Below are 72089 nucleotides of genomic sequence, written 5' to 3' on the forward strand. Positions count from 1 at the left end.
GTGAACGTGATATGCAGACTACAGTACTACTTTTGTATTCGAACTACTTTTAAGAATTTATGGAAGATGAGGTGGAATACAATAACGCTAATAGAATGATTGCGTGATGCAGCAGTGCCGAATGCCTCAATAAACAACCTCGAACAGCTGGTATTTAAGCTTTTTGTTAGTTGACATTGTATGGTTTTTATTTGTATTATCCTAAAATAAAGGTATTGGAAGGGTTAACCTGACGACACACTTCAGAGACAAACGACAGAAAGGTTATGATTGTATTACTCATATGTTGGTATTCCTGTGGAATGACAACCTGCACAGAAATCATGTGGTGTGCGTATGTGTTTTGTTGTTTTGGTATCAGTTCGAAAACTGTAGTGGTCTGTGAGAGACGTGGTTGTGTTATAAATAGATGTTACCGTGCAGCAGATAGGTTTTATGATGCGGTGAATTGGGTACATATCATGTGCACAGTGTATGATAAGTCGTTTCGTTTGCCCTTGAGTGGCATTATCTACCGGTCTTGAAGGACCGAATCTATGTTATGCAATCAGGAGACGAGAGCAGTCGGCGTACATCTTAAATATGTATAACAAAGATAAAATAAAATGGCTTTACGTATCTTCATTTTTGGTAAGAAAGCCAGCCTTTTCACAAATTATTAAGAGCAGTAGTTACCGCACTTTGCTTTTAATTTTTATTAGGGACTAATGATTTTTAGTATGATTAGTAACATTGATAATGTGGCTATTTTTGCAGGACATGTTTGCAGTTGGCCTAGCCGTTCCTCTGCTATCTGCATACATGAGAAATCTAGGAGCATCGCACTTTATAATAGGAGTTAGCAGTTCGGTGTACTCTGGAATACAACTGTTGTCAGGGCCATTGGTTGTAAGTTAAAAAAAAAAAAAAAAAAAAAAAGTTAGTTAAATAGAAGTAAAGTTTACCTTCATATAACTGACTAGGCTGTGCTCAGAAGCTTTCACAGAGTGTACAGAATTAGTCCAGAATAGTACTGGCACTATTGTTACATTGGAACACATTATGTTCTGTATGCCTCGTGTGTGGAACTGAGCCATTTCACAGAAAGAATCATTGTGTATGCCGTGTTGTTAATTATAGGTATTATATATATATTTTTTTAATTGAGTATTATGACTCCTGTATATGCATGATAAATGGAGAAAGGTGCGAGAGTAACATGCAATAAATGACATTCAAAGAACCCACCAATAAGGGCTATGTTCGTCACCAAAACTAGTTTGGATAATAAGTAAGTAAACAAATAAGTGTGTGTTGCATCAAGGTGGACTCACAGTTCCAGTTTTTTTTTTTTTTAAATGCAGACCAAATGGAAGAGTTCCAAGATCAAGTTATTGTTTAGTACACAGATTGTAATTGTTAGATAGGTGGACAGTAACTGCATAGCTGAGTCTTTGGATTTGTGTGCTTTCAATTTTTTTGTGAACAGCCGTGGTTGATTGAGTAAGAGACTTTGGAAAGGTATAAGAATATGCTTGTTGTCTTTATTCCTTCATCTAGAAGGATGTATACTTCATGGAGAAATTCAGTAACTGCAGTTGGTGTGCAGCAATATTTCCTAAAACATGCTGTTTTTCTGTTAAGAACTCGTTTGTTTGTAAAATAAACAGAGGGCTGAAAGGAGGAGAACCATTTTAAAAACCTTACTAAAGGTAGGGGTCACTGATACCAGATGATAGTTTGAAACCTCTTTTGTACTTCATTCCTTATGCAGTGGTTTAACAATGCTTGTTTTTAGACTATTAGGATAGATGTTTTCCCTAATATTGCAGTTTACGAGGTAGGTTAGTGGTTTAACTTTCTCAATTATGCGGCATGTGACATGTGAACCTTTCCGGGTTCTTGCTTATTTCATTTTCATTAACCTCATTGATTCAAAATCCACTGTTAGTGTTGTAATTTCATATCTCTCTCTGTGTGTGTATAGTGTTTGGGTATCCTGTAGGTGATATGAAATGCTTATTGGATATATAGCTTTTGGGTCTTTTATAATAGGCCTACCATCTTGTATAATACATAAAGGTTTATTATCCCTAGTTGATGAAGTTGTCCAATACTAACTGATCAGTTTCCAGGAGGCCTTGCGTTTAAAGTTTTCTTTTCTATGTTATATTCTTTGTTTGAAAGTGTACAGCCTTGTTGATTTGTACAAGACATCTAGGTCATGAAATATCTTGCCTAAGTTCAAAAATGTTGTCTGATAGTCTGAAGTTATTTCTTCCACTCTGAGTGTGTGTATTGGCTCTGTCTGCATTTCTTTAATTGGGCAGCAAGAATCAAAAGTGCAAAACTCATCTCATTTGTTACCTGACCCTTCCACATGATAGATTGTGCTCTGTCTCTCCTCGGCTAGTATAATTTTAAGAGAGTTGATGTTACTATTATTCGAAGCTTGTTTCTTTTCAGAAGTTCCTATCATTCTTTTAGGAGCTGATTTTCTTTTGTGCAAGGTGGTCTTACTAATGAAAGTCTGTTTCTGTACTTAAGTGTCTTCAGGAGTTTTGTTAATTATTGCATAATCTACCCCGATAAACTAGAAGCAGAGACCCTGGTGTCCATGGAAACTATAGTTTTAAGATAGTTTGAAGTTAACGTCTCTAAGAGCTTCATGTAAGCTATATTGCTAGAGTTGACATCCATGTCAAGACCTCAAAGTACTGTAAGGTCATTGAGGCAAGTCTATCTAATTATGGTATCGAAATTGTTAAGAAAATTGATTACAAGATGGGCTATATGTTCCTAGTACTTTGTCTTACTACATTGAGTTCATATGCTCTTTTAGTTGAGTCACAATGGCATTCATTAAAGATGAAATATAATGTTTTGTTTGTTGATGTGAACACAAGGCAACTATACATTTGGTTATAGTCACATATCAGATATGTTTCTGGAGCCTGCCATTTCCAACATCCCTGCCTCCCTTCTGTGTGGGCTGTTTTAAAATGAGAGCTATGTAAAATTAAGGAATTTTAAATGCTGGGAATATTATGTGAGTAATTCAGGAGGAAAATCAAAACAGCAATTTTCTGTATATTTGCTGTTCAGTGTGATGATTGATCTCCTTGCAGAATTATAAAAACTTTCCTCTTGTGAAAAATAAGATATGTGGTTCTAGATATTTCAGACTAGAACCAACAGTAAACAGTTTTTATTCTTGCATAAATAACATTGTCACGCATGTGGTAAGCCATTACTTACAGACAATTGCTCAGTCCAAAATGTGCTTGTCAGACACACCTCTTCACTTTAGCATGGACAGACTGAACAAGAATGTTTTGTCCTGCTTCAAAACTTGGAAACCATGCCTAGCATACGAGTGCCTTACTCCTCATTGGCTGGAGCTTCACCACCTCAGACGCTGTCTGCAGAGAAAACTACCGGATCAGATGCCCCAGCAGATATACATAGGTTGATCAGTGAGTTCAGAAATAACAGCTACAGTTGCTCACAAGTAGTCAACACATAATAAAAAAAAAAAGTATCTGAAAGGTGGGAAATATAGCAGACAACTTTCAGTGTTTCCTTCGAAATACCACATTACTTCATAACAGTATCCTCAGCTGGTTATGGCTAGTCCTCTGGAACTCTTTAGGGGTTACTATGTGTGATCTTCTCCCTTATTTTCAAACAATAAACTCCGAAGTTCATAGTGAGACTCTCAGGAAACTGAAGGAATGATTACATGTTTATAGCTGCAACAAGTGAATGCTCTTCTCCTTCACCATGATAAAACGTCATCATGCACTACTGTGTTCGCCTGATAGATTTCAAAACTTCGGTGGGTTGTTCTTCCTTATCTCTCTTACAGCCCAGATCTCATGCTTTCCAACTTCCATCTTTTTGCCCCACTGGTGGATGGACTCCTTGAGAAGCTCAACAGCAATTAAGGGGAAGTTATAAATTGAGCAAAAATTTGGCTGAGACACACAGCATGATAGTAGCACCATGATGGCATACAGTCTTCACATTATGGTGTTGCAGCACATAGAATTTAATGTATATTACATTGAAAAATAGTTTTGTACCCAAAGAATTGGGGAGCAATATTGTGTATTTGTCATGAATAAAACCATCCTGTTCTGAGAGAAAATGTTGTATTACTTGTGGAATGACCTTACGTTTTAAGAGCAGATTAGTTGTCTCTCACTGACCACTCCTTAAATATCACTGGAGTAAATAACATAATGTTATTGTTCATCACTTAGCCATAAATAACTATCAGTGAAAGTGGGGAACTGTAATATAGATTCCAGTTAGAATTAGCTTATTTAGTTGGAATCCATTCTTTTATTCAATCAGTAATTTATAAAAGCCAACTTGAGAGGTGGCTAATAAGTCCTACACAGTCAAATGAGAACTTGTTCACTGCTCTCAGTTTGGCTTTGATAAAGGATTCTCCTCATAAAGAGAAATTAAAAAAAAAAAACTTGGAAATGGAGTGTCAGCAGGGATATACCAAAATTATCTGCTGATGTAGTTTGCGAACTTGTCAAAATCTTTGATTTTGTGATCACAAAATTGTACTTCCCAGATTAAAGTATTATGGCATAATAGCATCCCTCATGCGTGGATGGAATCTTGCCTCCATAAGAGAAAACAGAGGGCTCTGCTTTGTGTATAGAATATATAACCAGCATAAGAAAAAGAAATATTGTAACATTGCCACCCCTGTTTAGAAAACAACTAGGTAGTTATGACAATCATTCAGAGCGGCACATAAGGAAATAAATTTTCTTTGTGCAGAAACACTTCTGTCAACAAATCAACACTGCCAGAATGAAATCTTCACTCTGCAACAGTGTGTACGCTGATATGAAACTCCCTGGCAAATTAAAACTGTGTGCCGAGTCTCGGCCCATTACACAGTTATAATATGCCAGAAAGTTTCAAATCAACACTGACTTAGAAAGCATCACTCCTGCAAAACCCAGCTTGCCCTTTTCTCGCATAATATCCTGCAAACCATGGATGAGTCCCCTAGATTTCTGTATAGCATTTGACACAGTGCCCCATTGCAGACTGTTGATGAAGGTCAGAGCGTATTGAATAGGCTCTCAGACATGAGTGGCTTGAAGGCTTCTTAAGTATTAAAACCCAGTACGTTGTCTGGGACGGTGTGTGTTCATCAGAGACAAGGATATAATCAGGAGTTCCCCAGGGAAGTGTGTTAAGACCTTCCTTGTTCTCTAAATACACGAATGATCTGATTGTTAGAATGAACTAAAATATGCAACTGTTTTCCGATGATAGTATAGTCAAGGGGAAAGTGTTGTTGTTGCGTGACTGTTCAAGGATACAGGATGAATGATGGAGCTTTTATTTGGTGTGATGAATGGCAGCTTGCTTTTAATGTGCAAAAATGTAAGTTAATGCAGATGAGTAGGAAAAACAACCTTGAAATGTTTGAATACAGTACTGTAACAACTTTTCTATTGTAATAGATATCTCATGTTTGGCTATAAATTACTAAAAATCTGTAAGCATATTGATAATATTTGTAGCATATCAAACTCGTAAATTGATAGCATCAGCAAGCTTAGTATGAAGCTATTTGTTTACTGCTCTGCAAAATACTGCACCAGGCATAAATTATTGACTGTTTTGTAAGATGCTGCACTGGGCATAGTGCATCACTGCAGTGTCTGTACTGTTACCATGCAGGGGATGAGCAATTAGAAGCTGCTGCGAATGGGTGAGGTGTCAGATATCGTAAGCACTAGCCTCTCCTGTAGGCACTGTATCTGCTGCAGGAACTCAAAGCCCCAGCATTACCCAGCCACTTGACTGTTGGTGGTGAGTCAATGTTGGGTCTAGGTGGCCTGTACAGGGTAGACAGATCAGGGAGGACTTGGTGTGCTGTACCGATTCCTATAACAAACAAGTTAGAGGTGCTGTGTTCCACTGAAATGGAAACTGAGCCAATGGGACACACTTTACCTGTTCTGGGGAAATCTGGTTTGTCCTGCGTCAAGAGGAAGCAAACAATGAAGGGTAGAGGTACATTAACATTGACATCTCTAATGTACAATGAATAATGGGACCCATTACAGAAATGGCAGCAAGAGATGGGAACAGACACCAGGTACACTTGGTGTGTATGCGAGGAGGCTGCATTCAACATGTCGAAGAGGCTGTTCTGGCCCTTGTTGGGAGAACAGGGTTTCCACAACTATAGATTGTGGTGCATGTTGGAACAAATGATGCCTGTTGTTGAAGATCCAAGGTCATACATGGATCATTGCAGCAACTAGCAGACAGGGTTGAGAATACCAGCGTTGCTCACAGTTTCAACAAAGCTATCAATCTGCAGCATTGTCTGCAGAGCAGGTCGTGACCCCCCTGGTCCTCTGTCAAGTAGAAGGATTAAACCAAAGATTCTAAGGGTTATGTGACAGTCTAGGCTGTGACATCCTAGACTTGAACCATGGGGCTGAGAATTGTAAGATGCCCCTAAATAGGTCAGGAGTACGTTACATATCAGAGGCAGCTACCCAAGTAGATGATTGTTTGTGAGGTGCACACAATGGTTTTTTAGATTAAGACACTCTCCATCCAATCCAGATTACACTAGTTGTGGGGAATCTCAGAATTATCAGTGTAAGATTCAAAGAAATGCCTCCTGCACATGAGAGAATCAAAATTCTAGCGGTTAACCCCCAAAGCATTCGCAATGAAGTGTCGGAGCTGGAAGTGCTCCTAAAAAGCACTGAACCTCACATAATATTAGGCACAGAATGCTGGTTAAAACGTAAAGTTGATGGTAGTGAGATCTTTGGGTAACATTTATGCATATATGAAAAGGATAGGGGAACAGGAAATGGAGCTGGTATATTTGTCATAGTAGATGAAACTTAAATCTATAGATTTTTTAATTTTATCCATATTTTGCAGCTTCAAACGTGACTGTGTATGAATTAAAAACCACCTTCAGTCACAATTTTTCATGTTTTAGTTAGTACATGATGCATTTTGGACCCTGTGGGTCCATCTTCAGGTGTAATTCATCTTAATACATGATTTATTTGTTCTCTTGAATGAGATGAAATGCATATTCCTGTCACAAAAAGGTTTGATGTTAGGTTACAAACTTCATAAGTCATACACGAAAAATATGTGTGAAATAGTGGAAAAGATGAATAGTGTAAACTTACCACATAATTGAAGAAGAGTTTTTTAACATTTTAGTAACAGTATATGTTTTTTCCTCCATCATTTTCAAGCATATCACTTCATTCAAGAGGCACATTTGCAAGCACATGTTTGTAAACACTTCACAGATGTTTTTGTACATTGTGTGGTCAAAGATGAATTTTTCATAGTGCTGAAGATATGATTAATAAACAATTGACATATGCAGGAAATAACTTTAGAACAGATCTTTACAATTACTGAAATAGCTATGGCTTGTGAAATTTGTTTGTTCATTTAACATCGATTCTGGTTTCTTTATTTTGTGGAGGTATATCTCCAGTTGCACTAACAGATGTAGGGTCTTACCATTGGCTTCATTATGTAATACTACCAAATTGTTTTGTAGGATTGTTTATGGCATGTTTAGTTTCCAACATATGTTGTGCAATAACTGATTTTTCAAAGTAGTTGAGGCTGAAAGCATTTACATGTTCTTGAAAATGGGTTTTGAAGTTTCTGCCTGTTTTCCCTACATAGTAGACGGGACAACTGGGGCAAGATACTTTGTACTCTCCACTGCTGCTTTATGTTTGTGTATTGTGTTGAGGGCAATAAAAGCATAATTTTCCTGGACCTTAAAATCACCAACCATCAACAGAAACATAAGTTCAGCATACACAGAAAACACACATACAGACATAACACTGAATAACTCATCATGCCATCACACCACACAAACATCCTGCATTTAGGTCCGTGCTACACAGAGTTCACTCTCTTGATCTAGAAGGAAACACCCTCAAAAATGAGATAGATACAATAAAGAGCATTGCCATAAGCAATGGCTACACAGCCAGAACTGTAGACAATTTAGACAGACAAATACACAAAAGCAAGACAAAGAATGACAACACTATGAAAGAAGAGAAAATATTCACCAGTATCCCAGTATACCTGGGGCCATATCACAAAAAATAGCTAACCTTTTCAAAAAACAAATGTACCAATTTTATTCTCAGCTAATAATAAATTAGGAAACTTACTCATCCATAACATAAAATCAAAAATAAGTCAGCTACAAATGAAAAACGACAATCAATAAGTAAACCCATAGCATGTGGAATACTAGCAGCCAAAACAAACCTGCCATGAACTTTCGCACAAACATAATACTACAACCCAATACATATTGCTCCCATTTGGATCGTGAGGATAAGGTTGGGTGTGTTACTGCACACACAGAAGCATTTAAACAATTGTTTCTCTGCACTCCATGTGTGAATGGAATGGAGCCAAAAGTCCAAATAACAGGTACAATGGGATGCACCCTCTGCCATACACATCACAGTAGTTTGCAGAGTGTAGTTATAGGTGCAGGTGTTCTGCCAGACACAATAAGGTGATTAAATATATAGGTGTGATGTTGCAGAGGCATATGAAATGGAATGAGAATGTAAGGACAGTAAGGGGGATGGCAGATGGTCAACTTCGGTTTATTGGAAGAATTGTTGGAAAGTGTAGCTCATCTTTAAAGGAGACCTCATATGGAACACTAGTGTGACCTGTTATTGAGTACTGCTTGTGTGTTTGGGATCAGGTTGAAAGAAAGACTCACAAACAATTCGAAGGACTGCTGCTAGACGTTTTACTAGTAGTTTGTCAGCTCGTGAGTATTATGGAGATGTAACATGAATCCTAATGGGAATCAGAGGAGGGAAGATAAAGTTCTTCCCATGAAACAATGTTGAGAAAAATTAAAGAGAACCAGCATTTGCAGCTGACTGCAGAATGTTTTCTATTGCTGCCAGCAGACATTTCACACAAAGACCATGAAGACCAGAGAAATTATGGCTCACACAGAGGCATATAGACAGTTATTTGTACCTCGCTTCATTTGCGAGTGGAACAAGAAAGGAAATGAGTGGTAGTGGTCCAAGATTCTCTCTACCATGTGCTCTTCACAAAAGGTCTGTAGATGTAGAAATTAAGTTTCCTGAAATGCAAGTCAGTTGGAGGATACAGCATTCCCCTTGTTTTAGCATTATGAATTGTGGTAGATTTGTATTCACCATGTGAAGGTGGGTGTCATAGACAGGCACAGTGAGAAGTAGGGTGTTGGTTGTTTCTTAGCTGTCAGTTTGATTCATTTTATTTTAGATTCTTCAGATAAAAAGCTGTTAACAACACTTTTGAAATTGTATGGCACAGATCCTTCACATCTGATAGTGTTCTTCCAGAAACAAGCTTGTAAGGGTGAGGGTGGGGAATATTAACGATAGCCTTTTTCCTGTACAGGAATACAACATAATGGCTGTTTTAGTTCTAATGAGTACCAGCACTATTTGAAAGATTTGATTTTTAATTTATTTTTCAATTTTTTTATTTATTTTTTTTATTTTGAGATATTTGTGCATTCCTTATTAATGCGTTATGTACAGCACAAGTGAAATGTGCAAAGTAGAATTTTATTATTCTGGGGGGGGGGGGGGGGGGGGGTGATCTTAAAGATAATTTATGAAATTGTATATTTTTGGCTTAGAAACGGGCAGTTTGGGCAATAAGTGCTGTAAGTTTGCGAACCTCTTGTCGACCCCTGTTCGTCAGTCTGGATATTCTAACATTGGCCTCTCAACATATATATTCTTTACTGTTGTTTGTTATTAAAAATATCAGCTTATTCCCAAGAATTAGCAGCTTTCACTCAGTTAATACTAGGCAGAAATCCAATCTGCCTTTGGATCGCACATCCTTGACTCTTGTGCAGAAAGGTGTGCGATGTACTGCCGTATCCTTATTCAGTAGGCTACCACAAGAATTCAAAAATCTTAGCAGTAATCCACACACTTCCAAATCAAAGCTGAAGAGTTTCCTCGTGGGTCACTCCACCTATTCTGTCGACGAGTTCCTTGAAAAATTAAGCTGATTTCTGTGTTTATATTGATTGCGTTTGCATACACTTATGGTTTGTCTTTTGTTGAGTTCATAAACATTTTATTTTATCTGTTATTACTTTATCATAATTTCATGTACTGACGCATTCCATGACCTTGGAGATTTGCTTCTAAATTTGGTGCTACAGAACTAGAACTGTAAAATAAAAAAGAAATAAATAAAAGAAATACTAAGTTAGTAAGAGTGGAGCTGGTCAGAGCATGAACTCAGATTGGATAAGGAAGAGAAGGAAATCATCAGTGTTATTTCCTAAGAAAGCTGCATTAAACCTAAATGCATTCTCAATAAACTGAGAATGAAGCCCTTTGTGATGTTTTTCTGTTATTCAAATGTTTCCCCACTTTCATGGCATAACTTCTATGGTGAGCGGACATTTCATTTATCTTTAGGAAGCATCGCTGTCTGCTGAAAACTTTCACCCTCTGTGTATGTGACACAAAATTAGTAGAGAGCAAGTACTGAATATTGCTTCAGGTATCAATATTAAATAGTTCTATCTCAAAGTAAGTATTGTTTGTATTTCATGTAGCTACAGTTTCTAGTTAAGCTTTCTGTCTATTTGACAAAAAAACCCTTTTCACAACTTTGAGGAGAAATGTGCGTCTCCCACAGTGTAGTTGCTGTGCAGAGACTAGCATAGGTGTCCGCAAGGGGGCACAAGGGAGGGGGTGGGAATAAGAGGGCTTAGCCCCTCCTGGAATCTGCTCGTTATTTGTAGTTTGTTAATTTGGCATTTTCCTTCTGATTATTAGTCTTGCAGTCCAACAGGACTTTCTTCATCTTTCAGCCAGCCTCCATCCCTCTCAGATCTTTCATTCCATTGCCAACCTGTCATTATTGATATATTAATAAAATTATTTCTTGTCAATAACTCATTGAATACTGTAAAATTAAAAATAAAACATGAAATTTTGGATTGTTAAATCAAAAGGGTAGGGTTCATATTGAATATTAACTTTCACTAACAAAATATGGTTATCATTTCAGTGTTAAAGTATGAAACCTAAATAATATTGGATGCATATCTATTAATCGTTCATGACACAATAAACTTTTGTGTAATTCCATCCAAATTTAGTTCTTGAGGTGATACATATTCTCAAACTTTATCAGTTACATGTATGAGGGGGTGATCAGTAATTAATGCAACATTCCCCCCCCCCCCCCTCCCCTCCCCTCCTTTGACCTCAACCAGTTTTTATTGAAAAGTTGCGGACTGTGTTGTGGGACGTCATCAAATATTCCCCCTTCAGCCAGTGTAGTTTCATGAAGTTCAGACAGGTAGCAGTTCTATACGTAGCCTTCAAAACGGCTCTATAATGGATGTGCGTTCCAAGTGAAGAGCTACTGTTAAATTTCTTTTGGTGGAAAACCAGAACATGGGAGATATTCGTAGGCTCTTGTGCAATGTGTACTTTGACTTGGCAGTGTGTGTCATTGGGTGAGGTGTCTGTCATAGTCGCAACGAGGTTGCGCAACCCAATCCGATCTCCCACGTGCAGGCCGATTGCACGCATCTGCAAATTCTGCTGTGTTTGAATGTGCAGACACTCTCATTCAAGGTAATCACAATCAAACACCTCACTGCACAACTGGATGTTACTGTTGGTAGTGGTGACATACTCGTCCCCCCGTTGGAGTACTCGAAGGTGTGTGCATGTTGGATCCCTTGCTGCCTAATGTGTGACCATAAAGAGCAAGAAAGGACCATGTGTGCAGAACTGTTTGGACGTTATGAAGCTGATCTTAACAATTTTTTATTTAACATTGCCACAAGTGATGGATCATATGTTCATCACTTTGAACTGGAAACAAAATGGCAATCCGTGGAGTGATGCCACAACCTCTCTCCCCCAAAGAAAAAGTTCGAAGCTGGTGAAGTCAGGGTGATGGTCTTCTGGGACTCTGAAGGGGTTATTCTGTTTGATATCTTCCCTCATGGTACAACAATTGACTCTGAAGTGTGATGTGCTACCCTCAGGAAATTAAAGAAATAACTTCAGGGTGTTTGTCACCACAAAAATGCAAATGCACTTCTCCTTCTCCACGACAGTGCACAGCCTCGCAAGGGTGTGTACCTGGGAGGATGTTGCAAAACTCCATCAGACTGTTCTTTCTCATCCATGCTACAGCCCGGATCTCACACCTTCAGACTTTCGTCTGTTTGCCCAGTGAAGGAAGCACTCCATGAGGAACAATACATGGATGAGGAGGAGGTTATTGATGCAACAAGATGTTGGCTCCAACATCAACCAGTAGAGTGGTACCATGCAGGCATCCAGGCCTTAACAGTAAGGTGACATAATGCTGTCATATTGAATGTAGATTATATTTGAAAATAGGATTTTGCAGCAAAGAGTGGGGAATAATATTGTGTATTGGAATCCTGAATAAAACCAACCTGCTTTCAGAAAAAGTGCATTGCATTTCTTATTGAATGCCCCTTGTAAAAATAATTATTTTGGAATATTTAACTATCAAGGCCATTCAGGTCTTTCCATTGTTTAATTTTAGAATATTTCCCCTTCTTGCAAATATTTGTGCAGATGCCCATGTAGAATATGCTGCAAATTACATCATACACAGAGATTCAATAATGTTGTTCATTTTATTCTTCAGTTATTCTTTTCCCACTCAAATTGCTGTGGGTGTCCAGCTGGTGATAAGTGTTACTGTGTTCCCTCCCAACTTTGATTCCAGTTCTGCTGGAATCTTCTGGTTGTCATAGCACACTACCTGTGACCTCCATGTGAAACTTTAATGTTGAAATTACTATAGCTAGGTCATAAAGCACGACCCTATGCTAACCTTTGGTATACACCTTTGAACTAAAAATATGTGTGTAGTTTGCTTGTCACAGGAATGGATAACCAGGAAATTATCTGTTGCGTCTACCTATGACAAACTGACTGGTTACAATAGCACTGTGTCCCAGGTAAATTATACTTGTTTCTGAGACAACATAAATGGTCCAAGTACTCTGTCTTGAGTGGAACCATATGGTAGCATCAATATGTGGTTATAATCATTTAAGTTTGTTGATCAAGCTATGAAACACCAACCTTTTTGGGCATGCTTTCTTCCTCAGTTAAAGCAACAGCTAAAAATGTGTAAGCTAGTAAGTCTTGTTATAACAGCTGAAACAAATTGGTCATCATAAGTAATATTCTCAGTAATTTTGAAACATACATAAGCTGAATCAGTAAATGTGAGGCTGTGTGAATTTGTAAAGGTTTGTAATTGATTTTTGCTGTTGTTTTATTCACAAACTTACAGTAATGCGAAAACTGTTTGTTGTACACTTACTTTTACATTATACCTGACATGATAATTTCTAATAAATGACCTGTGTTAAATTTTCAGGGAAGTTGGAGTGACATCTATGGAAGATATCAAATTCTCATGTTCGTCCTAGCAGTTTGTTCAGTTTGCTACAGTTTCATTGGATTGACCACTGCTCTTTCTACGATATTGTTTTTAAGGTTTGTCCTAGGTAATAAATGATAGCATTTTGTATGTGTTACATATAATTTTAAGATTTTTCAAACGTTGTTAAGAATCCCTATTTGCAGGCTAAAAATTCTCGTTAAGGAACTGCATACTAGTCTGACATTGGATACGTTTGTGTTAAAACTTGAATAAATTGCTGTTAAAATATGGAAATGTAATGATGATATTGCAAAAATATAAAGCTAGAATTACAGAAAAATTGTCATCCAGAAAACTGCTTGGAAAAGTGTTTATTTTAGAAATACACAAAATCAGCTCTGTAAAAGACATATTACCAAGTGGAAACTTAGAAACAAGTGAGAGAACCTTGATATGGCTCCAGCTTAGACAAATGTAGTACCATATTTGTGACAGGTTTCAAGAACAACTAACAACTAATTCCAGCCTTTCAGCCATAAAACTGTCAAGTAAAGTTAACCTGCATCAAAACAATCAAAAATTTCCAGTATTAGGAAATATATTTACCAGCATGGGTATTATAAGAACATCATACCTGTTAGACTGGAATGCAAAATAGAAATTTTATGTTTCAAAATAATTTGTATGAGAAGTCCTGTAAAGAGTGGGGTGGTGGGATGAAATTTTGCAAAAAAGTTCTGAGGCATGTATGGGAACTCATAATTGTAGGAATTGGTTTTATTGTTGCCATTGCATATTCAGCTGATGAAGTTGTAAAAATAATTCCTTAATCAATTACCAAATGATGCCTTCTGTAACAGAGAACTCATTTATACTTGGTAAACAAAGTCATCTGATAAATATTTCCCTCTTTCTGAAATTCCAGGGAATGCTAACACTATAAGACTGTGAATAATGACTTCTATCAGTTTGAAGAATGTAGTGTAGGTCTCATCCCTCTGTCCCCTACTGTGAGCACCAGCATTTGATTCATTTTTACTGTCATGTTGAATTGTTTGAAGGACTCACTGCTGCACATTTCAAGACATGCCTATAAATTCTTGCTTAATGACAGTTTGTAGTGCATAAAAATCCTGTTATTTTCTGTTATGCAATTTGTACTTCGATGTACCATAACATGGAAAAATTGATGTCACAATTTGCTCATTTGTTGGCCATTGTCCAGTTTCAGCTCATTGGATACCCATACAGGAAAACTGTTATTCAGCCATTTATATTATGATAAGAATTTAAAACACACAGTTCACCGTCCACATATCTGTATTGTCTCGCTTGCTACTTCAGGCTGGTAATCTTTCTGGCATTTGAATGAACTTTTGACATTAATAATATTGTGAAGGGTGTGTAGATCCAGTAGAGTATCACCTGAACTACTTACTGTCTTAGTGCCAAGGAGGGGATTTTCTCATATGTTGTTTCCAAATTTTCTGCACTATTGTTCACATGGCAGTATAAGCACTCGCTAATACTGCAATAACCTATTGTTAATAAAGCTGTTTCATTCTTCTCCCATCCACATTGGTGCAGTTTTAGCTGATTTCATTCTCTTGCAGTCATGAGAAAATAGCACTTGGACAAGATGTGATGTTTACCTCATTATGATTTGTATGGAGTTTTGTGCTAAATTGGATTCTATTTAGTACTGACTAAACTACTGCCCTGCACTTAACAAACATTCAGTGTCAGCTCATTCCAAAAATTATACTTGGGAAACCTATTAGCTTACATGGTGTAATCAGATTTTCGTGCATGTAATTCATACAGAGTCAATTAATTGTTTTCCGGTCTTGGTCTGAAGTCTCTTTTTTTCACACCTCGCCTCTAAACAGAATTAAAGAAAAGAGTGGTAGTACATAATTGGTGACAGCAACTGTTGTAAGTTCTTACATAACTGTGCTAAATCAAAACTGACTATGGTTAATAAACTGTCTGATAATTAGTAGTGGAAAACTATACAGACTGTCCCAACTCTTTGAGGGGCACATGTATGGCAGGGGGTGACAATTACAATGATAGAAAGATAGTGTATCATGCTAAACTGTGTACTATTAAATAAGGAACTAATGGCTGGAAACTATTTTTTTATTTTTTATTAGTGTAGACAAAACTTGCAATGTATTGCAAAAAATAAGCTCATAATAAATATTCAAAGTGACAGACACCAGTTTCAGGATATATATTACAGTAGTGCATAAAATTTTGCCGTACTCTAAAATACACTGAAGAGCCAAAGAAACTGGTACACCTGCCTAATATCGTGTAGGACCCCAGCAAGCATGTAGAAGTGCCGCAACATGATGTGGCATGGACACTGACTAATGTCTGAAGTGGAACTGGCGGTAATTGACACCATGAATCCTGTAGGGCTATCCATAAATCTGTAAGAGTATGGCGGGGTGTAGATCTCTTCTGAACAGCACGTTGCAAGGCATCCCAGATACGCTCAATAATGTTCATGTCTGGGGGAGTTCAGTACACAGTGGAAGTGTTTAAACTGAAAAGAGTGTTCCTGGAGCCACTCTGTAGCAATTGTGGATGTGTGGGGTGTTGCATTGTCCTGCGGAACTGACAAAGTTAGTCAGAATGCGTAATGGACATAAATGGATGCAGATGATTAGATAGGATGCTTATGTATGTGTCACCTGTCAGTCATATCTAGACATATCAGGGGTCCCATATCACTCCAACTGCACAGACCCCACACCATAACAGAGCTTCCACCAACTTGAACTGTGCCCTGCTGACATATTGGTTCCATGGATTCATAAGGTTGTCTCCATCCACTCGATAGTGTGAGCTGTAAGAGGTGAGAATACTGTTGGCAAAGAGGGCAATGTCATCATAGCTGTAGTGTGTGACATTGTTATATGCACAGGCTGCAGTCGCTCACACTTTTTCTTGACCTCTTGGTATGTCAGTCTGTTCAGTCTTATATTCTTGCATTTTTTTCTCTCTGAAAGACAGTGCAATATGGTTACCAGGGAGAATGGTGCACTCAACAGTTGACGTAGACAGGGAGGAGAGTGGGGGGGGGGGGGGGGGGGGGGAGAGCACAAAGAATGTTCACGTGCACCAGTTGTCCACAATCCTTACAGACTGGAATAGCATTACAATGTGAAGACCTGCTCGAATTTAATACTTTTGGAGCACCGCGTGGGGGAGGGAGGAGAGAGGTGGGATGGGGGATGATATATGCTTTCATATCACATCATTAAACAATTACACTGACCTTTTCCAACAGTGAATCGCCCTCAAAGACCAAGATTAAGGCCCCAGTAGTGACCTTATTGTCCTTTGGCCCCCACTGCAAGAGGAGGCCATTATGGAAAATGATGCCTTGCAGCATGTCTAGACTATTATGGGGAGTGATGGTCACTGGAATGTTATCCAGTTTGTCAACAGGAAGCAATGCTTGTGGCTAGGCCAAGAAAAGGGGATGATATTTTAATCAAAACTGATCCACTCTTCATTTTGGAGGCGGCTGCAACTTCCCCAAACTCGTTCTCTATAGTCTCTACAAAGAGTAATAAGTATTGGTGGGAGTATTTCTCTGCTGATCACTTAGCTGAATGTTTCTCCCCCAACGTAACCAGGGAAGAAAACATTCTGGGGTCTCACTGCATTGACGAGGTTTGTCCTTCTGAAGAGATTATTAGGGCTGTATGACCAATATCAGAAGAAAGTTTCATCCACTTCGTATACGAATCATCTGTCATGGTGCCACTCCCTCCAAACGGGGGCTCTCCCCATCAGCACTTTTGCTCTGAGTCCCCATGCCCCAGTCATGATGGGCGCATACTCCTTGGCATACATGGGGAGGTTCCAGCTCAGGCAGGAACAGTGTGATTTCTGCGTGGTGAGGGGGCTACAACCATGCAAGTACTTAATGACACTACAGCTTGGTGCCAAATGATCCAGTGAAAGAAGTCAGAGTGTAACTGGCACTCCAACAGTACTCTTCACTCACTGTCCTTTGAAGTATGAATTTCCTGAGCAAGTTAATAAATACCTGTCAGTGAAATGTCTCCCACATGATCAGAATCATCTCCTCAAACTCTGAGGATTTTCTCTGCCCAGGCACTGGGTGTTTGTGTTGCCCTCATTATATTGTCATCATCATTTGTGACAGTGGACTGTGTGAAAATTGGACTGTGTGAAAATTGGACTGTGTGAAAATTGGACTGTGTGAAAATTGGACTGTGTGAAAATTGGACTGTGTGAAAATTGGACTGTGTGAAAATTGGACTGTGTGAAAATTGGACTGTGTACAGGTGCTGATGACTGCGCAGTTGAACACCTCATAAACCAAACATCCTCAGATTCTTCTGTGCTGACAACTCTTTGTTGAGAACCTTGGTCAGTTCAGAGTAGCTTCAGGCAATCCAGTGTGTAATAGTTACTATCCATGGTGATAAATTTTCCCACTTAGGATGACACCTGTTGGAAACATCTATATTTACATTCATTTAGCTTAATGGGCACCACATTCTGCTGCACAATAAATGAAATGAATGTTTGCTGGTTTCTGTAATGAGCAAACTCTTCTGTAGACACCTCACACAGTTGTAATTAATTAAAAACAGGGGTAGAGCCATGATAGTCAGTGTGGCCGGCAATTGTTTTCCATGAAACAGTTAGGTAACGAATATATCACACACATTTCTCCTTGAATATCTTGCATCACCTGAAATAGTAATTTCCTGCCATTGGTGCCTTATCTCAGAAGTCCCTGCTGTCTATTTCGGGGAAGGCAACACCTCTGGCAAGTGGGCACTCTTTTAGGTCTAAAAAGTCTAAGTTCAAAAATAAATCTCTTGCAATTCCTTTTGCTTTTTCCTTTTTGATGATGTCACTGGTGAAACCAGTTTTTTGTCTAGTGTGAATTTTATATTTGTTCACTGGTACACTGTCAGAATTGATTTTAGAGCATAATGATGAAATACTACTGAATGATGTAAATCTTGCTTCTACTTCACCTCTGGCAGCTGACATTTACATGAATTCACATCACGAAGGTGCATACTTGCAAGAAATTTAGTCACTGTAGTATCTTCAGTGTTACATCAGCATTTTATAGACTGAATCACTTACAACTTGCACCACTTTTGTTTGTGTACAGTTAAAGAAACTGAAACAAGGTTTTCATCATTTGAAGGTATGGAGAGCATCATATAGAGTTGTTCTGTGTTTAACCACGTAACTCTTGCATCAACAGAGGTATTGAAGCCATGTGTTCCCTTTCAGTGGAATGGTGCACTTCTAAATAGCATCAGTATTTATTAACAGGTCTCAAGAAGTCATAAATCGGAATGTTTTTCCAGTGATCAAGAGGAAGGAGAGAACCATTTGAAAGAGTGCTCCCCTCCTCTCCCCTATGTTCATAAAGTCTTGGAAGGGCTTGCTCATGCCTCAGAAACTACACTGATGGAAAAAACATCAGCACAAAGTAGTGGTGGTACAACACAAATGGAAGTTGGTAGGTGTTTCTACATCTGAAAGATTGTGGCTATTCAAATTTTGCACCATCAGAGTGGTAGTAATAGTGCCACAGTTAGGATGAGATTGGACGTGTTGAGTTGATGCGAGTCAAAAATGCCTTTAAGATGGCACACCATTATCAATACCTCACAGAGTTTGAACAAGGTGCTGTAATAGGGCTATGAGAACTGGAAGTTCCTTCTGTGATATTGCGAAAAGACTTACTAACAGGAATGTATCCACTGTACATGGTTTCTGGCAGTGGTGGTCACGAGACTGCACAGCTAGGAGATGACCAGGCTCTGGATGGCCACATGGCATTACCAAGAGCGAAGACCATTGTGTTTGGGGTATGGTACTGGCACATCATACCGTATCTGCTGCAGCAGTTTAAGGAGTAGTTGGCGTTACAGTGATGCGCTGAACTCTTAAAAATAGATTGCTTAAACCACAGCTCCAAGCCAGATGCCCTTTAGCGTGCATTCCACTGACTCCAAACCACCACCATTTGCAGCTCCAGTGGTATCAAGCAAGAGCTCATTGGACAGCTGGATGGACGTCTGTTGTGTTTTCTTACGAAATTGGTTCTGCCTTGATGACAGTGATGGCCGTGTGTTGGTTTGGAGGCCAGGCAAAGCCTGCAACTAATCTGTCTTCATGCTAGACACACTGGACCTACACCTGGGGTTAAGGTTTGGTGTGCGATTTCATATGACAGCAGTCTCGTGCTTATCCCACACAGCCGATTACAAATTAGTACATTAACCTGGTGATACGACCTGCAGTGCTGCTTTTCATGAACAACATTCCAGGGGTGTTTTCTATAGGATAATGGTCACTCTCACACCACTTTTGTAACCCAACATGCCCTGCAGTGTGTCAACATACTGCTTTGGCCCATTTGATCACCAGATCTGTCTCCAGTTGAGCACATATGGGACATCATCGGACTAAAACTCCAGCGTCACCCACAATCAGCATTTACAGTCCCTGTATTGACCGACCAAGTGGAAACAGGCATGGAACTCCATCCCACAAGCTGACATCCAGTACCTACAACACAGTGCATGCACATTTGCATTCTTGCATTCAGCATTTACAATGACTTATCTCATGCTTACTTTATCCTATGATCTTACAGTGTTAATCACTTAAACCTGTTACCTAGACAAATGTATTCCCAAAATTGTTACTCTACATTAATTATTTTCTGGCATTGTGATTTTCTTCTTTCAGTCTATTAAACAATTAAGAAATGGTGTCTTGGTGGTTGAAACTAACAGTGGAACATCTAAGGAAGTCAAAAAAACTTTGGTGATAATGACATAGCTTTTATGAAATTAATTAATTAATTAATTAATGCATGCACAACTTCAACTCACAGAGGTTTGTGGTCAAATGCCATGATAATATGGGCTTGAGTGTCTCGGAACTGAAATGAAACTGTGTGTCACAGACAGTAATCAATGTTCAACAAAAAATGTGAAGGAATGATAGAGAGATTGAGAAGTCACCACTTTCAGGATGAACTTCAGTTCTCCACTGTTACCTGAGCATGTCATGGCAGAGTTCCCCTGACTTAGCTATAAATGCCAGTGACTTGGACTCACAGCATTAAATTGCTGAAGTGAAGCAGCTTATGGGAAATATGAAACGGCAGCCCACAAATCTGGCACTGACTGTCAGCTATCTGCATCAACTGTTGTGGAAACCATACAGTCTGTAACTAAGACTGCCTGCTGTTTGCTGAAGGACGAAAAATTCAAGAAGAGCCCCTGAGGCAGAAGCCAAGAATGAGTACGATGTCACAAAATCTCCTTTCTTTGCCATTTCTTGTGACCTTGATGAAGAAACCTGTCCTCAAGATGGATGCTTCATCAGGAATGATGTCCAGTGAAACAGTACCCATGCCTGCCCTTATACCTGTCAATGCAGACAGAGTAAGGACGTAGCAACGCAGACAACCATGACCACTTTGTTCATCAATCTTGAAGAGAAAGAATCAAGACATTCAGACTGCAAACTTTCCTGAGTGCCATCAGATGTCATACTGACTGTTGAGGAGGACAGCTTGGTGTTGGCTGCCTCATCACCAGAACCCAGAAAGCCAAGCCCCTCCACTCCCCCTCACTTTACCAGTGCATCACTGTCCCAACGCAAAGGTAGTGCTAAGTTAAAAACGTGTTACTAGAATGGCTTCAGTACTTCATTGCAGTGTGAATGCATACAGGCCTCATTTTGAGGAATTGAAACTGCTCGTCCAGAACAGACCTTTCTGAATCTGTTTCGAAGACATTCATTTTAAACATACTAACACACCTACACTTGCAGGCTATCACCTCCACAGGAAAGACAACCTTACTGGTGACAGCATGAAAAGTGGTATAAGGGTGTTTGTCAAGGATGTATTCCATTTCTCGCCTGTGCCCTTAACAAAAACACTACGGACGGTGGCTGTCATGATAAAGGCTTGTGTTCTTGCCATGGTGTGGTCTGTGTATCTACTGCCCCATTAGCCCGTTGATGGTGAGAACCTGCTACTCATTTCAGCTACTGGTTTTTCCATGCCACTGACCTCTCCTGCTGCTTACTTGCCATTTCAGATGCTGATCAGTGTGAGGTGGATGATGATGATGATGATGAAAGTGACCACTATTCCATCTGGATCCATCTGCAAGATGTAGCAGATCCTGAAAGGAGGCCACTGTGATGGCTGCTCATAAAGCCAGGCTGGATACTTTACAGCCATTTAACTGTTTTCGAGCATTGTGTATGCATCCAGGAATGGGAGGATCACATTACTGCCATGATTAATCAAGGTGCTGATGCATCCATCCCCAAGTAATCAGGAGCACTTATGAGGAAGCCTTTCTCTTGATGGAATGATGAATATCGTTCTGTGATGAGGGACAGGAAGGGGGCTATGCAAGGTTCAATCAGTGCTCTACAGATGAGAATCCTGCAGCCTTTCAGCAGATGAGGAGACTAATTCAAAAGAGTAAGCCAAGGTCTTGGCAAGAGTTACTGAACTCCACCAGTAGATCCACAAGTCAAGTATGAGAGGCCATTAGGATAAGGACTGTCAGTAGCAGCTGTAGGAGAGCAGGGATGCCTCCTAATGTTAGCAGGCTGATTCTAGACAGGACCCAGCTTTTTGTCATTATCATTTAATAAAGGAAAGGTTTGATTTCTGTTCCACCAAAATGGAGGAATACAACCACCCTTTCTCCCTTTCGGAATTGGATTCTGGATCCTCAGTAGCTTGTGGTACTGCGCTCGGTCATGACTTGACAAGCTATAGCTTGTTGAAACATTTGAACATGTAGCCGAAGGAGGTCCTCCAAATCTGCAATGAAATCGGGAGCACTTCTCCACTCGTGGAAAGAATCTATTTTAATCGTGATTTTTTAAAACTATGGAAGGATTGACTAACCTCAGTAGTTTTAGAGTCAATCTAACTAGTTGTGTAGGAAAGATACTGGAATGTATGGTGAGTTGTCACCAAGTGTGGGTTTCCAAAACCAGATCACTACTAAATCACTCCCATAGCAGTTTCAGGAAGTATCCCTACACACTTAATAATCTGAACCTGCTAGAAGCAGTGATTCAGCAAGATTTCCTACCTAAGCAACACCTTGTCAGTGTGTTCTTAGATTTATAAATGACTGTGATATTGCCTTGATGCATAGTATTTTGTTGCAGGTTGGGTTTCTGTAGGAGTTTCCCCATTTTTATACAGTTCTTCTCAGAAAAGTATTTCCAATACATGGTTGTGAATGTCCAGTCTTACCATTTGAAGTGGGTGAATGGCATCACTCAAGGGAGTGTAGTTAGTGGAATAGCATTTGCCATTGCAATAAACAGTATTATGTCTAAGGGAAGACATCTGTACATCCTTGTTTGTGAATGACTTTTTCATATTCACTGCTCTCCAACTTTGCAACAGCTACTAGGCAATTTCATTTGATGATCAGATGATAGGAGGAATGGGCAAACACCACAGGTTTCAAATTCTCTTTACAGAAAACTGTGTGTGTTGACTGTAATCATTCCCACTCTACTGTTAATTTACCTGGCCTAAAAGAAGAGGACACAATTCTCACATTTAGTAAATGGTGAAATATCTGGGTCTCACTTTAGATGAGAGGATAATGTGGCTGCCACACCTTGCAGAAATGAAGATGATTCAATGCCTCAAACGTTTTCAGATGACAGGTCTGGGGGAGCTGACAGGGCATTTTAGCTCCAGTTTTATAAAGCCTTCATGCAAACCTGGCTTGAATATGGATGCCATATTTATGAATCGGCAAAGCTGTCATACCTGAAAATACTAGATACAGTTCGCCGTAAGGAAAGTCCATCCCCTTATCTCTGCATGAATAGAAACTCATTGAATCAATGAAAAACAGCATTGAAGAAACCCAGACTAATACCTACCAAACAGAGGCAGCTTAACTCCAGATCAGTGACGGTAACTACAAGTTCACAACAAAATCTCAGGTGTTCGGGATTCTATCTGTGTTCATGAAAGAGGTTTTTAATTTAATTAATTCTGACTTATTGCCCTCAAACAAAATGAATGGCTATTAAGGGCTGTAGCAGTACTGGAAACTGTTACCAATGCGGATTCACTTTTGTACTCACGTGTTACAATTCTTCAGTAGCAAAGCAACCAGAATTAATGTTCAACCCAAATATGTTCCGTGACCTAAACATTTACTGACACAGCTATTAGAGAGTTACTACATCCAGGTATTCAGTGGTCTTCTTTAAAAGAAGAGCTTGCCGTAATGTTCTGTAACTTTTATGTAACGTACCATGTAATTGGTAACTTACCAGAAATTTCACATGCAGTTAAGTTTCAAATAACTCAATGTAAGAAACTAAATTTCTACAAATGATAACAAACTTAAGTCGCTTTACTTTTATAGTAAAATAACTGAAAGAACAGACAAATTTCTGTAGAGCAGCTCCACATATAACTAGCCTGTGAGACAGCTACCAAGTAACTCTGTCACTAATTAAGAAGAAGCTCAAAGCCACACTCTTAAGTGTGGGAAATGCTTAATTCTCATTGACTGATAAACTGAATGGCTGATAAGAATTGCTCCTGTTGTCAAACACTAAGGGTATTCCAGAATGAGATTTTCACTCTGCAGCGAAATGGGCTTAGTTTCATCAAGTGTTTTCCTCAACCCAACTAGGATTACAGAAATTAAAGATGAAAAAAATCTAAATTTACAACATCAAAGCTAAACAGAAACACAAAAAATCAAAACTATCCCCAGAAATAAAATATTAAATCTTCTGGCTCCTAACACTTACTTTGGATGCTTTCATGTTGAACCATTCACACAGGACATACATAACATGTACCTCACTACAACACAGAATTTTCCTGCATGTACTTCTACATGATTTCTAATAAAATAAACATCCACAATTCACATGTTCATTCCATACACTCTCTCACTCCAGAACTATCACACAACAAAATTTAATTTAATAATATTTTGAAATAATTTCTTTTTCACCAGCAAGTTAATGTAGCCACTAAAAATATCATAGATAAGCAATTACCCTAAACTGATGATTTAACCATAGCTTCAGATGAAATTGTAAGCAGATTTATTACAGTCTATAACTCAGTTTAATATTACAGGAAAATTTACTGTAGTTTTTAGATAATATTTTGTTTTTCTGGAAGTATCATACATAATGGTACAAAACTTTAACAGTACAGTTTTATTAATCATGCAAGGCTGTATATGAAGTATGAAATAAACTAGATACGAGTAAATAATATTGCTTTAAATTCATAGGAAGTGTGAATATATGCTTTGACCATATGCTAGGCTGACACAGTACACAGGCTCACAGCCTCAGCTTCTAGCATGCCCAGAGAGAAGTAAAAGGCTCAAGTTATTGCAGATAGCAGGCATTAAGATCCAAAAGTAGGACTAGGTTAGGGGATACCTCTGGCTACTGAAGAATCCCAGATTACTTTCTGAATTGTGTAGCTACAGGAAGAATTGTACACCAGATTTTATTTTCAAAGTTTGAGATTTTAATTCACTACCCAAATTTTATTAGTGTTTGCCCTGATGGGTCTAAGCAAGGTGGACTTTCTCAGCTGCCCCATCATGTTCCCTGAATTTGTCCTTAGGTTGAGGTTCCCAGAGCACTTTCCCGTTTATTTTGCAGAAATGGTTGGTATGTTGAAGGCACTGGAGCAGATGAGATGGCATTGTGTCATGAAATCCCTCATCTGTTCAGACTCCCAAAGTATCCATTTGCTGTTGATCAGATGCGGTCAACAGATAGGATTGTTCAAGAAGTCCAGAACACCCTCCTTCTCTTTCAAAGACAGGAAAAGGAAATAATTTGTTTGGCATTCTGGCAGACATCAGGGCTGAGGGAGATGAATTTGCTGTTGTGGATTCCAAGAAGGCTTGCTCTATTTGACCTCCTGCTTACTGTTAATTTGTCCATCAGGCTGCCACTTTGAAGACCATGAGTTGGTGGGAGATTCAGTGGGTGGAAGTGAGGAACAATAAGCTGCAGTCATTGAAACTTTGAGTGTGACAGGGACGTCTGTCCTTTCTACCATGACAGGCTGCACAAGTAGCACCTGCAAGGTTCATTGGGACATTGCCAATTGACACACGGCTTCCTTGTACATTGCAAAGAGCCATCAGTCTGTTGAAGATGTGGCACACAGCAGTCATTAAGACATATTTTACTGAAGTATGTTTTATATGATGACCTCAGGGCAGACCTCTCTCTCTCATGGGATCTACCCTCTTATTTTAACAGATACTGAGGCTGGGCAATGGAGATAAATGCTGGCGACTTTGTATTTTTTTTTTTAATAGGTTTTGTGTGATACCAGGACTCTCTCTCTCAAAATATTGGGTGTGAGATTTTAGCGTGTTGCGGAGTGGTGTGGTCACCCATTATTTCTAGATAGCACCAAGCAACAATAGTCTAAGTGTGTTTCACTGTATCAATACTGATATTTTATCCTTGATTTTGTCTACTTATTCTGCTGTATTTTTCTGGTACCATGTTTTTCTCTATTTCATTTGTGTGTGCTGATGACCTCAATGTTGAATACCCTAAATAATAATAATTTACATGCAACTTCAGTTTTACCAGCGCTGAAGTGTGCAAAAGTTCTCTTTGTGTGTTGTGAATTGAGTTGCCACTTTATCCCTATGCCTAGAAGATCCATATATTTCAATGTGTAATTCTAGAATTTCTCCTGTGCACATAGAATTAGTGAGTTCCAGTTCTGGGAAAAACCTTTCAACTTTCTCCTACTTGAAACAGGAAGAACTATGAAACCAAGCACCTGTAAAAATGTTACATTGTCAGTAGGGAATATATTGTTAGTAGCACAAGAAACATACTAAATTCTTCTTTACATCAATATAAGAGTATAGGTGTAATGACCCACGTAAGGTTCCACACATGTGATCCAGATGTGCAGCTGTACCACACTCCACAGAAGTCACAAGATGCTAGCACCAGCCAAGGCCTCTACTCTCAGATGAACGTGCAGCCCCTTGTAGGGCACTCGACTGACCGGCCGTTGACTTAGACACTGCCAGCGTCGCTCTGTCATAAGTTGACATTCGGCCTATGTTTCTCGAACTAGTAGTGCAGCCACTCCATGGCAAGTGTTTTCCTGTTCCAGTATTCGTGAAGTGATAATGTTGTTTGTTGTTTTCTGTGTGTTCTTGTAGTTGGAACACGTTGGTGGCGAGTAGGGTCGTTCACTTGTTTCATTGTGTGGTTGCTTTTCGCATTTGGTTGTGACATTGAAGCTCTGCTTCAAACATTGTTGCAACAACAGACAGAACTGTCATGTGACAAGCTATGCTGGTGTTGCTCTCTCCCTCCTTGTTTCTGGCTGTTTCCTCCATTTCTGCCATCTGACGAGGTGGCTGAAGATTGGGAAGTGTACAGATACTGCCTAAAGCAATATTTCCACGTCTTCCACTTTACAGGTACGAAAGTATGTCATGCGCTGTTTTTGTCATGGATTTCTTCCACCTTGTACCAGGTGGTGAGACAGTTCACCCCATTGCAGGAACCTTCATCGTTGTCTTTTGACAACTTGTGCTGTTTGTTGTCTTCCTGTTATTGCCACCACATGCATCTTTTGGCCGCCAGTGTTGAATTCAACCAGTGGATGAAACAGCCCCATCACTCGTATTGTGCCTGGGCCACGACTCTCAAAGGCCTTAGTCACTTTGCGATTTGGCCACATCCAAATCAAAAGAGTCGTTTTGTGGATGTCATGCTTCACAATGCTCTAATTCACTCTGCCCTAGATAATAAAGTCCGGCAATGGGCCCTGCAATCAGGAAACCCTTTCCTTGATGAGGTGTTGTTCATTGCACAGTTGTATGAGGTCTCACATGCCACTGGTCGGCAGCTGGAAGCGTGGTGTGATGTCATGTCAGTGCAGACTGGACTGGCTGCACCTGCTGCATCCATGAAGGACAACACAGTGGTGGTGCAAGCTGGCCGACCTGGTGGCTTCTGTGCAACACACAAAGTGCATTCCAGCTGCTGCTCCCTGTTGCCGTCATGTGCATCTTGTTACTCTGTGTGAAAGATCAGTGTCTCCAGTGTTGATTTGTCTGTCATTAGTGTTGCAAAACGCCACATTGCAGTAGTCTGCCACCAAGGGCACAGAATGCAGTATCAGGGAACGTGGTTGTGGATATCTGGGAATTGTCATTGTCAGGGCCGGTTCCCGATCAGGAGTCCAACAACTTTTTGTGAAGGTTTTGGTTCTCTTGTGGCAGCTGTGCCCACAGGTGGACCCAGGTGCAGCAGATTCCCTGCTTCATACCCCAACATACTTAGACCTTGCCTCTCTTCCCCTGTCGCTGGAAAATGGGCACGTACTGGGGATATAGTAAACAGCAGATCCTGTTGTTCGGTCAAGTCACAGCTGGCATTACCTATAGATCAGTAAGTTGGCCTATTACTTTATTGTCATTCTCGAAGTTTGTTCAGCAAACCTTTTCAGGTTTCAAATTTTGAGACGATGGAAAAAGCTGACAGAACTCGAGTCATTCGCAACTCACTCACATACTTTAAGGAAGAAATTTTGATGCATCATAGTAGTGACTTACAAAATGTGCCAGAAAAATGAATAAATAATTTCATGACTCTGTACAACATGCTTATCAAGAGTGTGTGGAGAGCCAGAAATCTACTGCAATATGTCTCTGTAAGCGAAGTTCTAAGACTTTTATTCCCCGTGTATGTGTAGAGATAACTGATTGCCCATTGTTACCTGGGTATGTATTTATTCCAATCTTCTTAGTCCATCTCCTCCTTCTCCCTGTCTCTTCTGTCAGTCTCCTCCTGCAGCCTTGTGGTGGTGGTTCTCACCCCACAATATTTCTTTCCAGATCATAACTAATATGTCTACCAAATTTGGTTGAAATCATTCCAGGTTGAGGATGAGGTTTTACCTATTGCTTTGCCCACGTGTACATGTCAAATGTGTTTCATTCATATTTGACATATTTTACACATGTTTGTACACACAGAGGTATTTTGTTTGTACCTCTAACATATTTTTAACTGCAGTTTCATTTTCTTGCTGTTCAGTGTTTATAATACATCTTCTGAACTATGTTTCACACAGTGGTATAATTTGCTGGTATATTTGTTGGTATGTGTGAACACTGTCTGCAAAAGGTGTTACAAATACCGTTAGTAGGAAAGGAGTAACGAATTAAAATGTCATGCTTCATGCGAAAACAGATAAAGTGTAGTCAGCAATAAACTTTTCTTCTTTCAACACTTTCGTTGGGGTTGCCAGTGGAAAAAAGTTGTGTAAAGGTTTGATATTATCTGTAAAGTTTGTTGCAAGCCAGTAAGTGCTCTCATTCTCAAATAGTGGATGGGTAAAGATTGGTGTTTGCAGGTTGCAAGCTACACTTCTTTTTCACCCCAACCCCTTTGATATGTAAATGTATGTAAGGTAGCCTGTCTGTTAATTCAGGATATAAGCTATCTCCATTCCAAATTTCATCCAAATCCATCCAGTTGCTTCAGTGTGAAGGACTAAAACACACACACACACACACACATACACACACACACACATACACACACACACACACACACACACACACACAAAAACATTGTAGACTGTTCAACAAGTACTGAAAAAAGTAATTTTTGTGCTAACTGTTCATATTCTGTTTACTCTTTGTAGCAATTTTAAATTTGTCTATTTTAATAGATGGAGTACTTCACAGCATTGAAGCATGTTATATTTTTCACTTTCAGGTACTTTCAAACACACCCAGACATTATGCAGACCTCTTGTGGCTGAGCTGGCACCACCTGAATTCCACTCAGAAATGTATGGGAAAATGAGTGCAATGTCTGGAATTGGATTTATGGTTGGACCTGCTATTGGAGGACATCTAGCTGAATTAGATGGAGGAATGTTTCTTGCTTTTCAGTTGGCAGCATTGTTGTTCTTACTTAATACAGGTAAATAATCTTCTGTTCATCCAATAAAATCCTTGACCTATTAGATTTAGTGCAAAAAAAGTCTGGAAATAGTAACAAATCAATGATACTGTTACAGCGAACATCTAAATGACGCAAGCGTTCTGATACAATGAATGGAAAGTGAGGCCAGTAAAACTGATCTCTTCAGTGTGATCCACACATTTCGGAGTACATAAGTTTCAGGCAGCCAAATAATACATAGTGTTCACATATTTAATTTTCAGTACCTGAGAGTAGAAATGTATTTAATTTTGTCATGTGCTCCGACATGGACCAAATGAGGTGTAAACAACAATGCTCAAAAACAGATTGTAGTGTTCAGCATCTTCTGCTACTCACTGCTTTCTGCACGTAGTGATCATCCACACGCCATTGTTTGTATTCCATCCATCATGTCCAAGTATTGTTAGTCTGAGTCAGACCAAGAGGGGGATATGTGGTTTTATATATCCCCCCCTCTCCTTGCCACAGTTCTGAATGACTATCTTAGCATGTGAAACTTTCCGCACATTCCATGTGTACTGTTTCTTCCACTTTTAGTTCTTTTAAACAGTTAATTTCTGGGTCCAGAACATTCTCCATTAATTATTGACACACAGGGCATTTAGCTCCAAAATCAGAAAATTTGCATGTGTGCTTTTCTGCCTCTCTTGTCCTGCAGTCATCTTTTCATGGTTTTACCGCAGCTGGGAAATTGGACAAAATAAATATTTTTTTATACACTAATGCCAGGAAATCTCACTGCTTGCAAGTACTGTGCCTCCTTTGTTGTGAGGAAATCCTTACAAATGCATGCCATCACTCACACCATTTATTTGAAATCAAAATATGGTACAAATATAAAACAACAGTATGGCTTCCCAAAGAGTTTGGATATAGTCAGAGGTAGTACATTTTTCATGGGTTATTTTATTTATGTCAATGCACCTAAAAGTTGTATCTTAAGATTTCTGATGTTTAGATTATTGATTATATTTTATATTCTATTTTATGCTATTTTCTTGCAGATATTGAGTGAAATGTATGTGGTGTACAAAAATTTCCATCTCTCCTGTTAAATCCAAAGTACGCAGTTTCTGGAAACTATGGAATACCTTAAGATCCTCTGTTTGTCGATGAGTATCCAGTGTTTTTGTGTCTCTATGACTGACTTTATGAAGAAAATTATCTTCTTAGCTCAAAACAGAAAAAATAGCATTAACATGTAGATTTGTGCATAGAAAATCACAACAGGCACAAAAAGGCTTCACAAAACAATTGCATATAGTAAACTAAATCCCTTCGAACAAAGAGATCAGTGAGAACAAACTATACATTACTAGCTGGGATACCCGGCTTCACTTGGGGATTTCATACGAGATTGTGCACTGGTAGTTGGAATAAAAGGATAAACTTCAATATAAGAGGTAAAAAATTTTGTAGAAAACAGTTATATCTATTTAAATACTTGTTTATAAACAACTGTTTTAATCTTATTATCCAGGGTATACTGGCGTTCTACGGATCGGAGCATGGAATGTCAGATCCCTTAATCCGGCAGGTAGGTTAGAAAATTTAAAAAGGGAAATAGATAGGTTAAAGTTAGATATAGTGGGAATTAGTGAAGTTCGGTGGCAGGAAGAACAAGACTTCTGGTCAGGTGACTACAGGGTTATAAACACAAAATCAAATAGGGGTAATGCAGGAGTAGGTTTAATAATGAATAGGAAAATAGGAATGCGGGTAAGCTACTGCAAACAGCATAGTGAATGCATTATTGTGGCCAAGATAGATACGAAGCCCACACCTACTACAGTAGTACAAGTTCATATGCCAACTAGTTCTGCAGCTGATGAAGAAATTGAAGAAATGTATGATCAAATAAAAGAAATTATTCAGATAGTGAAGGGTGACGAAAATTTAATAGTCATGGGTGACTGGAATTCGGTAGTAGGAAAAGGGAGAGAAGGAAACATAGTAGGTGAATATGGACTGGGGCAAAGAAATGAAAGAGGAAGCCGGTGGTCGCAAATTTGTACATGGAGCACTTCGAGTGGGAAGCCCTGGCGTCATCCAATTGGAAACCTACTTGTTTCTTCTATTATGTCAATGACAAGTTCATCATCTGGCCTCATGGTATGGACAAGCTCCTGGATTTCCTTACACACCTAAACTCCATACATCCAAACATCAAATTCACTATAGAGACCAAAGCAGTAGGAAGATTACCATTCCTGGATGTCATGGTACCCTGAGCCACGGTGTGTACAGGAAGAAAACGCACACTGACATGTACCTGCTTGCAGACAGCTGCCACCACCCTTCCCAGAGGAATGGAGTACTAAAAACACTAGTACACAGGGCGCGCAGCATCTCAGGTGCAGAGAATCTGCCCCAGGAATTGGAACACCTCAAAACGGTGTTCCGAAAAAAACGGGTACAAGGAATGGCAGATTAGACGTGCTCTCCGTCCCACCACCACAGCACAACCTGTGGAGACGGATGAAGTCACGGAAGAAGAGGTAGCCACTGCCTTTATTCCGTACAATGGTGCACTATCGGGGAAAATCGCCCGTATATTAAAGAAACATCGAATTAAAACCATCTTCTGCCTGCCCAATAAAACACGGGTATTACTGGGAGGTGTGAAAGATGACCTCGGTTTGAGGAAGGCCGGCATATACCAAATTCCCTGTGAGTGTGGGAAGACTTATATCGGTCAAACAGTATGCGCCATCGAAGATCGTTGCCAAGAACATCAAAGGCACATTCGACTGAAATATCCAAATAAGTCGGTGGTAGCAGAGCACTGTTTGTCCGAAAAACACGAGATGGATTATAAGCGTACCAAGATCCTGGCTCAGACCTCTAAATATTGAGACAGCGTTATAAGGGAGGCTATCGAAATTCGCATCTAGGAAGATTTTATCAACAGAGATTGCGGCTACAATCTCAGCAAGGCTTGGGACCCGGCATTGAATGTAATTAGGAAGACTCTCAGCAAGAAGTACGAACTGGCGACCAGGGCGGACGTAGCAAGCACGTCGACGCTATGACAGTCTGATGCCCTTGTCTTCGCGACCAGTGGCGTGCGGGCATGGATGGCAGGGGGAGGGGATTTAAATCGGCTGCCCGCCCTCAGGATCTCAGTTCATCAGCGCACCTGACGATGGCGACATGGCTGATCGCTGAAATATTGTGCCCGTTGGACATTATGAACCGGCAGTATACTGTTCGAGCAATATTACTTTTAGTTGCCAAAATTGTCCTTTCAAACAGCCAGTCTAGACTGGTATATTGTGAACAATGTTGGGATAAATTTGGTCGACGAGTTGGTTTTCAGCGCCAGCCGAAGTGGCCGAGCGGTTCTAGGCGCTACAGTCTGGAGCCGCGCGACCGCTGTGGTCGCAGGTTCGAATCCTGCCTCGGGCATGGATGTTTGTGTTGTCCTTAGGTTAGTTGGGTTTAAGTAGTTCTAAGTTCTAGGGGATTAACGACCTCAGCAGTTAGGTCCCATTGTGCTCAGAGCCATTTGAACCATTTGGTTTTCAGCAGTGGCTATGTTGTAGAAATCACTGTTGAGTTTGAGGCTGGTCATCTGCTTAGTAGGATATGTTCCTTTGTCTATTTTTAAAAGTTGAGCAAAATCTGCTGTTACATCTTTCAATAGTTCAGCTCCCATATTTTGATAGTCACAGTGTTTGTTTGTGTGGCCAGAGATGTGATTTTTAAAAAATGCATTGATCTTGTCTGCTTGTGTTGACTTGGGGATAACTGGAAGTGCTCATTAAAAATCTCCTGAGTATGAATAGAGCTCCTCCCATCACATCAGAGTTTCCCTGCAAGTCTTGTAATGTTCTATCGATGGCTTTCAGTGATTTTTTTTAATGTGCAATTGTGCATCCGGCCCAGAAGATAATTTTGAACTGCTTTAGAAGTTCACCCCCATCCATATGCTCTTGAGATTTTACATACTGGAAATTCTTCTTCGGTTGTATTCAATGGTAGCTGTAGGGCGGAATGGGCAGTTCGTCCTCCTTCCATAAGTATGGCTGCAATGCCAGATGGTGCTTGTGCATGTGTGATGTGTTGTTGAGCACATATTTCTGCCAGCAATAGATTATTAGAACTGTTTTCCTGGTGGTCCCTGGTGTGTCCAGGTAGAAAATTCCCCAGTGTTTTCGATGCGGTCCATGGTAACATTGTAAATTTCCTTTGAGTTGTTGAGCAGTTTCAGTTGTCACTGAGGAGTGGTTTGTTGTCAGCAGTGTATTGAAGTAGTTTGTTGATGATGTAGCTTTTTTCCCTTGTAATTCCGAAGTTAAGCACACTGATAACATCTTTTCATGGTGCTAGCATCGCAAGTTGTACTAAGGTCTGGTTGTTTATTGTTAAACTTTTATCTTCTTAGCAAATGAATGCTTCATTGAAGATGTCATTGGAATCGGTGATCAGCTCAGGATGAGCTTGTCGGATTTGGTACAATATATCATAACTCATAATCTCTTTGAGGGAGTCCCATAGCTGTTTAGGAATGAAATGGGTGTCATGTTATAATTCTGCCAAATAACTCTCATTTGTTCAGCAGAGGCTGTGACTGAGGCTTCTTGTAGTGTTAATTCCCAGTGGTTGTCATTATCTGACACCCTAAGTGTTGGCATGCTTATCTGTACATCTGGCATAGGTCAACAGTCTTGACATATGTGAAACTTGTTGGTCTCCGTAAGAGTACACAAGTGGGCCGTCAGCTCTGAAACCCCATATTGATGATGTTTCATTGAATGGTTCACACGCTGACACTTGTTGATGGCCAAGCATTGAAATCTGCAACAATTTGTGGAAGGGTTGCACTTATGTCACGTTGAACGATTGCCTTCAGTTGTCATTGGTCCTGTTCCTGCAGGATCTTTTTCCGGCCGCAGCGATGTCAGAGATTTGATGTTTTGCTGAATTCCTGATATTCACAGTACACACATTAAATAGTTATACAGGAAAATCCCCACTTCATTGCTACTTCGGATATGCTGTGTACCACCGCTCGTACACCGACTATAACACCACGTTCAAAATCACTTAAATCTTGATAATCTGCCATTGCAGCAGCAGTAACCAATTTAACTACTATGTCGGACACTTCTCGTCTTTTATAGGCATTGCTGACCGCATCACCGTATTCTGCCTGTTTATGTATCTATGTATTTGAATATGCCTGCCTATACCAGTTCAAAATTGGAGTGTGAATTAAAATCCATGGAGAAGAAATAAAAACTTTCAGGTTTGCTGACAACATTGTAATTCTGTCAGTCATCGAAGGACCTGGAAGAGCAGTTTAACGGAATGGACAAGCCTTGCAAGGAGGATATAAGATGAACATCAAGAAAAGCAAAACAAGGATTATAGAATGCCTATGAATTAAATCAGGTGACACTTGGGGAACTAGATTAGGAAATGACACACTTACAGTAGTAGATGAGTGTTGCTGTTTGGGAAGCAAAATAACTGATGATGGTCAAAGTAGAGGATATAAAATATAGACTGGCAGTGAAAAGGAAAACGTTGCTGAAGAAGAGAAATTTTTAACATTGAATATAGATTTTTGTCAGGAAGTAATTTCTGGAAGTATTTGAATGGAGTGTAGCCACATATGGAGTGGAAACATGGACAATAAATAGTTTAGACAAGATAAGAATATAAGCTTTCAAAATGTGGTGCTGCAGAATAATGCTGAAGAGTAGGTGGGTGCATCACATAAGTAATGAGGAGGTACTGAGAAGTATTGTGGAACAGAGGAATTTGTGACACAGCTTGACTAGAAGAAGGGATCGATTGGTAGGACACATTGTGAGGCATCAAGACACCACCAATTTAGTATTGGAGGGAAGCATGGCAGGTAAAAATTGTAGAGGGAGATCAAGCGATGAATATACTAAGCAGACTCGGAAAGATGTGGGTTGCTGTAGTTATTCAAAGATGAAGAGGCTTGACCAGGATAGAGGAGCATGGGGAGCTGCATCAAACCACTCTTTGGACTGAAGATGACAATAACAACCAGTTTCTTTGGCACTTCAGTGCATAATAGGTAGGGACATCAACGTATGTTAATGATTTTGCTTCTCATGGTGCTGATTGTCATTTGTTGGCAACTTAAATATACTTTGCACTGTTCGCCTGTTTCACTTTTTCGCTGTTCTTTTTGTTTTTGCCATTTTGAATCAGAACTGGCAAGATCTCCTCCTTTTTACATTTGGGCATTGACTAAAATGTAAATCAAATTAACTTTTTATTAATATATCTAAAAACAAAGATGATGTGACCTACCAAAAGAAAGCGCTGGCAGGTCGATAGACTCACAAACACAAACATACACACAAAATTCAAGCTTTCGCAACCAACTTGAAATTAGCGGAGATTGAGGTGCTGCCACTCACACCTCACCTGTCATTCAACAACATCTTTGCCTCTGCACTTCCACCTCAACTGACATCTCTGCCCAAACTCTTTGCCTTTGAATATGTCTGCTTGTGTCTGTATATGTGTGGATGGATGTGTGTGTGTGTGTGTGTGTGTGTGTGTGTGTGTGTGTGTGCGCACGTGAGTGTATACCCGTCCTTTTTCCCCCCTAAGCTAAGTCTTTCCGCTCCCGGGATTGGAATGACTCCTTACCCTCTCCCTTAAAACCCACATCCTTTCGTCTTTCGCTCTCCTTCCCTCTTTCCTGATGAAGCAACCGTTGGTTGCGAAAGCTTGAATTTTGTGTGTATGTTTGTGTGTCTATCGACCTGCCAGCGCTTTCTTTTGGTAAGTCACATCATCTTTGTTTTTAGATATATTTTTCCCACGTGGAATGTTTCCCTCTATTATATTCATAACTTTTTATTAACAAAGACACCAAGTAACTGTACATACTTTTCACACTTTATTTTTGGTTTATATTCAGTCACTGTATCACTTTTACTGTTTGCTTTTCGTCACTCAGTCACTTTGGTTCATCCTTTTGCAACTGATAAGAAACTGACATTCAAAGCCACGACAGGTCTTGATTTATGTAACCCCACCATTGCATAGCCCTACCAGGTGTGATTTCCAAAAAGGCTTCAAATGATGCACAATGTTCCAGAATTGGCGAGTTTTGTGGAATATTCCACTGTGATAGGGGCTTCTGGGATTTTCCTGAAAATTCTGAAATCTTCCTGACTGTTCCAGACATTCCAGATCATTTTGGAACTTTCTGGAACATTCTGGGATGTTGTGAAATGTTCTTGAAAACTCTCAAATGTTCTGGAATGTTTTAGAGTGTTCTGGAATGTTCCAGAAATGATGAAACTTCCCAGCCCTTCAGGTAGAAATGGTAACCATCTTCATGAATGTAACTCTCTTGATCGTACTGGGACTTGTTTCTGAGTTTTACTGGCACACTTGTTGGAATATATATTGATCAAGCAAACTGCATTAGCTAACCTTCCTTAGCTCAGTGATAGACAAATAACAAAAGGGAATAAAAAGTTCCTGGCTCTATGGAAAGTAGTAGTAATGCAATCAAATGTGTGATGTGTGACCAGCATATATTTCATAGGGAACCTTAGAGAGAGAGAGAGAGAGAGAGAGAGAGAGAGAGAGAGAGAGAGAGAGAGAGAGAGAGATTCTACACAATGGAGGCACATTATGGTGTAACTACAGTAGGCACACAGTAGCACTATTTTCTAACTTAGCACGATTTTTCAGAAACAATAAAACCACGAAAAGATGACTGCATGGCAAGAGAGACGAAACACACACATAGAAAAATCACATAAAATACATATGTAAGTGTTTGTACTTCGTAATGAGAATAAATTCATCTGGCTCTGCTTGAACAAATTGTAACAGGTACAGTGTTTTATTATTTAAATCAAGAAATTTATTTTCGCTCTTTTTTCTTAAAGTACATATGTTTCTGAATTAAAAGAAGGTATGAAGTTTTTGGTTTTTCTTTCAACTTCTGTGCAGAATACAAGAAGTGGCCGTAATATACCAAATGAGGGACAAGAATTCTAGAAACCTCCATCGCATCTGTGTTAAACACTACTTTTTCCTTCTGCAAAATCCATCCTTTCCCCAAACGTTCGGTACTAAATTTTCCATCACACAATAATCTTTCATCTTTATTTGTCTGTAATAACTTTAGTCTTTGACGTCATCAGTTTTTGCACATTAACAAAAATATCATGCCATACCTATAATAACTCTATACAACAAATAGCTCATTATATACTATTATATAAACATTTACTACCATTAAAATTCTGAGATGTAAAATACTTGAATTGTCAATAATGGAGCTCGGATATCTCTGAGTAAGTGTAAACATTTTTCAGTTAACAAGTGTTTCAATTTGCATGTAAAGATATTTCCATGGAGCTCTTTTATATTATTTGGCAGCCTATTATAGAATTGTCTTCCAGGTTCAAGTGGACTATGATCACATCTGGTTCAGGTATTGTAATTATGAATGTCTATATTCCTTAAACTAAATTTATCATTCTCTTTACAAACTTAATATCCTTAAGGATATACAGTGAATAGACAATCTGTAAATTATAATTTTTGAAGTGGTTTCTGCAGGATTGGCATTTACTTATACATGGTTAATCAAAAGGAAGGACGAGATTTCAAACATTTATTGCTTCAAAACTTCAAAAGATAACAACACAATTCCATTGTTCTTGGAAAGAGATAAGTTCAAATTTTTATGCATTCAATGTGAGCATCGTGTGTTCCATGACAGATATTAAAACAGTGGTTTATTTCCTGTTACACATGAAATAGCTGGTCTCTCATTATCAGATTCATAGTTTCGACAACGCAGTGTCACATGCAGACTTCCAAGAGTGTTGGGAATGGAGGGGGAGGGGGGTGGGGGGGGGGGGATAAAAACATGCTCTTTTATGAAATCCCACAGTTAAATCTCTATGTGTGAGGCCTGGAGACTTGGGAGGCCACCAGTCATGAATTTCATCTTTTGCTCCTCCTCGAAAGCTGTCATTCTGGTAACATAGGACACGCTTAGAGAAATTCTCTAAGCATATCCAGGGTTGCCTGAATGATAAGATTCAGAATTATAAGATTTCAGATTGGGAGAGGAGAAGTAGAAGGTGAACTTTATCACTAGTGGCCTCACAGGTCTCCAGACCTCACACCTTGTGACTTTTATCTTTGGGCTTATGCATAAGAGCACATTCTTATCCCCCTATGCCTGAAACTCTTGAAAAGTCTGCAACATCACATTGTTGAAGCTATAAACTCAATAGAGATAGACCAGCTGCTTTGTGTGAGGCAGGAAATGAGCCACCATTTTTCATATTTGTCGTGTAACACATGGTGCTCTCATTGAGTGCATAAAAATTTGAACTTTTGTCTTTCCAGGAATGTTGGACTTGCATTCTTATCTTCTGTAGTTTTGAAGCAATAAATGTTTGAAATCTGTCCCTTCTTTTTGAATAGCCTTGTACTAGCAACTGTTCTAACTGCTTTCTTTTGAGGCCTAAGCACGTCTATCCAAGTAGACTGTGTGTGCCCCGCTCCAATTTTAGTTGCATATTGTAAATGCAAGTGAATTAGTCAATGGGGCACTTGTTTAAGGACAGGAGAATCTATTGTATTTGAAAGATGCTTTAATAAGTAAACATTGCAGCTAATATTTTTACAGGTGTAGCGCATATGCTCTTTCCATGTAAGATGTTCTTCGATCACAATGACTAAAAACTTATTTTTATTGGATGTTTCAACTATATACAATGATTCAGTATGAGGTTGGTTGTATTTCAACAAGAATGTCAATACAATAGTCTTTTCCTTGTTTATAGTAAATTTATTCACTGTTAGATGTTCTGTGATCAGTTCTGAATTCTCTTTATTGCTTTGTAATGCTAGCTGATCAGTGCGGCCCCAGCTAATAAAATAATAATGTTTAAGCAGCATGGAAAAATTCAGTGTGTGTTGCCCACTCCAAAATCCTTAAGACACTACCAAGTTATCAAGTTAGGAACAACGGTGCTTGAATTATTTAGAAAATAATTTCTGGGCTTATTAGTGTGTGTTTTTTGTGTGCTTTTGCCTGTGACTAGTTTTGTGTAAATACTGTGTGGCAGTACACATCATCTGTTACTACAGATGCATTGTTGTATTCTGCCAGAAGACAAAAAGACTGAACTTGTGTGCAGACTTATAAAATGCTATGCAAAAATGTTTTGAGCAGTGTAAGGAATGCGTACAGGTGTGTGTATCCAAATATCTCCTACATTAAAGGGACAATCGCTAGTTATGAACATGTTTTAGTACATTTGCAAATCTGGATCTCAAGTGTAATTTCTTCTGAACCATATCTCTTGCTTGGCCTTTCCTAATGGAGTACAATGACATACATAAAGTATAGATTTTCATATTTCCTGTCACAGTGTAAGGTCACATTTAAAGCTAGGAAAACAGTCACAATAATATAACATGACAAGTAGTCTCTTAGTAATGCTAGCAACATATGCTGTGTGTCTAGGTATCTTATTGACCTATTACTCCTCTTGCAATTATTTAAGGCCCAAAGGTAATTGCTCACCTAATAGAAGAGTTGAAAGGCAATTTAGACCACTCAACACCTCTATTATTAAGCAAGTTGTTAAATTTCACCATAGCTTAGCGTTACCTTCAGTACTGCTCTCTTTGGGTCCAGTGCTGATCGAGAATTAAGATTCAACACTGGCCATCACATAGATCGACTAAAATAATTGCATTACTATGATGGCTGCCAACAACAATGTGTTTCGTTAATTCACTCTTTACCTGGAAAATATCAACTATTAACATCCAGGCAGTAACTATTTATCGAAATTTTCCTCACTGCAGTCCAGTCTCCAAAAAAATGTGCGCTCTCATCCCTTCCATATGTTGCGTGTAAAGGCATTTCATACATACTATGCAGCTATTTGTTACATAATTTTGTTGTCTGTGATTTTTTAAACTTAAACTGAAATTCCATATTTGTGCTTTTTTCCAGGCATAGTATACAAATACCTGTGGACTGCAGAAAAATCTAATTCTGCACCAATGTTGGAGACACAAATTAAGCCTACAAAAACTGGAGTGTTAAAAATAGTAGCAGAACTTACAGAAGTAGATTGGTCTTTTTACTGGGATTTATTTATTATAAAATTTCTTTTATCTTTTGCACAAAAAGTATTCTACTCCAATTATTCTAGCACTGTACAAGAAAAATTTGATCTTACTCCAAAATGGGTAGGGTATACCATATCATTTCAAGGTATGATTGGTGCTATTTGTGCATTTTCAGTGAGTTGGATTGAAGGGTTTCTTTTCAGAAACTGGAAAACCAAGTCTCTTGTACTGCTTGGTTTCTTGTTGCTGTCTTTTGCATTTTTTGCTGTAAGTGTTGTAGAGCAGTTAAATATTTTTGTTTTCTTTCTTATACCATTAAGCTTTTCATTTTCTTTGCTACGGATTCTTAGTACGAAAATGATCATAAACAGAACAGATCCCAATAAGAGGGGTTCTGTTACTGGAGCCAGTAACAGCATTTCGTCAATTGCTCGCTTAATTGCTCCACTTTGTTCAGGTGCAGTGCTTGAATACTTAGGACCTTCATCTGTACCATTATTATCTGTGGCGAGTTCTTTTTGTGGAGTATTGCTGGCTGCAGCATTTCCACTTAATGTTGTGCCTCAAAAGAAATATAGTTGACGCCGTTATCATTTACGGTGAAGCTTACCTGTTTCACACTCCAATGTTGCTGTCCGTGTGTGATGGTGTTACTGATCAGTAATTAATTGTCAGAGTTTGTTAAACCTTGTATTCCACAAAACGTGTGATTGACAGGGTGTCAGTTGTGATATTATTAAAAACACTGACTTCATATGTAGATAGTGTAGAGAGAGAGTAAGTTAAAGATTGTGTGTGCCAAAGTATCGATATACTGACATGCATTTAAAAATTTTAATCCTGTTGCTGACATTTTATCATTCTCACTGTGTGCGTGAGAGTTACAGATGTTACTGAAGAATATTACTCTAGTTTTGTTTTATTTTAAACATTTTATGTTTTTACTGATGGTATTAAATTTCTATTCATTATTATTGTGCATAAAGTAAATGGATTGGATATAATTTAGAAATCAATTTTTAAAATTTTGTAATCAATTTTATTGTCTTTATCAAATTTCAAAACTAGAAGTACTTTAACACAGGATGAATTGAAGCTTTAATATATTGTTAATTTTGCCAGTACCTTTCTCGAAATGTGGGCTGGTGATAGTTGATAAAATTAGGTTTTAAAAAGACCTGCATGTGAAAAACATGGTATTGCCACATTGTTCCTATCAGTATTTATTGTTTTTAATGGCTTGGAAGTGGCTGTGATGTGCTAAAGTGATTGTGGCTATATTATTTGATGGAGATATTTGCATTGTTTTACCTTCTGATCAATGTATGTGGCATTTCTGTTTATAACACCATTGATAATTCTTTAATATAAGGTCCAGTATAGATTTTGGACTGCATTTCCAGGGGACCAAAGTTGGATTGAATTCCAGGAGACCAAAGAAATAATGCGTGTTGTTAATGTAAATTCTGTAATTTCAAAAAGATAGTTCCTGTGAAAAGTACTCCATATATGTTCAATATTTTTTATAAGTTAATATACTGAATATACTGTTATTAAAAAATTACAAATACTTACTATTATGTTGGCATAAATTATCAAGTCTCCTAACAGCGACACAACTCCCACACTTTCCCAGCTCCATGCCCACTTTTTCAAGGACGCTAACAATCCATTTTCAGGTAATTTGAGACCAGTAGTGACATAAAAATTTGTGTTCTGCATGAAGTTGAATATTGAAGTAAATGTACATGGCAGACTACCTCCTAAGAAAAAATGCAAAATTATTATGGTACTAAATGGAATATTGCACATCATTGGTGTAATGGAATGAGACAAAGGCTTTAGAAATTGGATAAGCATATAAGTTCTCCAATCTGACTATGTGTCAAGAATGACTTGGGAGGAAAAATTATTAAGATATTATGTAGACTTGATCATAGAATACTTTCACATGCGCTGGAAATAGGGGAAAAAGCTCAGCAGCAGTTCATTTCGCATTTGCAAAGGAGGAGGCAGTAGACTGGCCTCCAGTGTAAGCAAACATGAAAGAGGTTTTATCTGACAGGGTGTGTGTAAAGTGCAGGTGCCAAGACATCTGTGCTGGGTCTATTGCAATTCTTGATAGATATCAACTATTTGCCATTAAATGTGACAAATGATCCAAAAATTCTTCTCTTTGCAAATAGTAAAGTATTATTATAAAAGATGCAAAATGTAGTACAAATGATGTAGCTAATAGGGTATTCAGTAACAGCAACTGCAACTTTCAGGCAACAAATTAATGCATATTTGTTACCAAACGTGATGCCTGTGCTTTCTGAGAAATTATTGTAAAAGTGAAATTGCATTGCCTGAATGTTGCCTGCGAGTGACATCCACCATTCGAAATTCTTAGGACTGGAGGGTAGATGGAAGGCTATCTTGGGGGTATCACTTTTAAATGCAGAAATTGAATGCTGTTATCTTCACTGTAAGAATGATCTCCACTGTCAAAACACAATTTGTTTACTTTCCTTACTTTCAGTCTATTCCCATGTATGGTGTTAGATTATGGGTAAACACTGTTCACTCACCAAGAACATTTTTAGCCCAGAAATTGTCGGTCATTGATCTGTTGTCAGTTAGCAACCTTCATGTAATCCACTGTGTAGGTGTTTCAGAATTCTAACTCTGCAATCCTTATGCGTACATATTCCATGGGATTTGTTGTTGACATATTGATTCATTCATTAGGAACTGCAACGTTCATTCAGTGAACACTAGACTGAAAATTACGTCCACCCGCATAACACTTGACTGAACATTGTACAGAAAAGTGTGCTCTATTCAGCAGGTTTAATTTTCAATAGGCTTCCAGCAGAATTGGAGGCGATGAATGACCAATCCCAAGTACATTCTCAAATCAAGTTAAAAGATTTCCCTGCACACTCCTTTTCTGCACAAGAGTTTCTCACTGTTGTTCAAAACTGTTGTCTGTGAAATGTTATTCACACTTATACTCTGTTTTTGTGTACTATTAGTCTCTGTTTATAGATTTTTAACCATTTTTCTGTAAACTATGCACTGACTCACTCTGTTACAAAATAGCTTTGGATCACATGGTAGCTGGTAAATAAATAATCAATTGTACAACCTCAGAAAAACTAGGTGACTTCCTTGTAAATATTTATTATATATTTCAGCCTCAGGTCAATAAGTGCTCTCATTAACAGTTTGGTCTTGTTACCAGTTTAGTATCCCTCAAACAACAATGAGTTGGATGCAGGTGGCTGGCAACTGCCACTGAGGGCATGCATGAGGCAGTGCATGTCAGAGCCATTGACACAGATGTTTGCCTGCTGCTGGCAATAGGCCTACCCCAGCAGTTCTTTTACATACATAAATTACCTCAGACCTGGGTTTCACCTCACACCATGCTTTAAATTGCTTCTGCTTCATTACTCAGTCACTTATGCTGGTTGCATTGTTTGCTGTGCACTCATCTCTATGCAGTCCTTGGGCACTCTGCTCCCTCGTGGATTGCCTTACACGCAGTTTCATTTCTCTTCCCAGTTTCTGACTAAACTACAAATGAAACGTAAGTTCTTTACACAACTACTAGTATTTGAGTGCAGTCATCTGAACAGACTTGAAGAGATGGTCAAAATGTAAGCATTTCTACGCGATGACCATTGGAATTGAGGGCTGCAGTTAACCAAATAACAGTGCTAATATCACACAGTTATGTATACTGTTACATAGCTAACTGTAGCCTTCAGTTCCAACAGTCACAGTGCAGATATATTTACATAATGAGCACCTCTTCATGCCTATTGAGTTGACCAGTTATTACATAATGCATACATTTATATATTGTATATAAAAGTCAATTTAATTTATAATTTAGTCTACATCAGTTCATCTGATAACTTAGTAACATGGTGAAACTGGTAATGGTATCATTTCATGGCCTGATGCTTAAATATATAATACAAAAAGTTGAAGATTAAATAAGATGTGTCTTGACAACTGTAGAACAGACTGCTGAAAAATATAACTGAAAATACCTAATCGGTTGAAAAATTACAATTACTGCTCTTTGCTATTGGTTTGGGTTGTCACAGCATATAACTTCAGATCATATTAGTGCAAAGACATCATTAACAAATTATTGCATGTTCAGCTATATTCTTATTATTACTACTACTTTAAAATAATCCATTTCATAATATTACATATGTGTTCCAACTACACGGGACTTCAAAATCGTTACTTTGACTTCACATGTAGTTGAACTAGCAGTGATTTATTAATGTATTGTCACAGTAGTGTGATCGAGTTTCTGTGACAGCTGAAATTAGCAATTGAATAAGCACTTTATTTTTTATGTCGCAGACTTCTCCACTGCAATAAATTGTTGTGCTGTAAGATGTATAAAAAACTAATTGTAAATGGATAGTTCAGTTGATCTCATGTTTACCTCTTTATCTTTTAGACCTGTGAAATGTAGCTAAATCAGTGATCAGTAAAATTTGTGTCCGAATATATTCCACTCTCCCTTAAAAATAGTTCATAAAATGTATTTCAGTGAACTTAGATGTATTTCAGTGAACTTAGAAATCGGGTGGTTGGGGCTCTTACTATTCTGAGATGATTGTTGTTGACTTATTGTGCCATGTGGTGAATGAAATACTGACTGAAACGTGAGGTGTCTCAATCAAATTAAATGAAGAATTAATTGAAATTACTACCCTATCAGTTTCCACTTCCCTGTTTCCAAATAAGAGAAAGCTAGCGTACCTGAAGATGAGTCTCGGTCGGGCACACAGTTTTAATCTGCTAGGAAGTTTCATATCAGCGCACACTCCGCTGCAGAGTGAAAATCTCATTCTGGGTTACTTGAAGATCTTACGTCTCCAGACCCTGGCAGCAATGGGTATTGAACTTACAGCAGGTGTTAGAGAACAATGGGCAGGGGAGATCTGCAAACATATAACAGAAATTCAGAAAATATACATTGACCATTTAAAACACAATAGAATGCAAAAAAATGGCTCTGAGCACTACGAGACTAACTAACCTAAGGACATCACACACATCCATGCCCGAGGCAGGATTCGAACGTGCGACCATAGCGGTCGCGCGGTTCCAGACTGTAGCCCCTAGAACCGCTCGGCCACTCCGGCCGGCAATAGAATGCCTTTTACAGCATGGGACAACACCAATCCACAATTGCAGTTTACTGTCCCTGTAGTCAGTCCTCCACAGGACAAGAGAAAAATAATCAAACAAGAAATGAATATTCATCCAGCCCTAGAACCCTAACTACTTAAGTTTACTGAACAGCCGTGAGAGGAAGAGGGAAGATTTTGTTGACCATGAGAAATGACAGATTTGAATGTGAAGGTCAGCAAGTGTGGTAACTCTCACAGTCAGCATTGGTGAGTGCTGCAGAGTCAGCTCACAGTGCAAGCTCTGTGTACAGATAATTACTGCAGTAGAAGTAGGCCTGCTTTTTATCCACAGTGGTGGTGGGAGACTCCCTAGTGAGTAGGTTGGGCATTCTGGGGTTGCGTGTCTGCGTCTCCAATTTGGACACAACTCCTTCTTTCTTTAACAATCTACACAATGTTGTGAATATATTAAATATATTCAGCAGATGCTAAAATTACTTGGACCTCACAGTCCAAAGGTCCTGGATCCAAGCCACACTTCAGTGGATCCAGAATACTGAGAAAAATCGATACTGTAATAGGAATTTACGTATTCAGTTTTCTTACTTGTTAGATATTCATGCAGTCAACACGTGTCTGTGATTGTTGGATTTGTGATTTTACCTCTTGCATGAATCTGACTGAAATTCTTACTAAGCAAATAATTGAATTTCCTTGTAAGGGCTGGACAAAAGTAATTGAGGGATTTGCACATATGCATGAAATATTGGGGGAGAGTCTTAGGTCTACGTTACGTCAGACAGAATAGCAAAACTTTTCATGAAGAAAGCAAACAGTATACCACGAAAATTTAAGCTGTGCAGAAATGTGATTACTGCGTGATGCGGAGGAATTCTATGAAGTTACAGAAAGTGGCAAATGTTTGTGAATCGTATTACAAGTTGGTAATGAGAATTTTAATGCAAAAGTAGGATGGAAACTATAGTAGGGTTTGCTAGCAGAAATAAGAACTCATAAATTAATAGTACAGCTGGTCAGCAATTCTGGTTGATTGGCAAGACAGTTTCGAAAGGGGGTGCTTCCTCTGATTAGCTGTGATAGACCTGTAGGGTGCCATGAGCCAGTTTCAAGATGGCAAAGCAGAGGTGATGATCATTTGATCAGAATACAGATGGGCATTGGCTGTGAGATTACTAACCAATGCACTCCAAACGGGTATTTCCAGTTCAGTCTTTGTCAGCTGAGAACATGAAGATACTCATTTGACAATAAAAGAATGAACTTTACCACTGTGTTGGGATACATTTCAATTCCTACATAAAACAGCATTTTTCTCTGAGAATACTGCTGCATTTGCAGTCAGAAAATGTAGTATTTTTTGATAGATGCAAGCAATGTGGCTTGTTCACTGCAAAAGTGTAGTAATTAGCTCACATGTTCCTCAAGCCAACGTAACTATCAGGCTGCCTAATGGTTTCTCCAAAAGAGCAAAATATTATCTATCCCATGTAAAATCCTACAACTTAGAGTTTAAAGTTAGTGGATATTAGGACAAAATCCAGGGCTCTTTTCATGAAAAATTTGTCACTGAAATTATGCATCAAAACTGAACAATTAGAGAAACAGCATTGCAGAGGGAAGAACTCCCAATTGACAAGAGGACTGTAAGATCCCACCTGCCACATTCTGAAAGCTATTTATAGAATTCAGCCCTGCGTATAAAATCATAAACCGAAAACCTCAAGGTCACAGCCAAAAACCTGTGCACTGCAATACGACTGAATCGATATAAAATGCAAAATGTACACAAAAATAGAAATTGGGAACAACCGAGCTTAAAATTAACAACCCATTCACCTATTGTAAAACTTGCTTGATGTTGCGAGTGATGTGTAGAAAGATAACACTTTCCAAACTCTTTGAATAGGACCTAGTTTCTCACCACTGTGTCCACTACACAGCTGGCAAGACACGATAGAAAACACTTAACAAGCCTGCTTACAAATATGTAATAAAGAAATGTGGTTGGCAGAACCACATTTCCTTATTACATATTAGGATGCAAATGTGGCTAAGGAAAGAGCTTCAGCTACAATATGATTACCTGCTTAAAAAGTTTCATGAACCAGGTTTAAATAAAGAACCTAGGAAGTTGCTTAAACGTCCTACGTATTGCTTCTGCGGGGATTGCAAGGACAAGGTAAGAATAATTACAGTGCACACAGAGACATTCTTCCCATGTGAATGGAAGAGAAAGGAGCCCTAGTAACTGGTACAGAGGGAAGTGCTCTCTACCACACACTTTGCAGAGTACGGGTGCAGATGTAGACTAGTTTTAAAACATAGGCTTTGACTGTGTTTTAAATGTGAGGTTTTGCAGTCAATACATGGTACCAGTTTTGATTGATGGCAGTAAGACATGAACTTCTAATGTGAAAACTTTTTGAAACTATGTGTGATTAATGATCAGTGGTGAAATTCGTAACAAGAATTATTAGAAGACAGGAAAATAACACAAATGGGTGAGGGAACAGACTGGAGCAGAAGACATAACAGTGAATGCAATGGAAATCTGTGCGACATGTAGCCAAGCATATTGATGGTAGCTGAAACAAGGAAATTCTTTGCTGGATTCCAATAGAGAACAAAGATCTAGACAATGGCATAATTGAATGTGGGGTAGGTGCTGGTAGTAAAGTTGCAGTATCGACGTGGATGCATGAGCTATAGACTGAAATGCACGTGAAACTCTGAATGAGGGCTTTGTATGTGGTTGGTCTTGTATGACTAATGAGGTTGATGGTTAAGCACAAAAAATTGATAGCTAAATCATCAATTACTATAAATGGTTCAGAACAAATTGATTCATGAGGTAAAGCAGTTTTTTGTTTGGAGATGACCATGATTTCTGCGTGTTTTAAAATGATTTTCTTAGCAGTCACAATTGCATTTATGTCTTCAATCATTTCGAGTCTCGAAAGGTCATTCTTAGAATGAAGTTATGTTATGTTATGTTATGTTATGTGGTTTATTCATCTCATTACATACAATTTTCAAATCATTTGATTTGATGTACAGGAGACATGTCAAGGTTTACAAAAGAAACTTTTTTCACTTTTTTAAGAGAACTACAAAAGTTTACATTATATTTTACATTTCTAAGTTACAGCTACACATGTACATAAAATAATAAATGTATTACAATCCCTGTGTTCAGATTGTGAAGCTGTCCTCAATGAATTCATCGACAGAATAATAACACTTTTCCACCAGGAGAGTAAAGAGCAATCTTTTCAGTGAACCAATCTCCATTTTAAATATATTACTGCCTTTTATTTTATTGAAAATTTTTAACCCCATATACTCTGGCGTTTGGGCATAAAGTTTTAAACGATGTGTTGGAAGTTTGAAGTTATCTCTGTGGCGAGTGCTGTAGTTGTGGTCAAAACGGAAATTGTCTAGTGTATGTTGATTTCTATATAGGAACACCACCATCTCATATATGTAAAGTGAGGGGATAGATAGTACTTTTAAATTTTTTAACAGTGGTCGACAGGATTCCCGTTTTTTTGCAACACACATGTTTCTAATTACTTTCTTTTGTAATACTAGGAGCCTAGTGACATTTTCTGAATTTCCCCAGAAGATTATGCCATAACGAATAACTGACTCAAAGTAGCAGTGATAAACTATCTTTCTGGAAAACCGTACATTGTCACACGGTGGTCTTGTGCAGCAAATTGACATGAATATGACCATTTGAGACAGTCAGAACCGATGATGTAAAAAGAAATGTGACTGTGTGTGGCAGTAAAAGCTATTTTAAAGGAACAATAGCATTACTACTACATTTTTGGTTGGTTATTAAAGTACAGTAATGAATCCACAGAATGATGCACCACTGAGTGTCACTTATATTTCTCATAATAAGGCTCATAATATAAATTCTTTCCTAAGTTTTGAGAGTTTATCTTCCTGAATGTGAAGCTCTTCTAGTTGTATGCGACTTGCGCCATACAAAGGTACTTGTAAGCATTGGCTCCATCTCATGGGTTCACGACAGACACACGTCCTTACTGCATGTAAGTCTGTTCGTATCTGTATATTATAAGAATTTTTGATAAGTTGGCAGTGTGTTTTAGTTCTCCGCAAACAAAGAAAAATGTTTGTACTCCAATAAGACACAAAAAGAGCTTGAGTGCTGCAGGAAGTCCAATGGTGTGAAACACCAACAAACCCAGTATCTGACAACATGCAGAAATGCCTGTTTTGTCTTGTTCGTAGATACATTTGGAAAATTTGTAACAGGATGCCTATACTGTTAACTGCAGGGAAGTGATAATTGTCTTCGGCATGCCGGGAAGTAGCCAGATCACACTGACCAGGGAAGACTGTAGAAATTAATTCTCTGAAATACAGATGGGTAAGTTGGATGATAGATGTTAAATCATAGTTTCAAATATAATGTTAAATCATAGTTGCAATGCGTTTATCACCCGAGAGAAGGTGATCTAAGTAGGGAAAGAGCTGGAAGAGAATCCAAGATATAAATTACTTAGAAATTAAACACAACTATGTTGCTAAAAATAGACAAATGAAACCTGGCAATAGTTACTAAAAAGTGTATTTAGAAAAAAAAAATATTCTTGTGTAAACTTTGATAAAGATGCTCTGAATCATTTGGTGACAATCAAGAGCTGAAACTGACTTTGTTTTTCAGATAATGTGATTGATGCTACTACTCAGTTGTACCTATTTACAGATGTCTATTAGTAAAGAAAATTACTCATTGTGACCAGATAGCATATTTTCCTTATAAATAGAATTAGTGTTCCAATATTATATTTAATGGTTTTGCCTTTTATTTATTTTGATTTCACTTTTTTCAGTATGGTCACCTTTTTACCGCACATTTCACTTTTTCAGTAGTTTCTTTGTTTTGTGAGTTCCTCCTTTTCCTCTTACACCAAGCAAAGAAGTGCATTGGATATTTGAATAAGCTCGTATTTATAAGAGTGGAGCTGAATCCCTGTCTGGTTAGCCTTTCTTAGGTTTTGCGTCATTTCCATAAATCAATGACAAATGTCAGCATTGTGCTCTAAATAATACCCCTATCAGTTTCTTTCTTCTGGCAGAAGGTTTGAGGGGGAAGGAATAGGGGTGAAGGAAAAGGACTGGAGAGGTTTGGGAACAACAGGCAGAGTTCAGAAATTTCACCCAGAACCCTGGGTCAGGGGAGACTTACCAGATAGGATGAAATGGAAAGACTGATAGTTGAGGACTGCACCATGTAAGATTTGAAAACCTGAGAGTTTCAGGTGTTGATCAACTAAGGCAGATATGCAATTGGTAGGTGGTTTGAAGCAAGTAACTATAGGAGAGGCAGGATGATTGGGTTTGTGGATCTTAGGAAGAAGGTAAAATATGGGGGCATATAGTTTGGGTGGGGTAAGTAGTTCTATGGATTGAGGGGTTTTAAGTAGGGACTACAGGTCACTTTAAATCACAGGGATGGGATCTTGATGGCAGATGCTGTATATAGAGGTGTTAGACAGCTGATGTAGACATTCACTAACACACTCCTGTAGGCCAAGTGTGACAGCAGTAGATCCTTTGTCTGCTGAGGGGATAATGATGGAGTCATCTGCTTTTAGGGAAAGCAGAGCCTTGAGTTCTGCAGAGGACAGGTTACGACCATGTAGGGACCTGAGGAAGTGTTGTGAAGCAATGCTGGATGTCTTTTTGGAGGGCTTGTAAGGGATGATTTTGAGGTAGTGGTGTTGGATCAAGTTGTTATCACAGTCAGAACTGTTCACGGCAGGGTTCATTATCAGGTTTGCTGTTGGAAAGGTTTTGTGATTGGGTTACAAAGTGATATTTCCAGTTGACATTATGTATGAAGGAAAGTAGGTCCTTCACCAAAGCAGTGTGATTTAATGCAGGTTTGGGGCTGAAAGTGAGACCCCTTGGATAATATAGATAATTCAGGAGGGGAGAGAGCTTTAGATGAGTGTTTGAGAGCAGTGTACTGTTGTGACTGGTTCTCATGATTATGAGCTGTTATTAGTCTGGGGGGGGGGGGGGGGCAGTGGTGAAGATAGTGGGTTGTTAAGTGGGTTGGCCAAGCTCAGTTTGTAGGAGAAGAATCATGGTTGATGGTGTGGCTATCTATGTTGCTGCAAAGGGATAGGAAGGGAAACACCATTGTTGATGTAGTTTAGAAGTAGGTGGGATAGCTTTTTGAGGTGAAGTCTGGCATGTTGTTGCAGTTTGAAGTTGCCTTGGCAGATGATACCAGCCAGGTGTAGAAGGAGATGAGGCGTATAGGTCACAGATTAGCTGGGAAAGTGCAAGAGATTGCTGTATTTGAAACTGTAAAAGAGCCCAGTGTAGATAGGATTACATCCAGACACTAGGACTTTCAATATTGGGCCTTTGGGAGTAACTCCAAGGGACAAGCAGGTTCCAAAAAACAGGATGTGGTACCTTAGTTTTGATAGCGCAAAAGCATGTTTTCAAAAGAACGGGTGTAATATGTGACAGGGTTCACAATGGCCAGAGAGAGTAGTGTGGAGTGTTTGAAATGGTTGGAGTGGCAAAAAAGAGAAGCAGAAGATGTGAAAAGATAGAAAAATGGAAGAAAAGCAAGGAAAATTTTGGAAAAATCAGAAAATTCCTATGAAAATAGTGGGAAGTTAAATAGTGAGAGGTAATGAGTGGGGGAGAATTTCTCCACAGAAAGTGGTCTGTATGATACAACAAAATGATTGGAAAAGAAGAAAATCAATAGGGAGGGTCATGAAAATAGGCAAAATTTAAAAAACTGGGCTAAGAGAAAGTCGTTGAAGAAAATATAAACTACTTTGTTTGGCAAATAAAGTAATGTAGAATACGGCAGTAAAAGTTAATCAGAACAGTTTGGTGAAAAACAAACGCACAAAAATGTGAAATAATTACATATAAACAAGGTAAGTGGAGGGTGGGAAAGAAAATAGCTGTCAAATGTGTAAATAAATCAATGAAAGACTATCAGGAGAAAGCCCTGCAGTGCAGTGAACTGTAATTAAATTGTTATATGCAAATTCGTAAATAACAATGGTTCTGTTCTCATGTACAGAAGGCAGTACTAGAAAAGTGGTAGGGGCAACATGTTGATTAATGTGGGTGGTACAGATAAATAAACGAATGGACTAGTACATAAGGTAGAAAACAGACAACAGTCTGAACAAGACAGATGACAACAAGGACTAACAAGAGGGTTGCATAAGAAGGAATGGTGGCCACATAGGCTAATGTAACAGTGAAAATAATTTTTGACAGTATTATGTCATTGGATAGATAAAAAAATCTACTAACCAAGCGGTAGCAGGAGAACACACACACAAAAAAAGGTTTTACATATGCAAGCTTTTGGAGTCAGTGGCTCCTCCTCCTGGCAGATGGGTTGAAGGGGAATAGATACGGGTGAACAAAAAGGACTGGAGAGGTTTAGGGAAAAGGGATAGAGATCAGAAAAGTCGCTGAGAACCGTGGGTCAGGGGAAACTTACCCGATGGGGCAGAAGGAAAGACTGATTGTTGGGACTGCACCAGACAAGAACTGAAAACCTGAGAGTTTAAAAATAGAAGACAGGGTAACATGCAAGACAGAGATCACTGCTAAAACATCGTACATGTGCTAGTAAGAGTTTGCTGTCTTCACACCTCTACATACAGCATCTGCCATCAAAATCCCATCCCTGTGATTCAAGCTGACCTGCAGTCCCTCTTTAAAACCTCAGGCCCCTCACGAAGACTAGCACCTCAATCTGTTCTTCTTACCCCACCCAAACCACACACCACTACCTTTTTACCTTCTTCCTAAGATCCACAAACCCCATCGTCCTGACCGTTCTATAGTTGCTGGCTTCAAACCACCAACTGAATGTATATCTGTCTTAGTCGATCACCACCTGGAACCGATAGTACAAAGACTTCCCTCCAACATTAAAGACGCCAACCATTTGCTAGATCATCTGTAATCTGTGCCTGTCCTGCTCCCACCACATACCTTGCTTGTCACCATTGATGCCACCTCCCTTTACACCAACATTCCCCATGTACATTGTCTGTTTGCTGCTGAATATTTCCACAGTCAGCACCTAGATGATTCCAAACCTGCGACAGCCTTCCTGCTCACCTTAACCAACCTTATACTTACCAACAACTACTTCACTTTTGTGGTACTGACATACAAACGGATCAGGGGTACAGGCATGGGTACCAGGATGGCTCCTTCTCATGCCAACCTTTTCATGGAGCACTTGGAGGGGGCTTTCCTGGAATCCATCAGCCTTCAGCCCCTAGTTTGGTTTAGATTCATTGATGACATCTTTGCCATATAGACTGATAGTGAGGCTGACCTGTTACAATTCCTTGAATCTCTCAATACCTTCTCCCAAAATTAAATTTCGCATGGTCCTATTTATCGTATCCCATGCTACTTTCCTCAATGCTGATCTCACTCTGACCAGAGGCTAGCTACATACTTCTGTCCTCATTAAACCTCCTAACAAATAACAGTACTTACATTTATGCAGACTCTTTACGGTAATACGCTGTCATTCTCACCTCAGCCTTCACTGGATACAATTACACCACCAGCCTAGTTCAAAACAGATTTCCTAAGCCATCACATCCAATCCTGATCCTGCCTATCCCTCCAAAAAACAACTTGAGAGCACACCATTTATCGCTCAGTATTACCCTGGTCTTGAATGTATTAATCATCTACTTCAACAAGGCCATGACTTCCTAAAATCATGCCTGAAATGAGATCCAATTTGTCTGAGATTGTGCCCACCACACCTAGAACAGCTTTTTGTTGCCCTCCTAATCTCTGCAGTGTCTTTGTCAGACCCTATACTCCTTCTGCACCCATCTCCCTACCCTATTGCTCCTATCTCTGTGAATTTTCCTGCTTCAAGACTTGCCTATGAACCCTCCTACCACTACCTACACCATCCCTGTAATTGGCAAAACATATACTATCAAAGGGAGAGCCACCTGCGAAACAACATGTCTTATGCCAGCTGTTAGGTAAACACTATTCAGCCTTTTACATTTGCATGACTACCACCAAGTTATCAATTAGGATGAATGGGCATAGGCAGAGGGTGTATACCAGCAACACACAATATCCTGTTGTAGAGTGTGCTCTGTGACATGAGAGTCGTGACCTTGGTGCCTGTTTCACATTGAAAAATTTGCCGACACGGCACTTCTTGCTGTAGAAAAGAGCTATCACACCTGTGTGTTCAGGGAACCCATGGAAATACACATTAATGACAAAAGCTTCATCAAGAAATAAGAAAGTCTCAAGGTGAACAGATCCTGGATTCCTGTGCCACAGTGAATGATTATTACAGGTAACAAGGGAGGACCACAACAATAATGAACATGGAAAAGCCCTTGAACGTTGGTGTGCCAGGTACATATCATCTGTAGCTGTGAACTCAACTACAGTCCACAAACAGCGGTAGAGGGTGAAGCTTGGACAATACTAGCAATCATACTGGTGAAACATCAGAAAAATCATCAAATTGTAGAGGGCTGAGTGGAGACATCCATGTGTAAAGTCAGGATAACTGTTGGGAAACTGTGAAGCATAGAGTTCAGTTTTGTTTTGTCAGTGTTTACACATTGTCATCCATCTGCACCAGCCTTGGCTGCTGTTCATTCAACTGCATGTTGGATTCTAGCTGATATCCATTGAGTCAGCTCAGTGTTTGCACAACCAGGAGAAGATATCAGCGACCCTGGCGTCATGACAGCCTTGCCGGCTGGGAGCAAGCGTGAGGCTATAATGCAAGGCTCAGTTAGTAATGACCACATGTGTACACCGTATTTTGCTATATTCACTTAACACGCCATTAAGTGCTGTATCAGTCCCTCACCATGTGCTCTTGTGAAAGAGAGAGAGTTCCTTGTAACATGTCTTACGTGCCAGAGAATGGGCTTGTCTCACTTCCTTTGGTTTTCTGTTGCAGTCTCCTTGCTGAATGTGTATCTTCACTTGGCAGACAGTGTTGTGAGGTGTTGACGACCTGACCCACTTGTGACAAACTGGCTCACTTCCTGCTTCTGCCTCTCTTTCTGGCATGACTCGAGTTTGCCTGTTTTAACTGATTTTTTGTTATTTCTACTCCTTAAAATTCTGTGGCATAACAAAACATATGTTAGCTGAAGAAACCAAGACAGAAGCCAACAGGTATTTTGTCAATAAGTGCCCATGAAAGCATTAACAAGTTTGTATTGTTATTCGAAATTGTAAACCAATCAGTGTCACATGTTTGATAATGCAGTGTTACGTAAGTCCTTATTAACGTTATTTTGGATTAAAGAAGTCACCACGTGAGGCACTTATAGAGTAGTCTGTTGTTGGTTAGTCTCCGTGGACTGCACTTGTACTACTCAATAGTAGATTGCTTCAACCTTATTCCAACAAGTTGCAAACATCGAGGCTGTGAAGGTTTTAAATGCGGAGAAGCTGGATTCTCTCCCACTGATGAAAAGCTAAAGTTATCTAATTTCAGGAGAGTTAGAGCGTACCCAATAATTCCAAAGTAACTACTGCTGAATCATTGAGCACAGTGTTTGCGTACGATAGGAACAAATACGATAGAAACAAATTCTGTCTTAAGTGTTTAAGAGGTTAGGAGAGAGAGGAGCCATCTGCTGAGTACACTTGCATTCCTTATGAGATGCCATGAAGACCATGTGGTACCAAACTTCAACAAGATAACACATCACATCGACTCGTCAGCAGCCACAAGAATCAATGAATATGCCAGCCAAGCCATGCTAAGGGGGCAAGTATGCTTTTCTCACACGTGGCTGGACTTGACTAACAAAGAACTTCTCAAATTACATCTACAGCTGACCAGCCATTTTCATTCATGGACACAAGATGGTGTCAGATGGGCCACAGTGGACACTGCACAAAGAAAGGCCACTGGATGTCAAATATAAAATAAATTGAATGCAAATTAGAGTGTCAACCTTCTGATGCTTCCTGCTAGACAATCATGAGTCTCAAGGCCAAGCAACTGGATGAGGATGTGGTTCCAGTTCTTAAGACAGGAATCAATTTTGCACCCATCCATAAATCTGTACCTATCATGAACATCATGAGTGCAACTGCACAACTTCCTCCTGAAGCAGCTCAAGAAGCATGCTGTGTGACCTTTTGTGCTCTCATGTGGACAAGACTTTTTAAACTGGACATCTTTAGCAGGGGAGGGCAGCCATATGGGATCTAAGTGAAGATCCAGATGTTGCAATCTTACCATTCAACAAAGGTAATGCAACTGTGGTCCTATCTCATTGCGATTACAGTGAGAAACTGCGAAGCCTACCCTCTTATGAGGGTGAAGAAGACTATGGTCCTTCTAAAACGAAACCTGACATGCCAGATGAGGTCATTAAGATGCTACAACAGAGAGCATCAGTTCCACTGAGTCTTTATGGGCTACCAAAAGTTCGCATGGACAGCACATTGTGCACCAGAAGAAACACATGAACCTATATTTACATACAGACAGCTGGCACCACGTGATGCAGAAGAATGGCATGCTCAAAACATTGGTACAAGGAGCTCACACTCTTTCTGATAATGAAAGTCTCAACCAAGAACTTCAACATCTGAGGATAATGTTCCAGAAAAACAGCTACAAGGAGTGGCAAATTTGGAGAGCCCCATGTCCAACAGCCTCTGTACAACCAGTGGAAACAGAAGAAGGAGCCCAGGAGGATGCAGCCATTGCATGTATTCCTTTTTGTGGCATATTACACAGAAAGATAGGATGAATTCTCTGGAAACACCAAGTGAAGACAGTCTTCTGCCCACTAGCTAAAACATGGGCACTGGTTGGTAGTGTCAAAGACTACCTCAGACTACATAACTCCGGGATGCATCAGATACTCTGCCAATGTGGCAAGACGTATGTTGGCCAGACAGTGCGTAGTGTTGAAGATTGTTGTTGAGAACACCAGTGGCACGCCAGATTGCAGCAGCCTAGTAAGTCAGCGGTCATGGAACATTGGCTATCAGAATCACAAGGAGTGGGTTTTCATCATCCTGGGATTCTGATACAAACGTTTACCTTCTGGGACTGTGTCGTCAAAGAATCTATTGAGATTCGGGTAAGGAAACCACTGATCAATCATTATAGCAGTTACATCCTTCGTAAGGTCTTGGAACCCACAGTTAGTTTGATTAAGAAGAGGAAGGAGACACCCCACAATAAACTGACTTCATGGGCTGGTCAAGGAGCAGCAGAGGTGCTGCCAGCAGTCGTACCTGGGGGCAAACCTAGGATGCTCCAGTGTGTTCATGGAAAAAGTGGTGGAGGAGATACTAAATGTGGACAGTGAATAGAACAGCACATCTGATGGTGGGAGAGAAGAGATTAAAATGTTGCACTGGCTCCCAAGCAGTTACTTCATCAGTGCAACTGGTTATAGCAGTGTGGTTGCTCACTGAAATATTGTAGCTCTTGGGCAGTGTTGCCCCACTGTGCAGCCATGAACTATTTCATCATGGAGTTTGCTGTGAGAAGCTAAAGAATCACATGTAAAGTTCCTGTGCATGAAATTTTACACTTGGTACCAGAAATTATGCAGGAGACAACATTTTCCATTTCTTGAGAAGAAGAAAATAGAGAGCTTAAATATATTCTTAAAATAAAAATATGTTTAAAAACATAATTAGACAAATAGATTGAGAATGGACTACGCAGTATCTCAGGTTTATTTTAAAGATTTCATTGTAGGAACAGTAAATGTATTACGATATATTTTGAAATGCTGCCCTCTTCAGTTCTTAGTGAGGCAGCGATTGCATTTTTAACTCTCTGATCAAGCAGTTATCTTCCTCTCCATACAGATGCAGACATCATCAGAGATTAATTCTGGTTAGTAGTTCATAATAGATTGATGCTTCTTGTAATAAGCTCAGCCACTATTTTGTGACAGCATAATATGATTAATTATTACTGTGGCTTTTAATGTATTTAGCACTTAGAAGTAACTCACAAGAGTGCATGTTGGCAGCTGACAATCTACAGTGCTCTAAAGAAAATTAAAGAAAAGGTAAATGAAGCTTACTCTTTATCATTTAGTAGTCACTACTAATCCACCCTGGTTTCCATGTTTGAAGAATAAGTTGCCAGACAATAGCAATGTTGTGGAGAAAGCAAATTGCTCTCATATCTCATAATTTCAACAGCCTTGATGAAAATAATAACATCAAACAGATCTTAAATTTAACATAATATTCATTTATAAAATCTCAAACTTTATACTTAATGAGATACAAGAACTGGATCATAAAGATTGATAGGGACTAATTGTATTGTATCAGGCAGTAAATAAGAGTCAGATGCAATAGTTTTAAATTGATTTAAGATCGTAAGATATAGAGTAAAATCAGAGACTAGGTTACAAGAACATATGCATATGGGTAATAAATTTGGATCCAATGACTAAGAGAGGAAAAAATCTAATGTGAAATAGAATTAACAAACTGTAATGTAATTGGGTAGACAAAAAATCTACTTACCAAGTGGTGGCAGAGCACACACAAAAAAATGTTCCCCTACCATTGCTTGATGAGTAGATTTTTTATTTATCCAATTACATTATATTTTCAAAAATTGATTATTTTTGTTGATATTGAATTAACAAACTGATTCAGTGGAATAGGAAATGGAAAAATTGTAGGCGATGTATGCTAAATGACATTAAATCTAACAATACTTTGGATACTGATAGATAAAGTGTTCATACCAAGGACATAAACAAAACAAAATTTCTATGAGCACTCGTTAGTTGAGGAATAGGTAAAAGATATTGAAATTACATAACAGAAATACCATATAATTTACAGATTTTACTCATTTATATAGTGATTTTAATAAAATTACTTCAGGTACTTTCAAAAGAAAACAGTAAGAAAGGCAGTTGATGTGTGGAGAAAAAAAAACATACTACTTTTGCTGGGAGAATCTCAGATGTCATCATTCATGATGTGAGATGCCAACATGGAGACCCTACCAAAGATTTCTGTAAAACCTTGTCTATTTCAGATAAGGAAAATGGAAATCAGGTACTACTAGACTGTAAGAATGACTATGTTACTGAAATTTTGTCAGAAGTAGGTAGAGCCATTTAATACTTATATAAAAGTAAAACACATGAAAATTTTGAGATCAAAAGGAGAATATGTAGAGAAAGTGAAACTCATTTTCTGTAAAATAAGGAAGCTGACCAAAATTTCCCAGTAAGTTTCAAAGGACATTAGTGTCCATAAGATTAGGTTCTACTATTAAAAAAATATTTTATATATTATACATTCATATTCATGACTTATTAATTTCTAACATCAGAATGTTAGATGTATTCTAGGTCCCCCCACGCAAATAACAATTCTGACATTTTGTTTTTATGGGATAAACTTTGAAGCCATGGTTAGTATCATAGATAATGGCTTAATACAGCTATCGGTTTTAATCATATTTGAGAATTTCTAAATACCTATAATGTGATTTTCTTTCCAGAATGTACTTTAACTGGTTACTGGAGGGGAATTTTTTTTAAGAGAGACATGTTCATATGTTTTTGGGGGTGAAGTTGATAAAACATTAAATGTGTTCATTTTATTTGTTACAGTACCGTGGTAATTATGTGCACTTTTAAAGTTAACAATTCCTATTGTGAATATTGTACCAGGGGATTACAAGTTGTTTACATGCACCTAAAAGAACACAAAATTATAAGTATTCTCGTTAAGATTTAAAAGATGCACTACAAGACTATTTGAGTGATGAACGGAACATGAAACAACTTTGTCAAAAGTGCCATGTTCCAAAATGCGCACTTTTCAACGTGGATTGAAAAGAATATCGTATGTTGGCTGAACGCATACTTAAAATATAATAAAACAACAAAAACAATCATTTTTTTGACCAAATAATTTAATTGGATTGATAAAAACCTACTCATTAAGCTGCAGCAGAACACGCACATAAAAGAAAATTATAATTAGGCAAGCTTTCAGAGCCTGTGGCTCCTTCTTCAGGTAGAAGGGTTAAAGGAGAGGAAGAGGGATGAAGGAAAAGGACTGGAGAGGTTTAGGAAAAAGAGGTAGAGATTGGAGAAGTCACCTTGAACCGCAGGTCAGGTGTGATTTACCAGACAGGTGAGAATAATAATAATAATAATAATAATGATGGCTTATTTGTCCATAATAACTTTTACAGTCGTGGACATAGTCAGTCAGTACATACATGAACAATAATAATAGTTTAGTAGTAGAAATAAAGTACATACAACATTAAAAGTCCTTGATGGAGTACAAATATTTAGCAATTAACAGCTGCTTTAATTTTATTTTAAATATGTTTCTTTTTAACATTTTTATGGTATTTGGCAGTCTGTTGTAAAAAAAATCTTCCAGCAGAAAATGGATTATGATTGGTTGCTTTTTTATTTCTGAATTTTATGTGGCAATCCTCTTTCTTCCTTGTATTATAACTATGGATATCACTACAGGGTTATTACAAATGATTGAAGCGATTTCACAGCTCTACAATAACTTTATTATCTGAGATATTTTCACAATGCTTTGCACACACATACAAAAACACAAAAAGGTTTTTTGGGCATTCACAAATGTTCGATATGTGCCCCTTTAGTGATTCGGCAGACATCAAGCCGATAATCAAGTTTGTCCCACACTCGGCGCAGCATGTCCCCATCAATGAGTTCGAAAGCATCATTGATTCGAGCTCGCAGTTCTGGCACGTTTCTTGGTAGAGGAGGTTTAAACACTGAATCTTTCACATAACCCCACAGAAAGAAATCACATGGGGTTAAGTCGGGAGAGTGTGGAGGCCATGACATGAATTGTTGATCATGATCTCCACCACGACCGATCCATCGGCTTTCCAATCTCCTGTTTAAGAAATGCTTCTGCTTTAGCCTTTTCCGTAAGATTTTCCAAACCGTCGGCTGTGGTACGTTTAGCTCCCTGCTTGCTTTATTCGTCGACTTCCGCGGGCTACGCATGAAACTTGCCCGCACGCGTTCAACCATTTCTTCGCTCACTGTAGGCCGACCCGTTGATTTCCCCTTACAGAGGCATCCAGAAGCTTTAAACTACGCATACCATCGCCGAATGGAGTTAGAAGTTGGTGGATCTTTGTTGAACTTTGTCCTGAAGTGTTGTTGCACTGTTATGATTGACTGATGTGAGTGCATTTCAAGCACGACATACGCTTTCTCGGCTCATGTCGCCATTTTGTCTCACTGCGCTCTCGAGCGCTCTGGCGGCAGAAACCTGAAGTGCGGCTTCAGCCGAACAAAACTTTGTGAGTTTTTCTACGTATCTGTAGTGTGTCGTGACCATATGTCAATGAATGGAGCTACAGTGAATTTATGAAATCGCTTCAGTCATTTGTAATAGCCCTGTATTTATTATACTGTGCTCCATATTTTCTTTTACAAACAGTATAGTCCTTAGAACATTTAATGAATGCACTGTTAGTATATTATACTTACTGAAGTATTCTCTACAGCACGGCTTCCCGACCTTTTCAGCTGGCGGACCCCTTCTTCAGTCGATAATCCATGGCGGACCCCTAGTCAATCAAGAGCACAGTAACTTCAAATTTCAGAGCGAAACCCATGGGAACTGAAAGCTTCTTAATGCAGGTGCCATGTTCCCAATGACCCTCCCCCCCTCCCCCCCCTCCCCCCGAAGTATCAATAGTCTTTGGTTTAGGGATGAATGAAAACAACCTGAAATTAGCGATCCAGTTGGAATTCTCACTGTATCCAGACACTTACTAGTGGATTTACTCCCTTTGTTCAACACACTATAGCCTGATTAAAATTACTTGGTAATTGAAATTTCATACGATGGACCTGTCTTCCTCCAAGAACAATCAACGTCACGCCCAAACTGTTCGCTGTTGGCAAGCTGTCGCTTATGGTCTGTTCACTTCCACTATTTAGCTACTGTTATGGAAGGAGCATGCATATTTTGTAACAGCTGTGTATGTGTGTGGGGGGGGGGGGGGGGGGGGGGCTTTCGTGAAATCCAAAGAAAAATGTTCAAATGTATGTAAAGTCTTCCTTTGATCGTCCCCCCTCCTCATTCATTTCAACTGGAAACTTCCGTTGTTGTGAAGGCGATGGAGAAACTGCAGCCTTCTTCAATGATCCTGACTTCAGCCACCGGTCCATGTTAGAAGTAATAAACTGGTCAAAAATCGACTTACGAAATAGGTAGTGCACTGACTAGGCAAGTTTAACATTTAATGATGCCTGGGGCCACATACGTGCCAGTGAGCGCTGTGATTGGTCGACAAAGCTCGCTCCACACATGCGTAAAAGGTTTCAGCGCATCTAACGCCGTGAGCCGGCGCACAAACGACCCCCGTATTGTTGCTAAACAGTCGATCAGAGAAGCCGCATTCTCCGGCACGAAACTGTGTATACGTTCTCACTTAGGAACCACAAAGACTGCTTGGGGATATGACCTGAAGTAAAAGTACACACGTTTCTCATCAAAAAAAAAAAAAAAAAAAAAGAAAAAAGATGAATTTGATTTTCTCATTTTTATTCAATAATTTTACTCATTATTTGACACGATTTGGTGAAGGGCGACCGCGGACCCCCTAGAAAGAGCCAGCGGACCCCTAAGGGGTCCGCGGACCATAGGTTGGGAAGCCCTGCTCTACAGGATTGATGTCAGACGTCAGAAGGAAAGACTGATTGCTGGGCACTGCATCGGATGAGATTTGAAAACCTGAGAGTGTAAAGGTGGAAGACAGGGTAGTATGCAAGACAGAGATTACTGCTTAAACATTGTGGATGAGTTAATAAAAATGAAAAGTTAAGTCTCACCTGACCCATAGTTCTGGGTGACTCTGCCAAAATCTCCTTTTCCTAGACCACTCCAGTCATTTTCTTTCACCCCTCTTTCTTCCCCTTCAACCCTCCTGCCCGAAAAAGGAGACACTGCCTCAGAAAGCTTGCCAGTCACATCAGTCTTTTACATGTGTGTTCTGCTGTCACTTGGTGAATAGATTTTTTATCTATCCAATTAACTAATTTTATCAATAATTGATTGTTTTCATTCACACACACAAAATGATAAACTGCATATTATGTTGTGTATTTATGCTTGGAATTAAAAGGGCTTATGTAAGAGCTTATGGGAAGTGGGGTATCAGTGGTGCGTTAGCAGAATAGTGACACAACATAGAGACACAATTTTCACACTGTTTATCGATAAGAACAATATACATAATTTGTATAATTGTTACAAGCATACAGAGTATACTAACTCTCACTGCATCACGGGGCAATGATCCTCCTTTTACCAAGTCAGAGATGTTACACCCCCCCCCCCCCGCCCCCAAAATCATAGTGCGGTGCACCTGAGGAGAGGCAGTGGTGGGGCGTTGTCTGTCAGAAGTGATGTAGGTGGCTGTGTGATGACGGATGCAATAGAAGACATACCAAAGTCAGCAAGGTGTGCCTGGGAGCCATAGGGCACACCCAAAGTGCAATGTCAGTGGTGCAACTGCCAGGTGCTGCCAGCAATATTTACAGATGAGGACGCAGTCTCGTTGATATCTTTAATTATTGCTGGCACAGCAGCAGTATTTGAAGAGGGAGGCATGTTGGCAACATTGCCTTGCGTTGTTGCATCCACAGGAGTTGTTGCCAGGCCTTTGGCAATGTAAACTAGGGCATTGGTGGTGAGTGTACCTACACTGCAAAACGGGATGTGAGTCCTGCGATGTCAACTTATGGTGGAACAGGAAAGGTGTGCATGAAACTATGCATGACAGTGCTTGAACCCTAATGCATGCCCATGTAGACAGTGGTAATCACAAGGTCAGTATTGCGTAAATGTGATGGATATGTCATCAGGCCGAAAATTGTGGAGATTCTCACACACTTGGAAACTGGCTAATGGGTGTACGGGAGGTGGTGGGGTGAGGAGTGTCTGTTGTGACAGGTCTGTTAAAGTCCACGCCGGTTTAAGCCAGTTCACTGACACTGTTGTTTGTTTTTCAGCAATTTTGATAGCAAAAGTGTTTGTATCACATTTCAACACTGGGTATAGCCCTGTAAATTGTGGCTGTAGGATGGGTTTTACTGTGTCTGTACATAGCATCACATGAGAACATGTGGTCATGTTTTTTTGAATAAAAATTTGTTGTGTCATGTGATGGGAAGGGGATGGCACACTAATGTTTTGTGTATATGTGCACACACACATGACAAACTGGTAAGTCTTGGTCTGTGGGTACCATTTCATGCTCTAGAGATTGTGGAGGTAGTGTGAGGGGCTCACCATATAGTATTTCAGTGAGAAACACATTGAGGTCAGGCCGGCCAGAGTGGCCAAGCGGTTCTAGGTGCTACAGTTTGGAACTGTCGCAGGTTCAAATCTTGCCTCAGGCATGGATGTGTGTGATGTCCTTAGGTTAGTTAGGGGGACTGATGACCTCAGAAGTTAAGTTCCATAGTGCTCAGAGCCATTTGAACCATTTGAGCCACATCGAGGTCATCTTCATGTGCTATGCGAATGCCCAAGAGAACTCATGGAAGGGCCTCCATTCACAATTCTGAGTGGCACATGAGAGCAACTTTCATGATCCAATGCCACCATTATACGAGGCCACACAAGGTACCACGTGTTGTTGCAATTGGAGTCCATTGTCTGGTTTGTTAAACAAGCTATGGAGATCCATATCTGTCACTTGCGTATCTGCGATCATATTGAAGTCCAACTGGGTGGAGGTAACTGCGATACATGAAAGATAGTCTGCCACAATATTACCGGCACCTTTAACATGTTGCACATTGGTGGTGAGCTGTACTACGAAATCTAGGAGGCAGAATCTCCTGGGTGCATAATCTGCTGATGGGTTGTGGAATGTGTCTGCCAATGGGCAGTGGGCAATTTATATGGTGAGGCGTCTCCCCTCAACATTGTCTTGAAAGGGATGAACTACTCCATATATGGCTAGTAGTTTGCAGCCAATGTGGAGCATTTTCTCTGGGTGTCAATAAATCTGCACGAAAAAAACCTGAGCGGATGGGTGATTCCACTCATCTCTTTTTGTAAAGCATGATCTCTAGCATCGATGCAATAATTAGGTGTGTGTCAGGTGACGGGTGGTTGAGGGTTGTGGTATGTAACAAGTATTCTTTTATTTTGTCAAAGGCCACCTACATTTGTGGCATCCAAATGAGGCATCATTTACCAGATGTATTCTTGCCACACAGTGCTTGGGTGAGTGGTAGCAAAGTCTCAGTGGCATGTGGCAGTTGGTTCCTGTAGAAACTTATGACCCCCAAAAACCTACACTGCCCTTGGTAAAATGATTGGAACATGGGAGAAGGCATATCTTGTCAGTTTTCTCAGGAGTAGGACGCACCCCAGACGCGCTGACGTGGTCAGACAACAGCTCACAAAAGCTCGTCCACTGCAGCTTTAGCCCCTTTAAATTTGTCAGGAGCTAGATGACAAGGGTGGTAACAGACAGAGGGACCTGGGGTGGTTGTAATGTGGTGGACTGTATCATCCCACATGGCACAGATTGCATGTGGTCTAATGGAGAAGCATGAAGTGAGTCCAGGAGACAGGGCACGATGTGATTTGCCATTGCTGTTAATGTCACATGGCACTGACTAATGAGCACACTCAAGTGAGGGTTGTGACACTTCACCTGAGAAGTATCCATAGTGGTGGCCCCAAACTAGTAATCTGTTTGTAGATGATGAAGATTGATGAGCTGCATTTAGTGATGCAGTGGCATTCACGATTCATCTCTGTAGTTGTTCTTTGTTGAGGCAAGTGACCTCATTGTCGTGATGTAGTGATGAATATTTGGCTGCCTTTAAGCACAGCACATTGAAAAGTGCTTCACTTTGTAGCTTCAGGTTCATTGGTGTGTGGAGCAGAGGCACGTGACTGAGGCCATTAAAGAGCCAGCAGGTAGTGTATCACTGACACCATGGAACTGCTGCTGGCCATCCCATCATAACAGGAGGGCATATTTAAATCCTGCAGTAGTTGGTAGTGTCAGAGGAAATTGGCTCCAGGACAGGTTCAACTGTCTCAGCCACTAGGAGTGCCATAGGTAACTGTATTTCAATGCCGAGATCGAGTGATGTGTGCAGTTCCAGCAACTGTAATTACAGGATCATTGGCTACTTGCAATTGCAGAAGTAGTGGCGACAGTGTACCAGGTGCGAGAGAAGGCAGTAGAATGCTCACATCCGCACCGGTATCAGTGAGGAAATACGTGAGCAGGCACCTGTTATGGATCAGTAGTTGAGAACTGTCTACCCATTGAAACGCCGTATCATTGCTGTTTTGTTGTGGTGTGCAGAGATGTCTTGTTAATGAAGAGTGGTCAGGTGCTCTTACGTTAGTTTGCCAATCTAGTTTGGATAGGCACAAGGTTGTCTGCAGTGCTATACATCCTGCCCAAATCTGGTGTGAAACCAGCAGTAGATTGCTGTGTGTTGGTTGTGAAAGCAGGCAATGCACTTGGTCAATGCAGCTTTCGTTTATACACAGACTCGAGACAGTGGCCAGTTGGGGGCCACCAACCTTGGCTGTCACAGTAGGAGACTGTTGTCTGCCTGAACCATGAAAGGTGCTCAGGTTAGTAGAGGCACTGATGGGTGGGCTGCGGCTGTGGGGTGTGTTGGGGCAGCTCAGCCGGGATTGTGCAAAATCAATTTCAGTGCAGGCATATTGGGCATCAACTGCATTGTAGTGCTATGGATTGTTGATTAGAATGCAGTGTCTTGGTAGTGCCTTAATTCTGTCAGCAAGTTGAAGTTTAAATTCCAGTGGTGCCTCTTCATGCGGTAACAGTACTGTCTGGATGTTCTCTGGAACTTTTAGGAGCTAAAGTGCCCATAGTACATGATCAGGCAGGAACATTGAACAATTTGAACTTACAGGTGGCGCCAGAGTAAAGATGCCATGCTGTTGCTGAAGATAGTCTCTTTGATAATGAGATGTAGCTGCTGTTCAGGCATGTGTGTTAGTCATCGTTGCAGTAGTGTCTTGGCAGTTTCGTATTTGTGAGAAGCTGAAACATCCAAAAGCAAGTCACTAATAAGGTTCATACTGTCCCTGAGATGGTTAAGAAGAGTGGTAATGTTCTTGTCATCCCCAGTGATGTCACTGGCTGACATCAAATGCTTACTGAGGGCAAACAACATCGCGGGAGAATCCACATGGAACAGTGGTAGTTTTGGATTGAGGTGGACAGTGTGATGGCCATCAGTGGTTTGGTTGTAAGGTACCATTGCAATGTGTGCATGGCATGGTGCAGGAGACCTGAGAGGTGCAGAACCATTGGTGTACAAGAGTGGTGGGGAACGCGCTTGATGTAGGGAGACACATAATGAGGTGTGTCATGTTGCAGCATGGGTAGTTTCGGCATTACACATTGATGTGTATGTGCAAAATGGTGGAAAATGTATGTGAGAGCGCACATGAGGTCCTGGCACCACAAAGAAGGAAGGCATGGTTGATTTATTATTCAGCAGCACAGTCTGTGTCTCATGGAGTTCGTGTAGACATGCAGTCATTTGCGATGTGGTTGACGTGAGTGTGACACCACTCGAACCGTGCGGCAGTGGTATCTGCCAAGGCAAGGTTGTGAAAACGCATTCTTGGAGTCCGTAGTTGGTTTTGATGGTGGGTGAGAGTAATGCAAAAGCAAAGCATGGTTCTGGGCCGGAAGCGAGTCAATTGTCATGCCTGGCATGGCTGAGGTATGAGTGACGTCATAGTCTGTTTCCTGGAACTCGTGTTTAGTTGCAACAGTCAGTACCGGAGTTTGAAAATTGGAATGCACAGGTTCTGGAAGGTGATGTAAACCTTGATCCCACATCCATTGGCAGATGGATGATGAAACAGAATGATGGAGTGGTATGGCTTGGGCCATTGTTGTTCAACTGTAGAAGCACTGTGGGAGGTGTCCATATGGTTCAGGTCATTAATGTGAGTGTCATAATGCTTATAATTCCTAGCACTGGAACACGTGATATTTTGTCCTGTCATGGCACAGTTCATTGCTTGGAATTGGCGGTAATGTGAAATTGGTAAAATTTATGGAATTCATGATCAATTGTTGAGAAATGTTGTTAATATTATCAAAAAACAGTGAGATTGTACCATTTACAACAGCAGCATTCTCAATGGTGTATCCAATGTGGCAGATTTTCGACGTAACAGTAAAATTGCAGCACAACATGAAAATTCAGGATTACCACTGTAGGAAGTGGAGTACCAGTGGTGTGTTAGCAGAATAGTGACACAGTGTAGAGACACAATTTCAGCACTATTCATTGGTAAGCACAATGTACATAGCTCGTGTAATCATTACGAGTGTACAGAGCATACTAAATCTCTCTCTGTCATGGGGCAATGATCCTCTTTTTATCAAATCAGAGATGTTATGCCACCACAAGCTTTTTCCAGTGTTATGCAGATCTGTTTTCAAAGTGCCTTGCAAATAATATCAAAAGAACATGGAAAAATGTTAATAACATAATAAGAGGGTTACCATTTAAAAAATATATTCGTTTATAACAAAATCAATTTGTTGAGTTACCCAGGAAGAATGAAAATGATATTCAAAAGGATCATTAAGACCCTGATGACATCATTTATGATGGGTGTTTCTGCTGGTGGAACTGCTCTTTCACCATACGTATAGCATAAAGCAGTATGTTTTTATGACTAGTGGAGGGAGAAAGGGGGGGGGGACAAAAAGAGCTCAATTTTGCACAAAACCATGTTGCAACAGAGGAATACCTTACAACTGAACATTTTGTGGATAGTTTTATACCATGACATTTACAAAGTGATTCATGTCAGTGTTTCTTCCATGTGCCAGTTGTTTGTGTGACAGTAAAGCACAGCTTATCACATTTTACTGAGGAAGTATGTCAGCTGTGTAATGAGAATAATATTTTACTTTTGTGTCTTCCAGCCAATACTATTCATCTGTGTCAACCTCTAGAAGTTAGCTTTTTTGACCCACTGGAAAAAAGATGTGACAAAAAATCCTTAACAGCTTAACAGCTGGCCCTTTGACAATTTAAGTGCCGTCCAACAGTAGTCCATCTTACCGCCTTTCGACTCACGAGAGCCAGGGCATGCTGTGTCATTAAAGAGAGCAAAAAAAGGTCATGGCAGGAGTTCCTGGATTCCATCAACCATTCCACTTGTTCCACAAAAGTATGGGAAGCCATCTGGAGGATTTCTGGTACACGCAGCCGTTTACCGATTGCAGCAGTACCGAGACAGATGTGCCTACAAACGGCACCCAGAGACATTGCTCAGATGCTGGCCGAGCATTTTGCGCAAACTACTGCCAATGCAAGCCAGGATCCCACGTTTTGTCGCTACTGTGCAACTGTAGAGAGGGAAAAGTTGGACTTCAGATCCAATGGTTCTGAGTCCCACAACTCCCCTTTCTCGATGTGGGAGCTTGAATCAGCACTGGCTGAGACTGCTGACACTGCACCCGGTCATGACCACATCCAGTATTGCATACTTTGTCATTTGCCAGCAGCGTCCCAGGAAATCTTCCTCGACTGTTTTAATCTAATATGGCAGACAGGTAATTTCCCCAACTCATGGAGGGAGGCAATTCTGGTCCCTCTGCTCAAACCAGGAAAGGACCGCATGTCTCCAAGTAGTTATCAGAGCATCGCCCTAATGAGCTGTATGGGGAAGATCCTGGAACGGATGGTTAACCGTCGTCTGGTCTGGCTTTTGGGGACCAGGCAACTTCTTAGCCACTCTCAGTGTGGATTCCACAAATATCGTTCTATGGTCGACAACCTGACCCTCCTAGAGGTGGCTATTCAGCAGGCTTTCCTCCATCAGCATCACTGTATCAGCATATTGTTTGATATCAGTAAGCCATATGATACTACTTGGAGACACTATATTCTTGCACAACTGCATGAATGGGGCTTTCGTGGGCACCTCCCCATTTTCATTTGGTCTTTCCTGTCTCGACGACTTTTTTGGACCCGGGTTGGTAACACACTGTCTGATCAATTTGAGCAGGAGAATGGTGTCCCCCAGGGCAGTGTTTTAAGTGTTACCCTCTTTGCCATAGCCATCAACAGTATAACGTCTACAGTGAGGAGTCCAGTACAGTGCTCCTTATTTGTGGACAACTTTGCTGTTTTCTGTTCCTCCTCCAGTGTTGCAACAGTGAGCCATCAGTTGCAACTAACAGTGCAATGGTTAGAGGAGTGGGCTAGGAGTGGACTGCAAAGACGGGTTTTCAGTTTTCTGCCGATAAGTGTGTTTGTGTTCATTTTAATCATTCTCATCAACCTTTTATTTTGCCTGCCTTGCATAGAGGGGATACTGTCCTACATTTTAGAGACACAGTGTGGTTTCTGGGCCTAATGTTTGACTCCAGGTTATCATGGCTGCCACACTTATGAGACTTGAAAGCCAGAACCCTGAAGGCACTGAACCCTGAAGGCACTGAACATCCTCAAGTGCCTCAGCCACAGGTCTTGGGGAGCGGACAGGGCATGTCTCCCCCAGTTTTATCGGGCTTTTGTGTGTTTCATGGCTGGACTACAGGTGCACAGTGTATGGGTCAGCAAGGCAGTCTTATTTGTGGATCCTTGACATGGTCCACCATGCAGGGATTCATCTAGCCACGGGTGCTTATCAGACCAGTCCCATACCCAGCCTCTGTGCTGAGGCCAGGGAACTGCCACTTACCATTCGGCAGCAGCTCCTACTGGTGCATCAGGCTTGTAAATTTCTTGCAGCTCGAACCTCGCCTGCTCACCATATTGTTGCTCATCTGCCTCTGGACCGCCTTTTCTCCCCACCATCCCTGGGCTACATTGCTGTTTGGGATCCGTGTGCAACATCTGCTAGAGTCCCTCGGTGTGGAGTCTGTATGACCCCAAATCCAGGGTTTTAACTGCCTGCCACCCTGGTTACTGGAGAGGTCCAGAGTGATTTTAGATTTGATGTGGTACAGGAAAGATAGCACTCCTGCTTCCGTTTTTAATTGGGTCTTTTCTGCCATTTTATCTGAGCACCACGCCCATGTAGCTGTTTTTATGCATGGGTCTAAGCACGGTGACTCTG

The 72089-nt window shown here is 39.8% G+C and overlaps 1 protein-coding gene across 1 annotated transcript; it reads left to right on the top strand.

Moving 5' to 3' along the window:
• Positions 1-315: 315 nt before the first annotated feature.
• On the top strand, positions 316-42281 carry LOC124801634 (major facilitator superfamily domain-containing protein 9-like). The gene is made up of 5 exons (XM_047263088.1): positions 316-630; positions 757-888; positions 13486-13615; positions 29353-29562; positions 40589-42281. The coding sequence occupies exons 1-5, from the start codon at positions 583-585 to the stop codon at positions 41287-41289; spliced, it is 1221 nt and encodes a 406-aa protein (XP_047119044.1). The 5' UTR covers positions 316-582; the 3' UTR covers positions 41290-42281.
• Positions 42282-72089: the final 29808 nt, after the last annotated feature.

The sequence above is a fragment of the Schistocerca piceifrons genome, chromosome 1, assembly GCF_021461385.2.
Source record: "Schistocerca piceifrons isolate TAMUIC-IGC-003096 chromosome 1, iqSchPice1.1, whole genome shotgun sequence".
Taxonomy (NCBI): Eukaryota; Metazoa; Arthropoda; class Insecta; order Orthoptera; family Acrididae; genus Schistocerca; species Schistocerca piceifrons.

Bases quoted from the DNA above. Each gene is read 5' to 3' on its own strand.
- LOC124801634 (XM_047263088.1), top strand. From the start codon at position 583: ATGTATAACAAAGATAAAATAAAATGGCTTTACGTATCTTCATTTTTG. The intron at 889-13,485 runs GTAAGTTAAAAA...TTAAATTTTCAG, and splicing joins TGTTGTCAGGGCCATTGGTT to GGAAGTTGGAGTGACATCTA. The intron at 13,616-29,352 runs GTAATAAATGAT...TTTCACTTTCAG, and splicing joins GTTTTTAAGGTTTGTCCTAG to GTACTTTCAAACACACCCAG.